The sequence below is a fragment of the Pelodiscus sinensis genome, chromosome 7 (assembly GCF_052426305.1).
Source record: "Pelodiscus sinensis isolate ZL-2025 chromosome 7, ASM5242630v1, whole genome shotgun sequence".
Classification (NCBI taxonomy): Eukaryota; Metazoa; Chordata; order Testudines; family Trionychidae; genus Pelodiscus; species Pelodiscus sinensis.
This window is the reverse complement of record NC_143058.1, coordinates 74816892-74880252: the sequence shown is the minus strand read 5'-3', so window position 1 is coordinate 74880252 and position 63361 is coordinate 74816892. Positions and strand designations below refer to the sequence as shown.

Here is a 63361-nt window from a genome sequence, read left to right as displayed (position 1 = left end):
ATTAAAAATAAATACTTAAAGTAGCATATGACATGGCAATAAGGATAGATAATACTGTCATGATAGAAGGTGAAGCCGAGATTTAAATATCAGGAACACCCCCAAAACACTAGTCAAAACTTGGCTACCTCATTATGTTTTGTTACATTAAGATGTCAGTCACCAGTGTTGTTGCAGTGTAACTGATTTTATTACAAACCAACATCTGGAAGGAATTTAAAAAATATTTACACTTGGTGGTGGAGATTACCAAGGGCAACAGTTGATTTTAGAAGATATACATTATATGTTTTTCTTAGCACAGGTGCCATGGAAAGAAAAATGCAAAGACAGACATGCATGTCAAAATACTCGTCTCAGACTTAACATGGGCTATTTCAACTATCCATCATAAAGCAATTAGTTGGAGCAATGACATGCCACTTTAAAAATGAAATAAAAACTTCATGCAATGGAATGCTCAACAGACATTTATATATTAATCCCCTCCCCCATCTTTTTCTGGTATAAATTGTTTTTAATGGATGTTGACAGGACTTGAGTTTGACTCTTGGTGTTACCCAAACAAATCAGAAAACCACTTAATATCAGAAGTAGACAAATAGAGTGAGCCCTTCTAAATGCTTAGGATGAAACTCTACTTGTTTCATTCATACAAGTAGCCCTGTTGAGGGGCTACTAGATTAAGACACACACTGAATTTGACCTACAGTGGCCCTTATATTTAACTCTGTTGACAGCGATCTCCATTATTTAACCGCTTCAAAACTGATTACTAATTGGCTGGGTTATTGTTTACTCTATAGTATGTTGTCACCTCCCCCCTGCCCATCCCTGAGTGTGAACATGTGTTTCCAGTGTAGGTGCTTGAACATCTAGTAAATTCACTGTATAGGCTAAATACATTACAGATGCACAGCACTCACTGGCAGTGTATTTATTTCAAGTTAGCTTATGTACAAGGACTTGACGTATAGGCCAGCCTCGCTAAGTGCAAATTCTGCTAATCATAACAGGAAGAATAAATGAAATTCTACAATTTCCAAACATTAAATTTGTAGCACAAATACATGTAAACTGTAGCCAACTTTTTTTGAGGCAGCTAATGATTTGGAGGGTACATTCTGGTCTCTGTCTGCAAGGTTTGACACTTTGCTACTGCCTCACAGACAGAGGCACAAGGACTAAAAGCAGACTCTCTTTTTCTGCTGTTTATGGTGTTAACATATTCCTATTGAACATTTTAGAGCAGATTGAGAATATTAAGACAAAGCACACTGCTGATCTGTATGGTACTATCATTTAACAAAAATTAGAAAGCATTACTTGCAAATGATAATGCATAAAGTAACTGACCATTTTTGCTGTGAAAGGATTTTTCTGTTTTAGAGACCACACAAAGATTGTTACAGAAACATCATATTTCCAGCAATAATGGCTGGGGAAAGGAAGCTCTGCTGTTGGACTGGAACGGAGTTAATAGCCTCATCTGGTTGCCACCCCTTTGAAAATCCCAGAACAATAGTTTTTGGTCTCTGATCCACAGATGGTGAGGGGTGAAGAGGAAGGAAGAGGGTGCAAACTAGGTCTAAGATGTTCAAAAAGGTCTGAACCTCCATTTGAAAATTTGTATGACTCTGCAAATGAAAAAAAATGAAAATCCACTGCCGTACAGGCAAGTCATCAGGGGATTTAAAGGACCCTGACTGACTTACGTCTTCCAGGTTTTGGGATCCTACTACAAATTTTGGCAAAGTCTGCAGTAACACTTGCAAAATTGACAGCAATTTAGAGAAATCCAGCACTCCTGAAAGTAATAAGACAACAGCAGAGGACCTCTCCACAATCTGTTTGAAGCAAACTAAACCCTTATTTTAAACTCTTGAAGAGCTAATCATTTGCTTACATTTGGAATGAATACCTTGAAAGTAGAATAGAACTACATCCACATTGAGGTTGCAGTTTCTAAGTCTATATAGTTAGATTAGAAGACTTACCCAGCATTGCCAAGGTCCAGCTTTGCCCATGAAAACTTATGCCCAAATAAATCTCAGTCTTTGAAGGTGCCACACTCTGGTATTACTAGCAGATGATGTTGGTGCACCAAAATGCTTGTTACCATATAGTATATATTCCACAATAATAAAAATGTAGTATCACAAAGGAAAAAACAGCATGTGGCTGTCTAAGTGCTCATTACCCACAATTTTAGTGCAGAGCTGCGAGAGAGTTGTGCTCACATTTAGGCACTTACAAATCTGGCCATTTCAGTTAGAAGTGCTCATCTCACACCCACATCCACTGTTCTCAATTCAGGCAAGCATGCTACATACTTTTTCTGTTTGTAAATACTGTAATATCAAAGTGCCTGTACTACTGTGGCTAAATATCTGAAAAGCTATCCACATGGTAGCTTTTTCTCTTTAAACTAGTATAAATTTGTTTAACCTGCACTGCCACAATTCCACCCTAATTTAAATTTGATTTTAATATAAACCTAGAGGTTACATTTGCATTTGTACAAAGCATTACTAGAATCCTGGATTATATTATGGTTAATTTAGTCACTTTTAAACATGTACTTTACATGGTAATAGATCAGTAAAACAAAGTTGCAGCTATTTTTTTATCGCCCTAAGTTTCCAGAGATTTGAAAGTATATACACTTCTACATTAAATAGGTAAGGAGGAACCTTGACAGTTTCACAGAACCAAATCTTGTTCTTTATTATATAATAGTTAGAGAACTATTTACTGTCCCTCAGGACAAACAGCAGACCTTCTTACAATTTTCCTAAGTAAGCCACTTTGACAGCACAATAGCAGGAGTACATAAATACAGATTTCCACCAATCCACAATAACATATACTTCACACCAGTTAACTGCAGATTTCTTGTTTAATACAGTTAGTTTTACATCCACACTGAGGTGGTTTTCCCTGTAAAACATTTAAATTACTTTCCACATTGTCTGCACATTTTATTTTTAGCATGCGCTGAAGTGAATGACAGAGGTGCAGTCCAATAAAATACTGCAACTGGTTAGAGAAAGTGAACATACAATAAAAAAGGGACAAATAGTAAATCTTAGAACAAAAACTCTTAAAATGGAAATATATTTTATATGAAAGTGTTTATCTTCAAAGTAGCACAGAAACTACAATTTGATCAAATGCACTGGGTATTTTATAAGCCACTTCTGTTGTTCTGATGATTCACGTTTCCTTAGGACAATCATCCAGAAACCTTGAGGACACTGCCAAACAGTATAAAGTAGCTGTTTTCACAGGTTTGTAATATCCTTTAAATTATCACTTTGGCTAACACTGCATATTGTTTTGAAGGTGTTCCTATTACAGAATAGAGAATTTTCTTTTCTTTGTGTACCAAAATTAATATCTGCACAACTTTGGAAAGGTTTCTTCACTACACCAGTAAGGAGCATAAGATGCATTGTAGATGATTCACGTAAGACTTTCAAATGATTTGTATTAAACATAGGCTACAAAATGTGTTTTGTCGTCTTTAAAGCATATCATTTCAAATAGAAAAACCCTGACACCCACTTCTTTTGTAGTTAAGAGTGCTACCCGGGTTAATCATCTATTTTGGAATGTGTATATAAAGGTGGTTTGTTAAAAATGTACTAAAAAGATAATCAATAGGTAGCGCTGCCTAAAGCTTCCTGTGAAGCTTGAATAAGAGCAGAAGGTAGATATCACATCATTGAGCAACATTTAATCATTTGGAATTGATTTTATATATTATATGCTATAATTTTCTCCATTGTTTAGAGTATTTTAATGTACAATTACTGAATAGGCTAATTTTTTGTTCACTCATGAGCAAACATTTAAGCCTACTTAAATAGATTTAACCGTAACATGTAGTTTTATTTTGGAAAGTAACTCTGTAAAACATGGTATTTAATGCGCAATATCTTCTCCACTTGCTTCCAAATCAACTGTGCTAAGCTGACAAGTAAAAAAGATTCCCTAGACTAACTTTTTATAGTTGCACATCACTACCAGTAAGATATGCTCATACCAAATTATGTTTGTGACATTCATAAAATTTCATATTCTCCAGTGGTCTTGTACAGGGGTAGCTGAATGAAAATTAAATAAGTGTGTGATGATGCAGAGAAAAATCCTGCTCCCCTTTCAGCATTGTAGAGCTAAAAGGAGAAAAAACATAGTAAAAACTGCCACTAAACAAGCAGATATAACCCCAAATAAGGAACAAGTTGAGTATGGCGTAATTTGTATACTATCACTTTTCAAAGTAGACCCACACTAACTTTGGGTTATTTCCATCTTCACAACCAACAGCAGTTGTAACTCAATTGCTTTTACACACTTTTAGACAAAGATGTGGTTTTTTTTTCCCAAACAACCATTGGTTTATCAGCTATTTTTAAGGATAGGATTTTCCAAACCCAGATTCATTTATCACCTGCTTAAATATGAAAAAGACTTTAAGGCAACAAATTCTATCCTCACCCACCTTGTAGTAGTTTTTAAAATAGTTTAAATACAAGATCTGAATGTATCTGTCAGCATCCTTTTACTAATCTAGTTTTGTACTTTAGTTAAAAAAAAGTGTAGAAAATTATGCTCCTGAAAATAAAGCTGTGTAGCTTTTTTAGGGTACTAACAATCAGTTCTACAAACTCTTTCCAAATTCTTGAGCAGACACATTCTAGAAGTTACTATGTAACTTGCAATATATGCCATCATAGATTATATTTCATGGCTTGATTTAAATGAAAACTGCCACAAATTCCTGTTCAAGAAGGACCCAACAACTTCAAATTCAAATGGATAGAGAGACTTCACAGTACTAATAGGGAATGTTGAACTAATAGTACACTAAACACTAAAGCAAAATGCAGGACAATGTAGCACTTTAGAGACTAACAAGAATAGTACACTAAACACTAAAGAGCATTCTTGGTCATTTTAAAAATTATAGCTACATGTTTAATATTCTCAAGTTCCCAAATGAAAGGCTACTCCCTAGCATATGGTTAGCAATTAGTTAATGGAACTTCAAAAGCAACATGCCCTTTCTGTGACTATAAAAAAAGAACAGACTGGCACCCTTATTTCAAAAGTAAATGTCATTTGTGCTTTTGCTTCATTGAGGGAAAGTTACAGAACTCACAGGTTTAAAGCTATCCAATAGTACTATTTGCATTGAAATATATAACCAAGACTGCTTCAACTATCACATTTTTTCCTGTGTGTCAAAAAGCTAAAAGATTTCTGTTTTCTACTAGCAGAGGCCAAAATTCTCAATGGTAGAAGGTCAAAATTAGGTTCCCCAATAAAAGTGGCCTGACATTCAGGAAGTACTGAGTGCTTATAACTCCTATTGACAGCAGCTTAAGAGATTAACTTCAGGCACCAGGGTTGAAAATTTTGGCTACAAATCAGTTTCAGAATAAATGCAAACATTTTGCACAAAAATGTCTGTTATGTTAAAAATACATCTATACATGGACAGCTGTTACCTTTCCTAAGGGTCAGACAATCTCTCTTGCTATATAAATATCAGCACAAGCACATAGACTCTCATGCCAAGGCCCTTCTTAAAGCACATGAATATATATACAGATTTAACACATTATAATGTATTCAGTACTCTACTTTAGGGACAGTCAGCACAAAAATTGTAAGTCAACATTTCAAGACAAAGTCAAAAGTGCTTTTGCAAAGAATACAGTACACAGTTGTATATTCAAAGTCTCAAAATACTTCATGAACTCTGAAGTGGTTATCTAAGGAAGGGACTTCATCTGCAAAATGAAGCAGTTTATTTACTTGTACACCAAATTCTTCAAGAATCTGCACAAATTTCCTGTGCTCCTTCCCAATCCATGACCTCATTGTATCAAACACTTGGTAAGGTGTAACATGAGCATGAACTGCAATCCCTGTCTGTGCAAATTCTTTCAACACTTCAGGGTCAGTAACCCAAGTATTGCTTCCTCCAGAGTGACCACCATCTAACCAGTAAAACGCTTTTATATTTTTTAGAAAGGCATCTGTGCTTCTGTCCTTTTTAGTTTCTTTTAACTCATAAAGCAACTGGTTCAAAACCACACAACCTTTACTGAAACCAATCAAAGTAAATGATGCTGCACCTATAACAGATGGTGCACCGAAATTTATAGCAGAATTACTAGAATGTTCACAATTTCTCTCTCTCTTTGCTGCTGGACAGCCATTTGTTGTAGGAACAGATTTTGATTCACAAACAGCTATTGTTGCATCCTTGTTGAAACTATACATACTCTTCTGGGACAGCAAAATGTTCTGAGTGATGCTGAATGCATTAACTAGCAAAGCATGAAGGTGTGTGAAAGCTCCAAAGTCAATACTGTGGTCTGGTGCTCCAAACATATTACTTGCCACAAAGTTATCATAGCAGCTGAATTTGTGCAGATGCATACGGGAACATTTTACAACCCAAACATAACTATTAGGGAATCGGCGAGCAAGTATGATAGCTACGTTTTCTAAACTCCAGCATGCCCACTGAAAGTTTTCTGGGTGGCAGGCCATAACATCGTGATAGTTCTGAAAGAAACAAGACAGACAATGAATTACTAGATTGTAAGAGCACAGTGTTTCAGGCGAGCAAAGTTTTAATTTTCATTTTTCTTTTAGGTTTGCTAACACAAGTATTTATGGAAAGGGCTATGGCAGACTGCTAGAGAAGGATACATGATTGTCTTTGGAAAGGTTTGCATTTGAGACACTCAAGACCACAGTATGAGGTTCATCTCCAAAATGGAAACCATGTGTTTTCTGATAAAGAAACTATGTAAACTTAAGCAAGTTTTAAAGAAAATATGTTGTTCACTACATATATATTATAGCAAAATATTACCTAAATACAGCATTTAGTCTCAGAGTATTGAATTTTATTGTGTTTAGTTGAATTTACACTTTAAAAGGCTAAGATTCTGTAGACCAGAGCTATTCAACTTTGGAAGCCCTGGGGCCACAATGATACTCACAGTACATGCCGAGGGCTGCAACTTAAGTGTGGTTGGATATACATGCAAATATATATGTAAATAGCTTCTTTCACACTGCCGAGTATGGATACAAAAATTAAGGCAAGACTATACAATGTGCAGGCCCCATTTAATTTAATTCTGCTGAAATTAATAAAATGCAATATTTACCCAATTCCACCCATACGATAGCACTTTTAATGATCAATTACAGTCCAGAAATTTAACTACTAAAACACATATCAACCCAAACTGCACCACAGGCCGCAAAACGCATGCGGCCCATGGGCCGTGTGTTGAGTACTCCTGCTGTAGACTATAGATTACATTAACTTTTAAATTATATTCAACCTTACAAAAATACTAAATTCACCATTATTGTTTTTCTTAAAACTTAAAATAATTAAAAAATGTTTACATCTTAACTATTTTCAAGATTAAAAGTGCACAGGAAACTAATTAAAGATATCTTTATCATTTCATTTTGAGGTATGTTAATGCATCCCTCCACCTTGCTTAAAGTGTAAACTAACTCTGAATAATATGGATAGTCTTCCACTACCCTATTTCTATTAATGGAATAGAACTGAATCCTGATTAGCTTTTCATGAAGGAGAAGGCAGGAGAAATGACACACCACTCTTGACAAGCCAAACCAGTTTACAGAGGACCAAGTCCAGTCGAACCTTAAGAAGCTAAAAAGCAAGATAAAATTGTGTCTGTTCAGTTTTTTCCTTCTGCTTGGTTATAAAGGAAGGAAAGGTTTTTCCCTAATCAAAGTTGCTCTTCTAATTTTCACCACCATAGAAATACTGAAGTCAAGACGACAAAGCTAAACCTGTGTAAGCCTTTGCAGGATCAGAGCCTCAATCTCTGAGCAGGGATGGGCAATATATCACTAGGATTAGCCCCAGGTGGATCACCAGATGATTTACCTGCACATCCACAGGTATGGCCACTCTCAGCTCCAATTGGTGGGGAACAGCAAGCCATGGTCAATAGGCTTGTGGCTGTATCCATGAATGCCCACCAGGTACTAAGACAAAGTCTCTACTTACCAGAGGATCGATGCTCTGGCAATTGATCTTCCAGGGTTCAATTTAGTGGGTCTGGTAAAGACTAGGGATGTTAACTAGCGATTCATTTATTAGTCAAGTAGTTGATGGAATTTCCGTCAAGTAGTTGATAAGCACTTCTGCGTTCCACCTTTCAAAGTTGGTACGCCAGGCAGAGCCCAGGGCCGGCGGGAAGTCCCACTGACTCCTGGCTCCACACAGGCACTTCTGCTTTGAAATGCAGCTGACCTCGGGCAGGGGGGGGGGGGGGGGGGGGGGGGGGGGGAGAGGGACAAAGGAGGCTTCCGCAAAACAGCTTCTGTCTACGGCAGGCCTGGGCTCACTGTGAACAGAGGCCACTCCAGGGATGCTGGAGGAGCCTCTGTCCACAGGGAGCTCAGACTCCTCACGGACAGGGACGGCAGGCAGAGCTGGTCTGTGTGGAGAGCTAATTTTTAAAACCAGCTCCCCTCACAGACTGGCTCCTGCCTGCCACCCAGTGCTGCTGCTTCTAATACTGAGTCAGTAGTGCAGGATCGCAGGGGGCTTCCCAGCAGCAGGGCTGGGAGTGCACTGGCTGCCAGCCCTACCCCCAGGGACTAGCAAATAGTCCTGTAACCACTAAAGTTTGATGTGGTTACATGACTATTCAATTACATGTTAACACATCCCTATTATTTACATAGCTGAAGTTGCGTACCTTAAGCTGACTCCCTTCCCCTCCCCCCCAGTGTAGACCTGGCCTAACCCTGGATAATCACGTCATGGGCCTCTTATTGCCCACCCCTCCCTGTCTTTGAGTCTCAGTTCCCGCACTGTGTAATAAAACTTCACCACCTCAGAGATATGTTGTGAGTATGAGTGTGTTAGCAACTGTAAGAACACTCAGATAGTCTCAACTGCCACAATAAATAACTATAGACTGTTATAAGAAGTTACTGGAACTTAATATTTCAATTACTGATGCCAGCGTTAAGAACTTTCAGACCACAAGCCATCTAAAACCGGTAACTAATAAGAGCTTCTGTGAAAGAATAAGCCTAATAAACTGCTTGAACCAAGGCTATAAACTTCCACTTATGTAGCTTGCTAGCTTCCAAATCTGAATAGCTAGACTTAACATTCTATGATGCATTAAAGCATGGTGAGTAACTGTCAAAAGAAAAGACAATTAATTTCTTAGCATATGTGCAATGTACCTTGAGTGGCACATAACCAGTGCATCATCATTGAATTTGCTCTTCTAGATGGGCTGGTTGCCCTGGGGCAGATACTGACAGAGTCCAGAATGAATGCCGACCAATGCCCTCTCCCCCACCATAACCAGGGTAGTGGGGTGGGGTAACTAAACTGTTAGAGCTGAGAATCCAAGCACCCAAGAGCTAGAAGACTTCAAGAACTAATGCTGCTCCACAGTTTGACATATGCCTCTTGTTTCTCGTTAGAACGACATTATTAACCATAACATACAGGTAAATTGCGAACATTTCATAACAACCTTTACGTCTGACCACTTTATTTCACACCAGTATTAACATTTTTCATACAAACGCACACATTTTAGTGAAATCTATTTTCACCCTAATAAAACAATCCAATTGTACGAGAAGTAGCAGTTCACTCTAACCAGAACAACAATGTGCACGCTACAGTGACATTAAACAAGTCAGGCCACTTTCACCCTAGTCAACTATCAAAACTCTCACTGGATCCAACTGTAAGTGGGTCCCAGCAAATCCAAGCCTACAACATATCGAATAGGGAGTGGCAATGCATACTGTGTAAGATACAGGCATGGCTATCATTCCACTCTAACATAGGGGGCTGTAGTTATTTATAGCTGTGTTTTTATGCTAGGCAATAGCAGCATAATCAAGGTGAGCAGCTCGCAACACACATTTAGGTTCCTACATCTCTGATGTATGAACATCTGATGCAAGTGCTGTATCAAGGACAGAACGACAGTAGCTCTATGGGGGCTCCAGGCTAGGGCATAAGGGAAGCGTCACATCATGCGAAACACGCCGGAAAATGCTCCGACTTCCCAAAACTCTCCGTGCACCAGCAGGTTTCGCTTCATTTCTGAGCCCAGGGAAGACGCAACGGGACGGCGGCTCCCCGCCCCCCGGCAGGGTGTGTGTGGCGGGAGAACACAAGTGGGGCGGGGGGCGGCCGCGCCCCCATGAGTATGGGGGGGCACACACCGGGGTACCCCCCCCCGGGCTCCCCGCCCCATCTCCCCGCCGGGCAGTACCTGCACGTCCCCCGGGAAATAGACCACGTGATGCCGAGGCGGCGGCGGCTCCTCCGGCGGCAGCAGCAGCAACAGGTCGTTGGTTCGGCCGGGGTCGGCGCCCGGCACCGCCGGCAGCCGCAGCCACGGGGGGCTCAGGCGGGCGGAGGAGGAGCCGCCGCCGGAGGGCCCCGCCCCGCAGGCGGCTGGGGCCCGGCACAGGCTCATGGCCCGGGCCAGGCAGAGCAAAGCGGAGCCGGCCGAACCCCTCAGCAGCGAGGCGGCGGCGGGCGCGCAACGCCGGCTCATAGGAGCCGCCAGCCCCCTCAGCGGGCCCCGCGGCACCAGGCCGCACCTGCCGCCCACCCAGGACGAGGCATCGCCTGCCTACTGCGCCTGCGCGAGCCGAGGGACGGCGCCTATTCGCGGAGGCAGCTTTGGGGGCGGGGCGGGGCCTGAGGGAGCTTCCCCCCTATTGGCGGCTTCGCTTCCCGCCTCTTCTGGGAAATGGAACAGGGGAAAGACCAACCGACTGCGGAGGGTGGCGGTGGCACGCATGCGCACTGCTTCTATGCGCGTCCGAGGCCTTTTGCCCGGGGCACGGCAGCTCTCGTGTCACGTGACAGGGCTGCACTATGACGCGGGGCGGCAGTGCTCTGTGAGATGAGCATGATGTCAAGCCATGACGTCAGTCATTATGTCAGAATTGTTGCACGTCTCAGTGTGATGGCCTGGCCTGTCACACACAATGATAATACTGAGTTAAAATATTAAAGAGTGGACCTGCTGTGTTGAGGTTAAGCCCCTGGGTAAATCTTGGCCTTTGCAACATCTCCTAGCGAGGAGTTCCGCAGGTTGACTGTGCATTGTGCGAAGAAATGCTTCCCTTTGTTTGCTTTAAATCCCTTTGCTTAAATTTCATTTGATGAGCCTTAGTTCTTGTATTATGAAGAGCAAATCAAACTTATTAACTTTCTCCACATTGCTTCTATATAAATCCACAGTACAGCCACATCTTGAAAAAGATTACGTTGGAATTGAAAAAGCTTCAAAAAGTGCAAAAGGATATTAATAACAGACTTTTCAGCTTGCAAAAGAGACAATTAAGGGGGATAGAATAGAGATCGATGCAATCATTATTTGTGTGCAGAAAGTAAATAAGGAGAAAATCATGGTGTGGGAGTAATTTGGTTGTTTGTTGGAGGTTAGCTTCTTGTCTGGCCAGCTGATAGTGAAAGGGGGCTGAAACTTGATGCTGACAACGCACAGCCAGTAGAAGTCCCATTCTAGCCTAAGGTATTTTGAGATTTGTTAAATCAATGTGAGACAATGTGATAGGATTTCCAAACCCTACACTGTCCCAAAAGGGCTAAAGGACAATACTGGGCTCAGGGGTCGTCTAGACTACATCCCTCTTTTGAAAGAAGGATGTAAATGAGACTGATCGAAACTGCAAATAAAGCACGGATTTAAATAACCCGCACTTCATTTGCATATTCGTGTCAAATCGCTGTTTCGAAAAAGGGTATTTAAAAAGTGAAACTGCAGTCTAGACGCAGTTCTTTCAAAAAAACCCTTTTCCAAAAGTACCAGTACTCCTCATTTTTTTCAGTAGTATGGATACTTTTGAACAGGGTTTTTTTTTTCCAAAAGAACCGCATCTAGACTACAATTTCACTTTCGAAATACCCTTTTTCCAAACAGCGATCTGATGTGAATATGCAAATGAAGAGCGGGATATTTAAATCCACGCTTCATTTGCACTTTCGTTGGGCTCATTTACATACATAGCCTAACCATACAAACCTGCAGAGCATGCGCCAGAGATGAAGTTTAGACGGGAGCAACTCAGCTGGAATTAAAGAGGAAGATAGTCCCATTTATCATGAAGGCTCCTGAAGAAGCCTCCCTGTAAGGAAGAAGACTGCCTGCTGAGGTCAACTGAAGCTAAAGGATCACTTGTTTTGCTTTTTGATATCTCAAGTTGAACTTGAAGATATCACAGGAGATGGTTGGAAATGATCCAGGGAGGCAGCTCAAGGGGTATGCCAGAGTGCCTGCCACTGTTTCTCATAAGACCCTGGGTCAGAGCCTAGTGAAGTAGGTGGTCATGGGTTCCCCTGCTAACTATCCTGCTGCAGCAGGGACACAAGCCTCATTTCCACATGAGTCTAATAAGCAGTGAGTAAGGATGGTAAAAACCTCATGGTAAAGATAACTCAGGAGCTGAACTTCAGAAGAACTTTCTGGCTGGAAACTGAGGCTCTGTCTACACTACAGAGTTTTTTCAGAAAAATGGCCAAAAAAACTTGAATTATGTCCACACTGCAATCGAAAGAACAGAGGGGTTTTTCCGACAGCGGTAATCCTCTTTTTACGAGGAAGAAGTCTTTTTCTGAAAGAGCTCATTCGGAAAAAGGCATGTGTGGATGGGGAGGAGGGTTTTCTTTCAAAAGAAGAGGCCTCCAGGAAATAACACAGGTGCCCTTGTGGCCACTTCATCCTAAGTCAGCACAACTCTATAGTGCCTGTTCCCTTGCACCTCTTAAAGCTGCAGGACAAGCCTGGACAAGCCTTGTGGCAGGAAGCCGGCCTTGGAGCAGCACCTGACTGCGCAGCTCTCCCTGCTACCCCAGGCTGTCAGCAATGGCTGAGTCAAAAGCTCCCTCCCCCCTCGCCCCTGAGATCCTCCTGGCCCTCAAAGGGAGCACAAGCAGGGCTCCCAGGCCCCACCATGGAGGACCAAGAAGCGGGCACCCATCTGGTCTGGAGCAGAGATCCTGTCCCTTCTTGAGCTATGGGGCGAGGAGGAGATACTACAGGATCCCCGCTCCAAGCACCAGTATGCACACATTTTTGGGCACATGGCTGAGTCCCTGGCGGAGCGTGGACACCCACCCTGGACCTTGGAATAGGTCCGGAATAAGGTGAAAGTGCTCCACCAGGGATACGCGAGGGCCAGAGAGCGCAGCTTGTGCTCCAGGCAGGACCCCACACCTGCCCCTACTACCAGCATCCTGGGGGGTGGGGAAGCCATTTTCCCACCTGTCCTGGTGGACTCTGGCCTTGACATGCTCGTCGTCGCCCAGCCGAAAGTCATGGTGGAGAAGGAGGAGAACCAAGGACAGCAGCAGGAGGAGGAGAAGGCAGACGACATGGTCACCATCATGCTCTCCTTGAAGCCAATTCCCGTGAGCCTGAATGTCTCCCAGGCCTGACATCGGGGAGGAATCTTCAGGTAGTGTTCACGCAGCTGAACGTTTATAATCACCAACGAAGCAGAAGACCTGTCTGGACGCCACATTGAATCCTGAATTTACTACATCATTGTCCTGACCTATTACATGAAGCACCAAGAGTATTGAAAAATTGTTTAAAACCAGCTATCATTAGAACATTTTTCAGTCACATATTGTCCTTTTCATCTTGATGGGATCAGAGAATCCAAGTATGGAGTAATATCTTAATTGATCCTGGCTATTACACTTAAGCTTTTGAAGAGGATCCTTGCTGTTTTCACTTTTAATATATAATATTGTAATATTAAACACTAAAATAGTAAGGATTTTTTATATATAAAATTATGATGGTATGCATCTCCTAGAAGAAGACAGTTATACTTATTGGCTACGTCTAGACTGGCATGATTTTCCGGAAATGCTTTTCATGGAAAAGTTTTCAGTTAAAAGCATTTTCGTAACAGAGCGTCTAGATTGGCACGGACGCTTTTCCACAAAAGCACTGTTTGCGGAAAAGCGTCCGTGCCAATCTAGACGTGCTTTTCCGCAAAAAAGCCCCGATCGCCATTTTCGCGACCGGGGCTTTTTTGCTGAAAACAAATCTGGGCTTTCTACACTGGCCCTTTTGTGCAAAAGTTTTGCGCAAAAGGACTTTTGCCCAAACGGGAGTAGCATAGTATTTCCGCAAAAACACTGACAATCTTACATGAGATCGTCAGTGCTTTTGCGGAAATTCAAGCAGCCAGTGTAGACAGCTGGCCAGTTTTTCCGGAAAAGCAGCTGATTTTCCGGAAAAACTGGCCAGTCTAGACACAGCCATTGTGGAAAGAGAAAGAAGTACATGAGGAGAGAAAGACAGCAACAATACTCAAGATGACTCCAGTCTCTTCTGAAAATTTGCAGGGTGCAGACATAGTATATTAAAAATATTGCTGAAGTAGAAAAACTAGACAGCTTAATCCCATTGGACCATACTGTGAATCTCTGTTCATTTCAATGGGGAGCTCTGCTTAAAAACTGATGGCACAATTTGGTCCATCATTTGGATCTGAGTGATAATTATTCCCCATTAAAAAGTGTGAACTGATTTTTAGGCATAAGTGATTCCACCTTTGCTGTAGCTGCATGCAATCCCTCAATATATGACAGAAAATGAAAGATAACTGATATGGTAACTGACGGTGTTACTACAATGGGAGGAATATTTTAAAAACACTTAAACTAAATACAAAGTAGTTGCATTCTAGAAAAGAAAATGTACCATAGTGAGACAATAACCTTTACTGTAAAAAGAGAAAGTTAAGCACTAATCAAGGAATGACACTTCCTCAAACATAGATAAATTAGGTAAGGCAACGTTTAGGGTTTCAAGCCAGAGTTTGCTAGAGCATAGACGTGCTATAGACTTGCCTCCTCCCTTCAAAGGAGGCAATCCTTTAGCATCTCTGTTCACAAAACATTCCTTTGCTGATAAAATAATAATTCTTTGGGAGCCCATCAGATACTAATGCAAGTTTCTCACTGTAGATAGTTCTATCTCTATTTGCATGTTTCCTGCCCCCCCTTTTAAGAGCTGCTTCTCACTTATTCTATAGATCAGTGGTTGCCAACCAGTAGATTGGGATCTACCGGTAGATCTTGGAGCTTCTGACAGGTGATCCTGACTGGTTTGGCCAAGAAGCTATCAAGCACTGGCACTTCAGCTGCTCCTCTACCCACTGTCATGCTGCTCCTGCCCTCTGCCTTGGGACTGCCCTTTGGGAGCCTCCTGCTTGCTGTGCAGGGCATGGGACGGGCACTGATGCCAGGGTGTCCCTCCTCCTTCCACTCCTGTACCCTGTCTCCACACAGAGAGAAGGGGATGGAGGGAGCTCGTGAATGCAAATCTCTGTCACTCTCAGGGTATGTCTACATTCGCCTCCTATTTCGGACGAGGGAGGCAAATGAAGCATACCGAAGTTGCAAATCAAGCGTGGGATTTAAATATCCTGCCCTTGATTAGCATAATCGCATCCGGTCGCCATTTTAAAATGCCGGTTGCCTGATTTAACTCACCGCATAGACGCGGTAGTCCGATTTAAAACTCTTCTGTCGAATTAACTGGTACTCCTCATTGCATGACCGGCATTTTAAAATGGCGACCGGCCGCGATTATGCTAATCAAGCGCAGGATATTTAAATCCCGCGCTTGATTTGCAACTTTAGTATGCTTCATTTGCCTCCCTAGTCCGAACTAGGGGGCAAGTGTAGACATACCCTCCCTCGCTGTGTGTGTGTCCCTGTCATTCTCACAAACACACACTGTCCTTCCCTCTCATCTCCTGACCCAACACATACATAGGTCAGAGGGACCCTTCTCCTGATTTCCTAATGCAAGAGCCAGCTCCATCCTGAGGCAGTCTGTGTTGGCTGTCTGGGCCTGTCCCAGGGTGGGCAGGACTTAAGCCCACCACCCTGTGCTCCCTAGGCAAATGCTGTATCACCTAGTCCACTGCAGAACCCACCCCACCTCCCTATCTTCAGAGGGTCCCTTATCCTGCCTTCCTGATACAGGAACCAGATCCTTTCCCGGGGCAGCCTCTGTTAGCTATCCGACTGCTCTTCCACAGTGGGTTGGGCTCAAACCCACCACCCTGCACTCCCCAGACAAATCCCCTAGTCCACTCAAGAACCCACCCTACCACTCTACTTTCAGGGTGCCCCTTGTCCTGCCTTCCTGATATGGGAGGCAGCTCAATCCTTGGGACAGCCTGTGTTGGCTGTCCAGCTGCTGACAAGGACTCGAGCCCACCACCCTGCGCTTAGGGGATAGGCGAATGGCCTATCCCCTAAGCCACTCTAGAACCCAGCCCACTGCCTCACCTTCAGGGCATCCCTTATTTTGTCTTCCTAATGCGGGTGCCAGCTCCATCCATGGGGCAACTGGTGTTGGCTGCCAAGCTGCTGCCTGAAGGGGTGGAGTGGGGGCCAGCGGGGACTTGGGTCCACCACCCTGTGCTCCAGACACTGATGCCTTATCCCCTAGACAACACCAGAACCTACCCCACCTCCTACCTTCAGGGTGTCCCTTCCCACACTCCGAACCCCTTAGCCCAAGACCAAAGCTTGCACCCCAACCCCCTACCCCAGCCTGGTGAAAGGGAATGAGATTTGAAGAGGAAGGGGGATGGAGTGAGCAGGGTGAGACCTCAGAGAAGGGGTGGAGCAGGGGATGGGGCCTCAGAGAATGTGGGGGAAGGAAGCCGGGCTAAGGTATTTGGGTTTGAGGTAGATCTTACAATTGAAAAAATGATCTTGTGGTTAAAAAGATTGGAGACCTCTAGTATAGATAGAATTATTTTAATTGTGAGTACAGGAGCAATATAATACCTTTAAGAACTTTCAGTCTTTCTGGGTCAGAAATATGATTTAGAAAGAAAAAAACAAAACAAAACTGATAATGGCTGTGTTCAATGAAATGAGAAGTAAACAAACTGTAAATAATAGAAAATATTTGTATTTATATATAGATATAAAAATCAATTGTGGTCTAAGTTGCTATAAAAACAGCTTTATAAAAACACTTTTAACCCAATCCTGTTCCTTTTCTGTTTTGAGATTTACAGTGTATATATTGTGGATATCTCTTCATTTTAAAATTTTCCTCAGAACCATCACAATTTCTTAATGTGAAAATTCTTTGATGTACCAAATTAAAATGGAAACCTCAAACTTAGAAGAAAAAGATGAACTATTACCACAAGATGGTGCTGTGCAGTGCTGTTTGACTATTCTTTGTGTTTGAATCATATGTTTATCATACCAGATATCTGATTATTATAGCTTTATAAAGTAAGATCTTAGCCTTCTAAGACTGGTGAAACAGACCAACTAGTTCTTTTCTTCTAAGTTTAACACAGTAATTTAGAGAACACCACTAAGAGCTTTGTAATAGGACTGATTTTCAGGAGCTGGTACTGTGCTTCCCCACACAGCCAAATTGGGAAGGGAGGCAGAAAGGCTCCAGCATTTCTGGGCTCCAGCATTCCTTGGCTGATAAAATAACTCTTCAGGGGGTCATCAGCTGCTGATGCAAGTTAAAGTACTTCTTAGGCAAGTTATACTCATGACCAGTGTACGTTCCAGGGACCCAGGGAGTAGAAAGGTGACACACTGCCACCTTTGACCTGTGACTCCCACACCAAATACAACTTGAGCAGACGGGAAGATCAGATCCATTGTTTCTTACTTCATTGATTCTTTATATGCCCAAGTGCACAATACTTCCCCACCACAGAGCTTTATCACTTTCTCTTTGACCTTGTTCACACCAAGCTTTCCCTAAAATCATGTCCCGCGGACCGGACTTTGGACATGCCTGCTCTGGGGTGAGGGTGAGAAGTTCAGGATGCAGGCCACCCTGGGAAAAGAGGACAACCCTAGCCCGCTCTCACTGCAGCAGCTTACAGCTTGGGGCCAGGTGAGAAGCCCCTGTCTAAGGCCGCTGCAGCGAATGCAGCCAGGAGAGGGGTGCATGTTCCCTGGCTGGGAGATAGACAGATACCCAAACAATCTCTCTCAAATATATTGTTGATAGCTATTTGTTTCACAACCGCTCTCCCCTGCTGCCCCAGTGGGGTTATAGCTGTCCCAGTCTTCATCTCTGTCCCTTTGCTGCTTCATGGTGTAACTGTCCCTCCTAGCAGACCCCTCTGTTTTGTGTTAGAATTGCATTCCAGGCACATCCCATTGTCCTGGAACAACCAAACACGCACCTTGTTTTAAGTTATGATAAGAGGAAACTGCATACCAAATTTGGTGGTCTTAGCTCTTAGGCTACATCTACACTGTCCAGTCTTGCGCAAGAACATATGCAAATGAGGTGTGGCGATATTCATTGCCGCTCCTCATTTGCATATGTTCTTGCACAAGACTGGGCAGTGTAGACGTAGCCTTAGTGTTTAGGAAAAGTTCTTGAACAAACAGTCACAGATGGACAGACGCACAAACTCTCTCAAATCTAATCTAATCTAATCTATCTATCTATCTATCACTGCACCTGCCACTGAAATGAAGCCTCCGCTGCTATGGAAAGTGGTAGCTGTCTAACTACATGCAGTGCTTCACAACTAAATGTGAAGGTCACTCTACTCAGTAGAATAAAATCTTTAGACCTCTGTTCATTCTAACAGATATTTAAATACTAATTCATCTGTAGTAGACAGTGACAGGTTTGATATGTATTCATTTATGATAAAGCAATGGATTGTTAACTTCTGTAACTCACTAGGCTTTCTCCAACATTTTGTACCCAGACTGGTTAGTAGAGTGTAAGAGCTAATGCCAATAAAGTGAGAATGAGCTTGTAAAATATCCTTGAGATAACCTGGCACACTCCTCATTCCCACCGGCACTTAAAAGCATAGTCCAGTTTTTAATAGCTTGAATGATTGTTCTGAGTTTGATGCTAAACAGATGATGTCTGTGTGTTAGGGATGTTCCAGTTAGATGAATTGGCTAACTGAATAGTTGATGCAATTTGCATCGACTATTCGATTAGTTGATAAGGGCGCCTCTGCCTTTGAAGTGTAGCAATAGCCTTAGGGTGAAAGCGCTGTGGGAAGCATGGGGCCAGCAGGAGATTCAAGCGGTCCCCCGCTGTCTCCATGCTCCCCATGGAATTTCAAAGTGGCAGCGCCATGTGGAGCCCAGGGTCAGCTGGGGATTCTGCTGACCCCAGGCTCCTTGTGGCACTGCTGCTGTGAAACGCCGTGGGGAGCTCGGCGTTAGGCTCCAAATGGTGTTTCAAAGCAGCAGCGCCGCATGGAGCCTGGGATCAGCAGCAGAGTCCCCAGCTGACTCTGGGCTCCACATGGTGCAGCCACTTTGAAACGACACATGCAGCCCAGGCCAGCTGTTCACAACGTTTCAAAGCAGCAGACCCCGAGCTCTACATGGCACTGCCACTTTGAAGCACCCCCTCATCTCCCTCCCTGCTGCCTCTTTCTGATAGAGGCAGCAAGGGGGGGAAGCAACTAGTCGTTCACATCCCTCCTGTGTGTTATTGCAACATGTGATGGCTTCTCCAATAAAGCTCAAGATTTCATTCTTCTTTGTGATAAGAAGATGGTGAGGTGAAAATTTATGCAGCATTGGTTGCTTAGTTACCAAATAATTGTCTTTTTTTAAGTATATGGGTTAAAAAAGAAAACCAGAAATGAAAACACAAATGAGTGAAAGCATAAGGTTGAGAGATAAAAAAATATTGTATTATGCTTCTGTTTCAGAGAATGAAAATGGCTTCCACCAAAGCGAGCTTTCGTTTGGCTGCCTGTTTACTAAACATTTCAGAGGCCAGAAAAAAAGATATTGTTGAGAAAATAGCTAAAAGTGCTATTTATGATGAGAACGGTAAGAGCGGCAGAGTCCTAAATATATCTTCAGGGCTTTGCTTCATCACCATCCTTTCTCCCCAAGACTGGTGTTTGGATTCCACTTAGTAGTACCCTTGGGGGGAAGGGATGTACAATCTCACCTTTGTCCATTCTCTCCCATGCATTCTCTACTCCCCTTTTTTATCTTGTTCCTCCTTTCTGTGTTATTTTGTATATTAATTTTTTGTTTGCTTTGCACTTTATTTTATTCTTTGTTCCTCCCTGCGTCCCTCTTTCCTTCAGGTCTCTCTTCTCACCCCCTAACTTTTCTGGTGAGCCTGGCAAAGACGTTCCACTCACAGCCCGCTACTACAAGCAGTGCTGTTCTGGCAGGTAGCAGAGAGAAAATAGGATGCAGTACTCTGTGGCACCACTGGGGACAGGGAAAGGAGGAGCCCAGAGGCATCTGGACCTTGCAGAAGTCTGCCTATGTATCTTAGGGGGCGTCTGACACTATGATTTTGGGCAGGAATACTTGGTTGACTAGCACTAATATAGATATGCATATTTGGTAAATTCATCCCTCTGCAGAGGCAGCCCAAGGCCTGTGCACCAGGTAAGTCCCATGTAAAGCCTCAAATTAGGGTTTGTGTAGTTCATAGTTGTTGTGCTGGCTGAATGCAGAGAGGTGAATTTCTCCCTTAAAAGGAGATGCAACCATAGTTTGTTTGAACAATGTGTGCCATTGAGACAGTAAGCTTTAGTGCAGCCAGAGAACTTTCTCTGGAATCTGCTACGTTTCAAAGCTTCTTTGCTAATCAGTTGCTTTTGTTGGGAATATGAGCAAACAATTCAGAATTTGAGAAATGTGGTTTAATTTTCTTGGTCTGAGAAAATGCATATGTTGTTATATGTATTTGTTATCATCAAACCATTTCAAGTAAAGCAGTTTGGTTGTTACCTAACTATTGTTTGGATGTCCTATGATAACATTCCTCCTACAGGTAAGTAACCAATGTATATTAATTCTTAATTATTACATGTTTAGATGGTAGCCAGAACACAGCATGGCACTTTTCAAAGACTTTTAAAAAGATAGCACTTTGTCCCAAATAATTTACATATAAGCATATGCATATTTAATCACGCCACTCCATTGCGTTTATTTTTAACCATTTTTTTTGTATTCTCTTTCAAACTGTTTTCTGATCTCTGTGCATTTAAATACTAGTTTGTATTTTGGCTGAAGATTGGAGTATCTGTGAAAACACCTGTTAAATGCTGAAGAAAACTCCTTTCATGTTGATATGCAGCTTTAGTATTTTTGCTGATAACGCAGAGAAAATTCCAGTTCTGGCTCATTATTTTCAGAAACAGCAACACTTAAAGTTACCTGTCTCTGTGATTAAGCGGGTATACAAAGAAATATGTGGCAGCCAAACCCTTGATGGATAGCTAAGTCTTGACACATAGTTTTATTGAGCTTATTAGTGACAACATTTCAAATGGAATTGCAGCTATTATACTCCATTACTCTGTATATCAAACAGTTTACTTCTGCTGAAATTCATGCTGACAGCTCTGCTTGCCAGTCATCTTTTTTTTCCTATATATATGGACATTCAAGAAAGAATGTTTTATTCTTTCAGGAATTTACTTAGTTGAATAGGATGAAAATGAGACTAAAAGCTTTTCAGATTGAAAAATAAATTCATGTTTTTTTCCTAAGAGGAGGTATTTTCAAAACTACTAAAATAGTAGGGTATGCGCTCTCATTTCTGATTTTCTTTCATCATAGGAAAAAAAGCACCTGAGATGATAAAAAATTTACTGTATTTAAGTGTTAAGAGATTTTTTTGTGTGTTTTTGTAATTTTTTAAGTTAAACAACAAAAAGTGTGTGAAATAGCTTCAGGGTGACTGATATAAACCAACATAACTCAATAGGAAATTAAGTTAAAGCTGTTCTGAAGGATTCCCATTGATCAGGATTCCCATTTGATCAGGCTCTTTAGGCTAAAATTCTAGGCTGATGCTTAATTCATAGTACACTTTGGTACTCTGTGGTTTGTCTGGCAGTGGTAATGTGGATATGACTCATAAAATAGTTGTACTTCAGTTTATCTCACTATCCCTCTGACTCTGGCCTTTTTTCTGAAGGTTATAATTTATTTACCATAGGGCCAAATGCTGCCTTCCTATTCACATATGCAGCCCCCAATAGCTTTGATGAGAATTGCAACCACAAAAACGAGGTCGACATTTGGCCTCCTTCCCTATCTTTGCATCATGTTTTTCAGTAATTATTACCAGGATCCTGTCTGCTGTAGCCTTTAATTCTCAAAAGTGTGTTGGGATTTAGTTTGTTTTGAGTTACTGCACAAAATAAGGTCCTAATCCTGCAAACAGTTATCTAGCACAGAGTGAGCTCAGTGGGACTCTGGGCAGACGCAGAGATCTGTGGTAGTGCAGGTTTCAGGGCGGGGGTTAAGGCAATAATGTATTCAGCTGCAGTGTAGCCATAGAACACGGGCCCAGAGGTGCAGCATGCACTTGATGTCAGTGAGGAAGTGTTCAGTGAAAACATGGAGGGAATTGCAGAAACAGGCCTGGGAAACTCATTCCTCCTAATTCATACAAGCAGTCCTGTTGAAGTCAATGGACTACGTACACAAGGAGCAACCTCTTTATTTGTAGATTGGAATTCCTGAAGGCTTCAATACACATCATGAATACTCTAAATAAAGAGACACAATATTTTAGGCCCCCATTAATCAAAGTGATTATTCCCCTTTATTCGGCACTGGTGAGGCCACATCTAGACTATTACGTCCAATTCTGGGCCCCCCAGTATAGAAAAAATGAGGACGCATTGGAGAGGGGCCAGCGGAGGGCAACCAAAATGATTATGGGGCTGGAGAACATGGCCTATGAGGAGAGGGTGAGGGATTTGGGATTATTTAGTCTGAAGAAGAGAAGAGTGAGGGGGGATTTGATAGGAGCCTTCAACTTCCTGAAGGGAGGTTCCAAAGAGGATGGAGAGAGGCTGTTCTCAGTAGTGACAGATGGCAGAACAAGAAGCAATGGTCTCAAGTTACAGTGGGGGAGGTCTAGGTTGGATATTAGGAAAAACTATTTCACTAGGAGGGTGGTGAAGCACCGGAATGGGTTACCTAGGGAGGTGGTGGAATCTCCATCCCTAGAGGTTTTTAAGTCCCGGCTTGACAAAGCCCTGGCTGGGATGATTTAGTTAAGGTTGGTCCTGTTTTGGGCAGGGGGTTGGACTCAATTACCTCCTGAGGTCTCTTCCAGCCCTACGATTCTATGAGTCTATGTATATAAGGACATGTTTATGTCTGTGATTGTTAAGCAAAACACTTAGGCCTACGTGCAAAGGCAATGGGGTTTCTAAATACCTTTGAGGATCTGGGTTCCAAAAACTCAACCTGAAACATGTACCTAAGCCCCATAAAGTTCAGCACATGCTCAAGTGACTGGCAAATCAATATCTTAAACATCTGCCTTTTGACATGCATGAAAAGTCTAAAATCTCTTGTTTTTTCTCCCACAGGACAGAAACATTCTCAGACCACAGTACTTAATATATTTTCTGATTATGATTACAACAGATCAGTCATAACCATTGCAGCTCCCATTGATATGTTAGGTAAGATGTGTTATGTTGTTTAAATATTTTTATACTTCAAAAATCCTCTTGCCTTCTGTTAACTTCTGCTTAGACTGACTGCCTGGGGCAAGACAGGGCTCACCTCTGGTTTCCTTCACTTTTAACTAGCTGGAGACTTCCTGGATAAGTTGGGAGTTGGAATTGTCTGAGCTGGACATTCTGTAAGTAGCAAGCCCCAAACACGCTATTTTGAAAAGGGGAAAACTGCCTGGTGATGGGATAAAGTTTCTCAGAAAATATAAGAATGTGAATTTTATCACGCTGTTGAGGAGATTCTCTCACACAGAGATGAATAGTATCCATCCAGTTCTTCATGCCTCTAAAAATCTTCCCCTAAATAAATAAGGTTAAATGCAGGTTATATCCAAGCATTCCAAAATGGGTATCCATTTTGTTTATACACTTCCAAGGAAGTTGTTCAGAGCTTTTGGTGTGAGGTTAACGTGGATCTTGTTTGGATAACTGAAATAGGAAAAAGTGGTATATATGTCTATACCAGTGGTCTCCAGTCTTTTTAACCACAAGATCACTTTTTCAACTGAAGTGCAATGTAAGATCTACCTCAAACCCAAATATCCTTGCCTGGCTTCCTTCCCCTGCTTCTCTTAGGCCCTGCCCTCTTTACTCCTTCTCTGTGGCCTCACCCTGCTCACTCCACCCCCAAATCCCATTCATTTTCATCAGGCTGGGGTGGGGGTTGGGGTGCAGGCTCTGGTCCTGGGCCAAGGGGTTCGGAGTGTGGGAGGGGACAACCTGAAGATAGTGAGGTGGGGTGTGTTCTAGGAGCTTGGGCATTTGTCTGAAGAACACAGGGTTGGGGGCTTGAGTCCTTTCCCCCCCTCTGCCCACCGTGGGAGTGGCTGGATAATTGCCCCAGGGATAGACAACAGAATTAAGGCAGGGCTACTCCTGCCCTGGCCCTACACTGCTCCTGAAAGCAACGGGCATGTACAGCCATGGCTCCACTGGCTGTGGTGCTCTGTTATTGATCAATGGGAGCTACAGGAGTGGTGTCCACAGGCCAGGACAATATGTGGAGAACCCCTGCTCTGATTTTCTCGGGCTGCAGGGACATGCCAGCCACTTCCAGGAGCACAGTTATCACAGGGATAATTACTTCAGCCATGAGAGGTTCAGCATGTTAGAACTCACTACTCAAACAATTTAAACTTAAGCATAAGAGAGAAATGAGAGTTATGAAATACACAGACTAGTCAAACACTAAATATAACCCACTTTGCGAGCCATAAAAGTAGTACCAACCCCCCACATGTGTCAGGTCAGTAGATGAGAGGGAAGGACAGTGTGTGTTTGTGAGAATGACAGAGACACACACTGTGTGAGAGTGACAGAGATTTGTTTTCCCATGGAGTTTCCTAGTGGTTTCTTTGTTAGCATGGTCAGACTCATATTTTGATAAACTTCACAGTGATATTTTACAGTAATCTTTACACCATCACCAGGTAGAATTTCCTTTTATTTAAAAAATGGATGTGTGTTTGTGCTTGTTGCTTTAATTGTAATTACTCATCCATAACAACAACCTTAACTGACCCCAATGAACACTGTTTTTCTATTAGTAATCTCAAAATATAAACACAGCCCAATGCCCTTCTGAAAAGGAAACAGAATAATACATGTTCTCATTAATGTTCCGTGTTCATTAATTTCTAATGCTAGTTCAGGTATATCAGTTTACTCTAAATTATAGTATGCACTTATCTAATGAAACCGCATATACAATATTATTCTGCAATAAAAAAGCAATTTTAAGTTTTCCCCAAAAAGTCTAATGCACAAATATATCCGCTGAACATTTTCCTTAAAAAGAAAATATTCTGATCCTGGACTTTTATTTTATATAGGTAAGATTATTCTGAAGACAATACATTCTTTTGTTTGCCCAGATTATATGCACATTTTAACCAATATTAGATTTATCCTCTTAGCACTCAATGGAGAAAATTAATAGGTATGTTTTTTATAAACAATGTGATAAGTAAGTACATTGTTGTCACTTAGCAACCTAATTTATTTTTAAATATGATAGAGAAATAAAAATACAACTTACTTCCCCACCCATAAAAAGGTGCTATAAAGCTATTTGACATGTACATGAAAACAGTGAATTAAGCAGAAAGCAGAATAAACCGGCAGATATTACACATTTCAGCATTCAGGACATCACTAAAATAAACTGTTATTGAGTTTGGACTGAAACCAAAAACAGCAGGATACAACATTAATTGCCTTGTGATGAGATTTTTATTTCATTGAGTGTGTGTGTGATGCACAGCTTTCTTTAGGTAAGCACATTTCTAAGAGTTACAGGACCTTGAAATTTCATTAACACATTTTTTTGAAGATCAGCTGGGGAAAAAAATGGTACTAGAATGAATTAGAAAGAAATTATCTGTACCACTTTAGTCCTGGAGCAAGAATCTGAGTGTGGTTTTAACTCACACTTGGTTTCAATTGAGTTGTGTTTTCAGATAGAATCCCTTCATGTGATCTCCAGAACAGAAGTATTATTCTGACTAAGCTTTAGGACAGGGCTGCACTAGTGTTCCCTCTAAGGTGTACGCCTGCACGGCCGTGCAAAAAAATTTGAAACCCGTCCACCTTCTTTGCAGAGCTGTTGGATCTGGAAGGTGAGTGGGCGGGGCCAAAGCCACATTACGGGGTGGCTGCTCCGGCTGCTGCCAGGTCCGAGGCCACATTGGGGGGCTGCTGTTCCGGCTGCCGCCAGGGATTGGAACCACGTGGCTGGTGGGCTGGCGGCTGCTGCCAGGGATTGGGGCCTCCCTTCTTAAAAAGAAGAGCTTTTGCAAATTGAAATTTGATTCACTCATTCCTCTTTTATTTCAATGTTGATTAATAAAAGCAGTTTCTCTTTTATGCCATTGGTGAATACTTCTCTGGACTTTGGGGTGGGGAAATTATGGGGTCATTTTTTTCTTCTTCTTGTCCTTACAAGATTGTAATAGACAATACAGAGGATTCCTCCTCTGGTGACTTCCCATCTCCTTCAGGCGATTTCCATCACTCCCTCTCCACCCTGTTCTGATTGGTCTACTTCACTGCAGTGCTATCCTGCTACTAAACTCTCAGGGTATGTCTACACTAGCCCCCTAGTTCAAACTAGGGAGGCTAATGTAGGCATTCCAAGTTGCAAATCAAGCCCGGGATTTCAATATCCCATGCTTGATTTGCATCGTCCCAGCCGGTCGCCATTTTTGAAATTTACAAGTCTGGACTAACTGCCCGGCTCTACACGCGGCAGGGACCCGGTAGTTCGAATTAAAGCCCTAAATCGAACTACTTGTTATTCCTTCTGCAATGAGGTTTAACAGCTAGTTCGATTTAGGGCTTTAATTCAAATGCCCATTTCCCTGCCACGTGTTTATGCAGGCAGTTAGTTCAAGCTCGTAAGTTTCAAAACATGGCAACCAGCCAGGAAGATGCAAATAAAGCCCGGGATATTTAAATCCCTTGCTTCATTTGCAACTTCGAATGCCTACATTAACCACCCTAGTTCGAACTAGGGGGCTAGTGTAGACATGCCCCGAGAGCTCTCATTTAAAAATGTCTCAAATGTCAAGTTTTCAATGGCTTGTGTGTGTTTATTTTATCATGAATCAATTTTGAAATCACTAATATTTTACAGCCCATTTTTTTGTTCCTGCATAAAGGATATATGGTATCCTTTTTACACCCCTGTGCCATTTTCCTGTTTTGCAAGTACCAGTGTCAGGTGGGGGAAGGTAGCTTCTGCTTGCCTTCCCATGGATGGGCAGAGTATGGGCAAATCATTAACTCTACTGTCATCCCCAGGCACAAGCCAGTTCAGCCGTGCCAGTGAGTGCTGAGGGAGAGACACTGTACTGGGCATGGGGCTGGCATGCCCACAGCTGGAGAAAACTAGGAGACACATTTTGACTCAGATTCTTCTTCCAGTGCTGTTCTGAGGGTACAGAACAGTGCACTGTCTGATGCAAGAGGCTTGTGGCAAAGTATAAGGGGTGGACACCCCCAATGTGCCTCAGTGCCCCTTGACTGTCCTCATAGCCCCTCTCAGGGCAAGTTACAGTCTGTATGGGTTGCTCATCATAGGCACACAGCAGTATATAACTGGCCCTTTAAGCAAGGCCAAGTCCACAAAGCAGTTTCTAACTGTTGTAACAGGGCACACCCCAGGTAGGGGAACCCGGGCTCACCCTACTCCACCAGGCCCCAGCCCAGGGCCCTGTGAGCAACCAGGTAACGGGTCACTCCCTCAGCAGGGCCATCCAGCCAAAACACACCGAGGTTCTCAGGCCAGCTCCCGCTCCTACCCTGGGCCACTTCCTACCTGGATCCCCGGGCTTCCTTCCCCTGGACTTGTCCAGCTGGCTGCGATCTCCAGGCCAGCGTCCCCTCAGCCGGCAGTCTCCAGGTGGCGCCAACTCACCTCCACCTTCCCCCCAGCCCCTCCTGGAGCCACTGGCAACCACTGGGTAAGAGCACCCTGCTCCAGTCCTTCTCCTTCCGCTGTCTCCCTCCAAGGAGATCCTGCTCCCTCTGCAGTCAGCCCTCTACTGGCCTCCCCTAAGCAACCTGTGCTTCTCTATATATACCTGCCAGCTGGGCTCTCACTCCCCTAATGGGTTCAGCTGGCTTCCCCAAGCCAATTGTACTGCCCTAGATAGTTGCTTGCCAGCTGGGCTCTGCCTAGCCCCAAATAGCTCCAGCTGGCCTCTTTCTTTCTAGCCCCGTCTCAGGGCCTGAGTCCTGGTCTTAAAGGGCCAGTGCAGGGCAGGTGCCCTGTCACACAAAGCCATAGTTGAAAGAAAAAGTGAGATTTTTATGCCGGTCCTGTCAGCGATATAGAGACATCAGTGATCAAGTTTATCTACCTGCCTCTGTTTTGATGTTAAGTGAGATGTAACTTTCTCATTATTTCATTGTGTTTCCCATGGGAAACACAGGTTTGACTGACTCCTAATTGTCTCTTTTGCATTTGTTAGGAAACAGTGTCATTGCTGCTTCATTTGCATGAAGCCGGCCGGCGCCATTTTTAAATGCCGGCTAGTTCGGACTGCGTGCCGCGCGGCTACACATGGCACGAACTAGCTAGTTCGGATTAGGCTTCCTATTCCGAACTAGCTAGTTCGTGCCGTGTGTAGCCGCGCGGCACGCAGTCCGAACTAGCTGGCATTTAAAAATGGCTCCGGCCGGCTTCATGCAAATGAAGCCCGGGAAATTCAAATCCCGGGCTTCATTTGCAATTCCGTATGACTACATTACCCCCACTAGTTTGAACTAGGGGGGTAGTGTAGACATACCCAAAGAGAGTAGCTTCTCACAGAAACTTAGCACACACGCTCTCTGTCTCACTGTTACACACACACTGCCCCACACACTCTCCCAATCTCTGTGCCACACACACAGTCACTGTCAGAAACACACACTGCCCCACACACTCTCCCAGTCTCTGTGCCATACACTCAGTCACTGTCACACACACACTGCCCCACACACTCTCCCAGTCTCTGTGCCACACACAGTCACTGTATCACACACACACTGCCCCACACACTCTCCCAGTCTCTGTGCCATACACTCAGTCACTGTCACACACACACTGCCCCACACGCTCTCCCAGTCTCTGTGCCATACACTCAGTCACTATCACACACACACTGCCCCACACACTCTCCCCGTCTCTGTGCCACACACAGTCACTGTCACACACACACTGCCCCACACGCTCTCCCAGTCTCTGTGCCACACACTCAGTCACTGTATCACACACACACTGCCCCACACGCTCTCCCAGTCTCTGTGCCATACACTCAGTCACTGTCACACACACACTGCCCCACACACTCTCCCAGTCTCTGTGCCACACACAGTCACTGTCACACACACACTGCCCCACACGCTCTCCCAGTCTCTGTGCCATACACTCAGTCACTGTATCACACACACACTGCCCCACACACTCTCCCCGTCTCTGTGCCATACACTCAGTCACTGTCACACACACACTGCCCCACACACTCTCCCCGTCTCTGTGCCATACACTCAGTCACTGTCACACACACACTGCCCCACACACTCTCCCCGTCTCTGTGCCACACACTCAGTCACTGTATCACACACACACTGCCCCACACGCTCTCCCAGTCTCTGTGCCATACACTCAGTCACTGTCACACACATACTGCCCCACACACTCTCCCAGTCTCTGTGCCACACACAGTCACTGTCACACACACACTGCCCCACACGCTCTCCCAGTCTCTGTGCCATACACTCAGTCACTGTATCACACACACACTGCCCCACACACTCTCCCCGTCTCTGTGCCATACACTCAGTCACTGTCACACACACACTGCCCCACACACTCTCCCCGTCTCTGTGCCACACACTCAGTCACTGTATCACACACACACTGCCCCACACACTCTCCCCGTCTCTGTGCCACACACTCAGTCACTGTATCACACACACACTGCCCCACACACTCTCCCAGTCTCTGTGCCACACACAGTCATTGTCACACACACACTGCCCTACACACTCTCCCAGTCTCTGTGCTACACACAGTCACTGTCACACACACACTGCCCCACACGCTCTCCCAGTCTCTGTGCCATACACTCAGTCACTGTATCACACACACACTGCCCCACACACTCTCCCCGTCTCTGTGCCATACACTCAGTCACTGTCACACACACACTGCCCCACACACTCTCCCCGTCTCTGTGCCATACACTCAGTCACTGTCACACACACACTGCCCCACACACTCTCCCCGTCTCTGTGCCACACACTCAGTCACTGTATCACACACACACTGCCCCACACGCTCTCCCAGTCTCTGTGCCATACACTCAGTCACTGTCACACACACACTGCCCCACACACTCTCCCAGTCTCTGTGCCACACACAGTCACTGTCACACACACACTGCCCCACACGCTCTCCCCGTCTCTGTGCCACACACTCAGTCACTGTATCACACACACACTGCCCCACACGCTCTCCCAGTCTCTGTGCCATACACTCAGTCACTGTCACACACACACACTGCCCCACACACTCTCCCAGTCTCTGTGCCACACACTCAGTCACTGTATCACACACACACTGCCCCACACACTCTCCCAGTCTCTGTGCCACACACAGTCATTGTCACACACACACTGCCCCACACACTCTCCCAGTCTCTGTGCCATACACTCAGTCACTGTCACACACACACTGCCCCACACACTCTCCCAGTCTCTGTGCCACACACTCAGTCACTGTATCACACACACACTGCCCCACACACTCTCCCAGTCTCTGTGCCACACACAGTCATTGTCACACACACACTGCCCCACACGCTCTCCCAGTCTCTGTGCCATACACTCAGTCACTGTATCACACACACACTGCCCCACACGCTCTCCCAGTCTCTGTGCCATACACTCAGTCACTGTATCACACACACACTGCCCCACACACTCTCCCCGTCTCTGTGCCACACACTCAGTCACTGTATCACACACACACTGCCCCACACACTCTCCCCGTCTCTGTGCCACACACAGTCATTGTCACACACACACTGCCCTACACACTCTCCCAGTCTCTGTGCTACACACATTCAATCTGTGTCACAAAGTCTGTCTCTCACACAAAGTGTCTCTCTTTCACTTACAAACTCTCACTCTTTCGCTCCCTCTATAACCTCAGCCCCACCTCTTCCGCCCCAGGCTCTGCCCCTTCCCGGGACTCTGGAGTCAGTCCGTGACCATGTGCCAGCATTTGTGAAGTGGCCCCCCCCTGCAAAAATGATTGCCCACCCCTATTCTAGAGCCACAATTCTATTGACAGGACTGATGAAGAACAAGGCGGATAATATTCCTTGAATTCTATCTCTGTCCTTGTCTAGAATAAGGTTTAGAGGTACATGTTCAACTTTCCTCAGGCTTTAACATGACTTTAACAGTTTGCACCACTTTATTCCTTGTGGAATGAGGTTTACCGGGGCTGCCGACAAAGGGCTTTGATGTCGACAGGGGGAACGTCCAGACTAGCGCGCGAGCCGACAAACAGCTGATCAGCTGTTTGTCGGCTCAGTGCGGCAGCCATGTAAATGTAAATGAAGCCGCGATCATTTAAATCGCGGCTTCATTTGCCTTTGCTGAATAAACAAATCGACATGCCTCTGGCGACAGAGGCATGTAGTGTAGACGTACCCTAACATTGTATCTAATGCTGTATGAAACACAAATGACTACACTGAAATGCAATAGGGAGCATTTAGCACACACCGACAGGGTCTATATGGACTAGTTAATGTGCAATGCATTAGTGTGCTTTTGTACTCATACCCCTATGCAATATGCATTACCCCAGGGTATAGACAAGTGGTGGGATTTGAGTCAAGAAACAATAAGTGAGGTACAGGCGCATACAACAGACCAATTTCATCTGAAGGCCAACCTAGGTGTGCTTAAAAACCAGAATCATGCCTGTGTCATCTGCTTTGGGGCATCATACCAAAGTTTCGCGTTGCTGTGCTCCAAATCTTTGTTTCTGCTCGTTGGTAGGCCAATACCTAATGTGTGTCCAGCTTATTTTTGTTCTTTCAAAGCGCTGCAGGATTGATTACGAAACAAACTGACTAGTTTGCTTTGAAACCAGGGGGAGAGAGGAAAGAGCTCAGTGCTGCTTTGTGGGGTTTTATTTTTGTTCAGGCTGCCAGTGAAGCAGTAAGATTGATCTCCATTATACTGTCCCAGTTCTGGCAGGAAGCTGCACCTAAGTGACTGCCAAAACCCCACAAACAGCAGGAAGACGATAGGGAATCCAGTCCCTGACATTCTTTAATGTTCTAGTTCAGCTGTCTTCTGTCTAGTGGATGTCTCTCAAAAGCCACTGGCGCAGGTACAGAATGGGTATATGTGTGTACGCCTGCATGCACATGCACGTTGCAAGCAAGTATATATTTGGTAGAACTGGCTGTGTGAGCAAACACTCCCAAATGTCCCCAGCGTGTTGTCAACACACTTTATTCAGGTGCAGCAATGTTACAATTTCAGTGAGGACTTCTCCATAGTGTGTCCCAGTTGCATGGTGGTCTGTTGGCGATTCACTCCGTTATTTATGGTCTAATCCAGATTTCTTGAACCAAAATCCCTTGATGAATAAGGCCTGTGCATGAAACCAGCTGGGTGTCCCTGCCAATTACTACCAATTTATTTAATCTGAAAAACATCCTGAGATAATAAGCAGAACCATTACTAAGTTATCTACTCTCCTTCAGACGAAATAAAGCTTTTTGTATGCTAATGGGGGGAAAGAGCACTCGCAGTGCATTTAACTTTATTGAGAATGACAGTGTTTGGATCCTGTTTAAGAAAAGTTATAATATGTGAATCATTTTTTGAGAAAGTAATACATGTTTTCTTCTGTGACCACTGCTTTTTATTTTTCTAATGGGCTTTTTACCATTGTTTTGTCTGAATACATTTTTAGTTTTGTTGCTTCAGACATGAGCCTGCCACAAGCATCTTTAAACCAGACATTAATACCATAGTTCACAGTCATTTCTGCCAGTACCCAAACACAAATATTGCATTTATGTGTGGGGGAAAGTACACATCAGATCTTAATTATGTGCATTTGTTTTCTCTGTGCTTAAACAATCTGGCATAAAGAGTTTACATCACTATTGGTTAATTGCTGAGTTCTTGGTGGCATTGGGATCACCAGCTGTACAGTACATGAGTCAGAATTTTTTTTAAATAGCAAAATTAGAATCTTTAGGCTTTGTACACTTCCCTGATACATAGTAGAGCAGGGAGAATGAATAATTTATCTGAATTTGGTCTTGCTTCTTGTTGTTTGCAGACTGGTTATAACCAAGCTGATTGTTTTGGGTTGCATTTAAATCCAGGAGAGAGCACTGGACTAGACTTTGGGAGACCTGGCTTCTGATTGTCCAACTGTGTAACCTTTGGGAGGACAATTCATTTCTCTTTGACGCTTTCTTCCATCACTAGACAGCACTTTGGAATAGGATTGCCTCGTTTGTGTGTACTGCCCCTAACACAATGAGGCCCTCATCTTGTTGGGATCTGTAAACACTACTCTGAACTGATTTACTTCCTGCAAGAATGTAGGATAAATGTTTGGCCCATTGCATTTAGAAAGAAGGAGAGAAATTTAATATTGATGAAATCAACTCTAATCTAATTAATTCATGCCAAATTCCCAAGAGTTAGACCCAGGGGACTGTCATTAGAAGCTGAAATATTATATACATAAGCCTTTACAATGTGGGGGTGGTGGGAAAGAAATGTGCTTAGTCTTGTTTCAAAAAGTCTGTTTCCCTGTATAGCAAAGGGATTGCTACTTTAGCAAGCATCAGGGTAAGAAAGCAAAACAAAATGTTCTTGAGATGGAGAATAAAAGGAAAAACATAAGTATTTACATGTTGGGATACTTGTATTCATGAAAAATTGGTTTGAAATCAAGGAGCATAGAATTACAACTATAAAATGTGTTTAAAATAATTACTAAGAGGACCAGGTTTAGTTTCATATGTGTAAATCAATTGGAATCATTAGGGCACATTCAAGAATCTGGCTTCAATAAATTATAAATATGAAAATAGATGCAAAGGCAAAGTCACAGGAATTCATAAGAAGGATTGTTCTGATTGACTCATCTGTTTTTCTGCTGGTTATAGGTGTCGGAGCCAGCCCCTATGTGATGAATTGCAATGTGACTATAGACACCCAAGACATGGCTACAGGAAAAGATATAGCATGTGCTGTCCGAGGCATCAATCCAAGTGGCTTAAAGGGTGTCCAGACTATGGTTTTTCCCCATAATGGGAAAATTGAAATAGCTTGTAATGTGGAGAGCTTTGAAGACCAAGACAATACACTGACCCTACATGAAGACTCTGGGTACATTTCATACTGTGTTCTTGGGAAGACTTTTTCTTATGTATCCCCTCAATCTATAGAGGCACTCATTAAAAAATTAGCCCACAATTATGGGATAAATACTGTCGGGGCAGCATTAGTTGGATTTACCCCAGAGGAATGTAAGCACTGTGCCACATATGCATTAAAGAAAGGCATTGGAGAATTCTGGAGGGTGAGGGAAGGCAAGTTTATGTGATGTGCATTTTATCTCAGCAGTTATAACTCATGAAATGTTAAAAATTATCATCCTTACTAATTAAAAATCCACATTATTTTCTTTATGTGGGGAGACCCAAATGTATAGTTGCAAAGCCGGGATTATTTCATGCTTACAAGTGTGATTTGACTGCCCCCAGTGGATGGTTTTATATGCTACCACAGAAAACCGAAGATGGTTTATCAGGCCTATTTCTGGGGGGACAGGTACGGTTGGTTTTAACTAGCAGTCTAGTGATCAAATGTCCCACTTCCTTGGGATCCAGATATTTGCTGGGAACACTGGTAGCTCATCTATCAATAATTTGGTAATCTATGTCAATGTTCAAAGCTTCATCGCGCTAACAGGGGAAAACCTGCTTGTCTGGAGTTCAGGGAGGTGGGGCCTTGAATCTGAGGGGACAGTGGAAAAGGTTCTCTCTTTCCTTGGGACGATAGCAGTGATTAGGTGTTGATCCCACTTATCTTAGTTTATGCAGCTAATACTTCGTATATTGCGAGAATAAATACAAATGTAGCTAATAGGTACCCGTCTGGTCTGTAATTCCTGTCACCCGAGGATCTCAAAACACTTTTCAAAGGCGATTAAATATAAATATTCTCATTTTGCAAACAGGAAAACTTGAGGCACTGTGAAATTAAATGACTTGTCCCAGGCTACACAGCAAGTCAATAACAACATTTTGGGATAGAACTCAAATTGCCTGATGCCCAGTTTCCCTTCTTTCCCAAAACTTTTTTTTTTTTTTTTTTGGTCAGGATTCACACTTGCTCCATCATTTATCATTGCTTTGATAGCACCCAGAACTGAAATGTAATAGATATGGTTTTACCAACAAACTTTCTTTTTGTATATACCATAAATTCTGTATGTCCTCCCACGCATCGGTTTCTTTTAGATCGAAGACAGAAAACACAGCTGCTACTGGATAATGCTTTTTTATGATGACACATGTTTAGGATGCAAACGAGGGAAATACTTTAATATAAATTAGTTTAAACAAAATGAAAATGTGAATGGAAAGCCTTGACCAACAGTAATTGGTTTCCACTCTCTTGGAAGTGGAGTCAGTGGTCAAAAAAGGACCAGTATAATGGAGGTCTATATGAAATGTATCATTCTGTCTGGCTGAGCAAAACCAGATCTTATATGTTGTTCTGTTTGATATAAATATTACTTGTTTGACTGTTTACTTTGTGAGGGTACAAGGTTTTCATAGTGTGTGCACTAAATCCTTTCTTTTGCCAGGCATTCTGGACCTCAATTTCCTGTTTACATAACCCTGGAGATGGCTAAACTTATATGGCAACTTCTAATCACATTCTGAGAATCAGGGCCCTGGGGGTATGTCTACACTACAAAGTTAATTCGAACTAACAGACGTTAGTTCGAATTAACTTTGATAGGCGCTACACACGCGATCCGCTAGTTCGAACTTAATTCGAACTAGGTAAACCTCATTCTACGAGGACTAACGCCTAGTTTGAATTAACTAGTTCGAATTAAGGACTGTGTATCCATTTAATTCGAACTAGTGGGAGGCTAGCCCTCCCCAGCTTGCCCTGGTGGCCACTCTGGGCACCACCAGGGAAACTCGTCTGCCCCTCTCCCGGCCCCAGAGCCCTTAAAGGGGCACTGGCTGGCTATGGTGCCCGTGCCAGGTGCAAGCCTGCCAGCACCCAGCCAGCAGACCCTGCACCTGGCACGGCTCGAGCCAGCCACCCGCTGCCACCCAGCCCTCCCCCTCTTCCCGGGACCAGGCTGGCGGCTCCCGGGAGCCTGCCTGGGTCCGCAAGATGCGGGCACCCGCCTGGGCTAGTGCGGATATCGTGGACCTCATCTATGACCTCTGCACTAGGCACAGGAAAGTGGCCGTCTAGGGCAGGATAGTTGCCAGCCTGGCCACCCAGGAGCAAGTTTGCATGAAAATCAAGGTGGTCCAGTGAGACCCCCGACCCTGAGCCCTGAGCTTACAATGGCCGTACTGGGTCAGACCAAAGGTCCATCTAGCCCAGTAGCCTGTCTGCCGACAGTGACCAACCCTAGGGACCCTGGAGAGGATGGACCGAAGACAATGACCAAGCCATTTGTCTCGTGCCATCCCTCTCCAGCCTTCCACAAACAGAGGCCAGGGACACCCTTTCTACCTCCTGGCTAATACCACTCCATGGACCCAACCTCCATGACTTTATCTCACTTCTCTTTAAACTCTGTTCTAGTTCTAGCCTTCACAGCCTCCTGCAGCAAGGAGTTCCAAAGGTTGACTATTTGTTTTGTGAAGAAGAACTTTCTTTTATTAGTTTGAAGCCTGCTACCCATTCATTTCATTTGGTGTCCTCTAGTCCTTCTATTATGGGAACTAATGAAGAACTTTTCTTTATGCACCCTCTCCACCCCACTCATGCTTTTATAGACCTCTATCATATCCCCCCTCAGTCTCCTCTTTTCTAAGCTGAAAAGTCCCAGTCTCTTTAGCCTCTCTTCATATGGGACCTGTTCCAAACCCCTAATCATTTTAGTTGCCCTTTTCTGAACCCTTTCTAAGGCCAAAATACCTTTATTGTGGTGAGGAGACCACATCTGTACACAGTACTGAAGATATGGTACCATAGTTTTATACTTCCCCTCCTCCTTCTTCCCCTGGCTTCCCCCTTCCAGCTCTCTCCTCCCAGGTTTCCCCCTCCCCTCTCCTACCCTCTCTCTTCTCCTCTTCTACCTCCTTTTCCCAGTCTCCCTGGAGGTTAATCCTCCCCCCCCCTCCAAGTTTTGTTAAATAAAGAGTTTCTATTTTTGAACACAAGTGTCCTTTATTTTTTACATCAGGAAGGGGGGCTAGGGAGGGGTAAGTGGAAGGAGGTGAGGAAGGAATGCGGCACGAGCCCCCGATGGGGAGGACTGGGGTGGCTCTGCGGGCTCCTTGGTGTGGTAGCTTTTCTGCAGGGTCTCCTGGATCCTGACAGCCCCCCGATTGACCACCCCCCCTGGATGGCAGCCTGCGGCAAGTGCAGCCGGGCTGATGGCCGAGTGCTGTGATGTGCCGAGTGCAGGCACTCAGGGCACTCCAAGCCAGGACTGCTTTGCTGTCCCTCATCGAGGTAGACAAGCAAGCGGGGAACCCTGAGAACTGTCTGGGGTGGGGGTCGGGTTCCTTTAAGCACAGCCCTCGGCTAGCCTGAGGCAGCAGCTCCACTCTCTAAGTCCTAATCTGATGCCCTGCCGGCACTGGTTCTGGCCAGCCTTAATCTCGGTTCAGGGTCCACTCAATGTGGAGATGCTATTTCGAATTAGCAAAACGCTAATTTGAATTAGTTTTTAGGTCTAGATGCACTAATTCGAATTAAGTTAGTTTGAATTAGTGCTGTAGTGTAGACATACCCTATGATGGTTTTGTGAATTGCATTTCCAAGTTTCCTTCACTTTTAAATAAATTTAAAAAAAGCAGTTAAATGCCCCAGCGTGAAATGCTTGTGATGTATCAGGCCAAGTGAAATCCTTAGTTTGAGCCCATACAAAAACAGGTAACACATTTTGATTTTTGTTTGACTGAGACCATTGAAAAATTTTCATTGTGTGTTGATCTGAAATTATTTTTTTTGTTTGGTTAGTGAACTGAAACATCAATGATTTACAGGGTTCTGTTCTTAAATTCTGCTGCATGAAAACAAAAAAATATATGCAAGATACACAGATGGCAAAGATAATTTGGAGCAAGCAAGTTTTGCTTTTCCTTCTGTTCCCACATTGCGAGCAGTCTACAACTTTTTCTTGTATTAATTGTTCAGAATTATTCACCAAGGGAACCTCTACACAGCAGCGTTGTTGTGAAATAACAAAGTCAGGGTCTACACAGCAAGCCCGTTATTTCAAAATAACGGATTTTGTAACCCTCATTCTACAAGGAATAACGCCTATTTCAAAATAGGGTGCGTGTGGACGAGGCAAATGGAGTTATTTCAAAATAACTGGCCTCCAGGGTTTCCCACGGGTGCCCTGGCATTCACTCTTCTCACATTCATCAGAATTCTAGTTCCCCTTCCTCTGCAGCCCTTAAAGCTGCAGCCACAGGGGAAGGGTTTGTGGCACAACACAGGCCCAGCCAGCCCGGTGCCACGCCGCAGCAGCCCTCACTGCCTTCCCTGCTTCTCTGGCAGATCCCAGCATGCCTCCTGTGCCCCCCATGTCTGCCAGCAGTGCTGCAAGCAGCTCCCAAGCCCCTTCCAGGGGCAGGAAGTGGTGGGCACCATCCGGGTCTTGTGCAGAGATCCTGGATCTAATTGAGATCTGGGGACAGGAGGCAAACCGCCAGGATCTCCACACCAGATGTAGGAATGCCAAGACCTACAGCCGGATGGCTGACAGCCTGGGCCAGAGAGGCCACATGTGCACCCAGGAGCAGGTGTGCATGAAGGTCAAGGAGCTCAGGCAGGCTTACACAAAGGCCAGGGAGTGCAGCTCCCACTCGGGGTAGTACCTCAGACCTGCCCCTATCACGTCCTTGGGGGGGAGGGTCAGTCCCTTCTCCCGTTCCCCCCTTATTGTGGACTCTGGGCTGGAGATACTCACACACCTCTTTCCCCCCCCAGCCTCTCCCCCCTCTGCCTACCAGTGGGCAGGGATAGAAGTCCTCTCCCAGCTGTGTAGGTCACAGATAGCCTTGCTCCAAGCACATCACCATCACGTGATTTGAGACCTTTGGGGGTTGGCTAAGAGATGAGGGATAGACTTCAGGCACAGTGTCTCTTGGGATGACTGCCATTCTCTTTGTTCTTCACAGCTGGACCAGCTGCAAGTGAGGCACCCGCAGTACCTCCCGCACCAGCGTCCCGACCCTGTGGGAGCTGCCACTGCAGAATCAGAATCACAGAATCATAGAATCCTAGAGCTGGAAGAGCCCTCAGGAGTCATCGAGTCCAGCCCCCTGCCCAAAGCAGGACCAACCCCCACTAAATTAGATGAGTCCGGGAAGACCTTGCACGAGAACATGTGGCCTGCCTACATGGCCTCCAGTGATCTCTGGACAGGCAGGGTGGAGGGAGACATTCTGTCTGACCCCCTGACTAGCTGGAGAGCAAACTGCCCCAGAGACAAAGGAGGGAAAACCCCAAACTTCCTTTGTCCCAGTTTGAAATTCCTACCTACATTCCTATTGGCCAACTCTACCTGGCTTAGGTATAGTTAACCCCTTAGTCCCAGGCTGCTGGCCATCTCTCATGATTGTGACAGAGGTGTTTGGGCATCCTTCTCTCAGGTAGCACCTACCCCATGGCCCTTTTAGCTGAGGGACCAAAGCCCAGAAAGGGCAAGCGGGGCCCGTTCACACTGTACCTAAATTGCGAGACTGTCAACTGAACAGGAGCCTGAGTCACAAATGCATTGTTCATGTGCAGCTCATGGGCAGTCGTTTCATTCTCTAGATTTGCAGGGATGCATAGTTTCAAGCTTAAGCTTTTATCAAACCCAAAATACCCTTCATATTTTGAGCAGACTTAGAGTAAGCTTCCCTTTGCTTCTTCACCCCATGACTATTTGCTGCGTGTCATTAGATGTGCAGAACTTGCAGTGATATCAGTGAACGACGTCTAGAATACGCATGAGAAATCTGCAGTATGGACTGGAGAGCGGGGTTTTGCTTTCACCGTGTCCTGTATAGTTCTACGGCAATATTAATAGGAGAAACTATGATGGGCCTTTATTTAAAAATAAAGTCCCGTTTCCTCTTCATGCGCGTCAGAGATTTCCTGATGCTTCAAGAAAGCCAGGGTTTTTCTTGCAGCTTGGCCAAAATTTCACTATTGTGCAGCATGCTGTGTGTTGTTGGGTTCCTGTCCCTCCAGAGGCGGCTACATTGTTCTTCCTGTATATCGGGCTCAGTCCTGAGAAGTGCTGAGTGCCCTCAAATCCCATTGACTTCAGTTGGAGTTAAGAGTACTTAACATGTTAATCAAGCACTCTAGGCAGCTGCAAGATGAAAGGCACCATGTAAATACTGTTACTTCTATGGATGATTGAAAACCATCAGTTTTTACCAGGCTACAGTCTGTGAAATCTGAAAGGTTTACAAGAAAAGCATTGCTCTAATGTATTGGGTTAAAAGAAAAGCAGCTTGACTTATATGCAGTACCCTATCTGCTGGGTCAACTGCATGAATAATAATTTTCTAAATGAGTACAAGGATCAAAACACACATTTGTGAGTTTCTGGAGGAGGCACTGCAGTGTCCTGGCTGAAAAGAGGCTAAATATGTCTTTAACCAGAGAAACAGCATACTTTCTTAAAATGCCTTAATTCATGTTTACTCAAGCCTAAATGTATAGTTGCATCACAAAATGAAATGCCTTGCACTTAATTTTTTCTGTGCAAGGAAACCGAGGCAGATGAAATGTAGCCTGTATTTAACCGGCATAAGGGAGGGGATTTGTAGCTCAAAGAGAAAACAGAAAATACACAATTTAGGCTGATGATTTTTGTGTATGAAGGGATCATCATGGTGACCCTCTCTTTGGCCTCTGAGAGCTAGGCACAGCTGCCGCTTCTGGAGTCTGTCCCCACTGCCAGGGTGGATGTGTGAGAATAAGACACTGCATAAGACTTTCTCTTTCCCAGCCTGACTCCCACAGGCTCAGTATCCAGGTGTCTCCACCTTTGTGCTCTCCCCCTCCCCTGTGTCCCTCTTGGCCTCTTATGGTGGTGTGAGATGTTAGCCACACATGGTTTTAACCAGGACTTTGAATTTCCAGACTTACCTGTCTATATTTCTAACATGAACTGAAAGAACTTTTGAAGGTAGGTGTAATGGGGTGTGCTTCCCATACTAGCCCTGCAAGAACTGACTTGGACTAGCTGGGCCTAATTCACTAATTAGGCAGCAAAGGGTATAGGCTGAAGGCTGCTAATTAGAGAAAAATTCACCTGTGAGAGACAGGCAGGGCTTCTCTAAAACAAGAAAATGGCAACACAAAGGGTGGTAGGGAGAAGGCTGCAGCCCTTCCCTCGGGATAGGTGGAATGTTTGAGATGGTTGCTTAAGGTTCCTCCCTGGGAGGAGGGACAGAAAAGACTGGCAAACCCACAGGAGTGGAAAGGGCAGGAGGCATGGGAGTGGCTCAGGGAAAGGTGGCGAGAATGGATGTCGGCTGCCATGTAGAGGGTCCCTGAGCAGAAACACAGCATGGCAGTGTGGGACAGTGCAGGGGAGCCTGGACTACCCTGCCTTGTCCAAAGTGTGGCTTTCGGACCTGTTTCAAGTCTGGTGCGCCAAAGTACGCAGGCAGGGCTGAGAGTCAGGAATTGTTTTGCATAACAATGCAGATGAGGCAGGGTACGCGAGACCAGGTCAAGAAACAGGGCAGTAGAACGTCAGTGCTTTTGCGCAAAATCAAGCGGCCAGTGTAGACACCTGGCAAGTTTTTGCACAAAAGCAGCTGCTTTTGCCTAGCCGCAGCCGTGGAGTATAAGTGAATTAGGCTTTATTATTGTATATAGTCGATCTTTTAGTAATTGCTTTGGCATTGCTTTGCGCTGTATTAATTGCTTTAGAATTTATAGTATCAGAGGGGTAGCCGTGTTAGTCTGAATCTGCAAAAGCGACGAGGAGTCCTGTGGCACCTTATAGATTAACAGATTTGTTGGAGCATAAGCTTTCGTGGGCAAAGACCCACTTCGTCAGATGTGTATTTAAGGTTTAAATTGTGTAGTAATTGTTCTTAAGGCTTGTAAAATTTAAACAACTGTATTGACTGCTTAAAGCTTGCAATAAATAAGAAAGTGGTTAAGTAGCTCTGGCGTGTCCTGGTTTCCCTTGGATCTAAAATAAAGTGAACCACATGACAGACAGTGAAGCAGAAGACTGTTTGGCTGTGTCTGTTTGGCTGCTTTTCCGGAATAAGCTGCGAGCTGTCTACACTGGCCCTTGAATTTCTGGAAAAGCAACGATGCTCTACTGTACAAAATCAGCCGCTATTCCGGAAAAACTATTCTGCTCCCGCTTGGGCATAAGTCCTTATTCCGGAACACTGTTCCGGAAAAGGGCCAGTGTAGACAGCCCAGTAGTCTTTTCCGGAAAAAAGCCCCGATCGCGAAAATGATGCTCGGGGCTCTTTTCCGGAAAAGCGCGTCTACATTGGCCATGGACGCTTTTCCGGAAAAAGGGCTTTTCCGGAAAAGCAGCCTGCCAATGTAGACGCTTTTTTCCGGAAATACTTATAACGAAAACTATTCTGTTTTAAGCATTTCCGGAAATTCATGCCAGTGTAGACACAACCTTTGAGACTGTGGGAGAGCAGGAACTTTAATACACACCTCCCTGCCCCTGGAAACCAGGTAGTTGCCTGGCTGGAGAACTGTGAAGGGCTGCAGGGGACAAACTGATGGGTGTAACTTGTGGAAGGGGTGTTGGCCTGACCAAGCTAATCCCTGGAACTGCCAGGAGGCAGTGCTGTCCCGCAGTAAGTAAAGTATCCTGTCACAGTAGGGCCTAGTCCTGCATTGGCTACCCCCTTTATCTTAGTTTCCTTAGCAGAAGTCATTTGTGCATCAATAATAATAGAATTCTGTGAATGTGCATTCCCTCGGTTTTGTAGCCATGCCCATTGTATTGACCAATGATGGATGTAGAATGAAGGAGACAAAGACCTAATAAGCACAAGACACAACCCCGGTCTTGGTGAAATCAGTTCAGTATTTGGTCTTGACTATGTCAGGAGCTGGACCAGATCACCTTGGGTATGTCTACACTACCACCCTAGTTCAAACTAGGGTGGTAGTGTAGACATACCAAGATGCAGAAAGGTGAAGGCAAATAGGACAAGAGAATCTGAAATAAACACATGCCCCTTTCTGTCCCAGTCACTTTACTAATCACATGGTTGAAAAATGCCATACAGCAAAGCGTGTGTGGTTTGATGCAGCATAAAGAATGCCAATTACATTCATTTTCTCCATCTTGGTTCCTTTAATCTGCACCCTGTGGGGAGTCAGGGCTGGCTTGAATCACAGAAACAAAAACATTTTTCCAAACAGAAGATACTGCAAATAGCAAAAACATGTCAGGACAAATATAAACTTCAATATATAAATATTAAATATAAAACAAATATAAATATTTCACTACTGGATAAAGGCAAGAAAAGTTATTTGTCTTTGTACTTAGTGACTCGGTTATGGTAAGACGTTCATGTCTATGGCTGTATCACTGCCATCTGTCTGACACTGGGCTTGGATCCCATGCACAAGTTGTGAACTGCATATGTCTGCAGGGACTCAGAGTGTGGGGGGTGGGCAGGAACATGGCTGTGCAGCCGCTATAATGTCAAGTCTGCATTAGCCCCAGTACTGCTGTGCCTAGGATATGTGGAGTGTAGCTACCAGAGCTCCTTATGCATTGACCTCGGTGCCAAGGGTCAGCCCCAAATCTGTTCACACCCTAAGTCCTACATGAGCCCCCTGAGGACTTAAACAGTGCAAAGACCTCATGTCCTGTGCAGAGGGCTGAGTTTTAATACCAAATGCACAGCAAGTGGAAAGAGTTTATGCTCACTGTAGGCCCGATTTTTATCTTACCTTAGTGCAACTCCACAAACTTCAGAAATTACACCCAGTTCATAGAGGTGTAAATGAGAGCAGAATGCGGACTCCTATTGTCCTCGAAGGGCACATCTACACTACGACACGAGGTCAAATCTAATACGGTTGATTTCCTAGCACCCGATGTTGTGAAGTCGAAGGTCTGTGTCCTCATCGTGGGGAAGAAGCAAATGTAATCTGAAGCAATGTGCCCCCTTTAGGGAGCCTTCTGTCAACTCAGAGAGCAGGGCCCTGTGGGCAACTTTGGAGTCTCATAGACTTTAAGGTCAGAAGGGACCATTATGATCATCTAGTCTGACCCCCTGCACAGTGCAGGCCACAGAATCTCACCCACCCACTCCTAGAATAATCCTCTCACCTAGATCTCAGATATTGAAGCCTTCAAATACTTTGAAGACCCCAAGATGCAGAGAATCCTCCAGCTGTGATCTGTACCCCATGCTACAGAGGAAGGCGAAAAACCTCCAGGGCCTCTGCCAATCTACCCTGGAGGAAAATTCCTTCCCGACCCCAAATATGGCGATCAGCTAAACCCTGAGCATGTGGGCAAGACTCACCAGCCAGACCCCCAGAAAGTTCTCTATAGTACTTCTATGGGTCCTCTGGGTCCAAAACTCTGCAGCGAGTGATTAGGGACACATGTTGCCAGTGTCCCATAAGACACTCATCTAGTCCCTCCCCCCAGCATGAGATAAAAGGGACACAGTGTGCTTGCACTTTTTGGTGCCCTGGTTGCCCGCACAGATGCCATAGCATCGCCAGCATGGAGCCCGGTTGACAGGAAAGCGTCGTCATGAATACACATCTGGAATACTGCATGCAGATGTGGTCTCCTCATCTCAGAAAAAATGTACTGGCCTTAGAAAAGGTTCAGAGAAGGGCAACTAAAATGATTAGGGCAGTGGTTCCCAACATGGAGCCCACGGGCCCTTTCTGTGCGCCCGCCGAGTGATTAGGGCCGGCCCCCCTCCGGGCGCGTGGTGCATGGGTGATGCCGGCCCCTGGTCGCGCAGCTTATGGGCGGTCCCACCCCCGGGTGCAAGGGCTTTGCCGGCCCCGGGTGCTTGGCGTATGGGTGTCCCTGCCCCTGGGCACACGGCACAGGAGCGGCGCCAGCCCCAGGCGTGTGGAGCATGGGTGCTGCCAGCTCCTGGGCGCACGGCGTATGGGCAGCCCCACCCCTGGGCGTGCGGCACAAGAGTGGCGCCGGCCCCAGGAGTGTGGCGCATGGGTGGCACCGGCACCGGGCACGCGGTGCGTGCACAGCCCCACCCCCGGGCGCATGAGTGGCCCCGCCCCCGGGGGCCCAGCAGCCCCAAAAGGTTGGGGACCACTGGATTAGGGGTTTGGAACGGATCCCATATGAGGAGAGATTGAAGAAACTAGGACTTTTCAGCTTGGAAAAGAGGGGAGACTAAGGAGGGGCGGGATATATTAGAGGTTTATAAAATCATGAGTGGTGTGGAAAAAGTGAATAAGGAAAAGTTATTTACTTGTTCCCATAATATCAGAACTAGGGGCCACCAAATGAAATTAATGGGCAGCAGGTTTAAAACAAATAAAAGGAAGTTCTTCTTCACATAGCGCACAGTCAACCTGTGGAACTCCTTGCCTGAGGAGGTTGTGAAGGCTAGGACTATAACAGGGTTTAAAAGAGAATTAGCTAAATTCATGGAGGTTAAGTCCATAAATGGCTATTAGCTAGTATGGGTAAGGAACGGTGTCCCCAGCCTCTGTTTGTCAGAGGGTGGAGATGGATGGCAGGAGAGAGATCGCTTGATCATTACCTGTTTGATTCACTCCCTCTGGGGCACTTGGCATTGGCCACTGTCGGCAGACAGGGTACCGGGCTGGATGGACCTTTGGTCTGACCCACTATGGCCATTCTTGTGTTCTTATGCTCATGGTGTCATGGTGCGCCTAATGGTGCTGTGCTCTGATGGGGTACACGTGTCCCTCCACCGGGAAGAGGATGAGGACAAAGCTCAGGGTGGCATGGAGGTGCTGCTCAGGCAAGGCCTGGCACTCCTGATAGTGCACCCGCCAGTCAATCCCCTGGACACAGTGCAGTGCCAGTTCTGGGGCTATGAGACAAGCTCAGGCGAGTGGGACCTCATTGTGGTGAGAGATGGGATGATCAGGGGGCTGCAGAACTTGTGTGTGTGGAAGATCATGTTCTTGGAATTCTGCAGGAAATCAGAAGAGAATCAGGCCCCCAGGTATTAAACTTGCTTGAGTAAATTAAAATAATGGGTTTATCTATGGTCACAGCTCTTGTTTTCTTTTGTAGTGCTTACTAGTACTCAGACTCTGATTAACACACAGTGACCTGTTAACTCTGCCCCAGCCAAAAACCCTGCACTGTACCTCTAACTCTGCCATCACTGTCTGGGGTAGGGTTGGGAGTTAGACGTGTCTTGAATCACCTTAATTTTCTCATCCCCCTGCACAACCAATGTGCATTTCAGGAGAGGCCTTACGTGGAGCTATTCAGTGTTCTCAGCACTTACTTGATATTATTACAGCTTTCACAGCCACGGAGATGGTTCACTGCAGTGTCATGTACGTTAGAGGGCAGCAGCTGGCTGCTAATGTGTCTCCCCTTCACACATTCTCATTACCCCGCATTTGCTCTTGCCTTGCCACCCGCTCACTCAATGAGGAAGGCTGCAGAATGTGAAGAAGAGCTGAGATTTCTTCTTCAAAGCTGTAACAGTCAGCCTCTGTTCGCTTTACGGGGAACACATCAGGCCAGATCCTGCTCTCAGGCCTCAGCCCTTTTTTCTCTTCTCTTTCCTGTCAAATCTGGGTTCATTATGCTTCCAGGTGACATGAGAGACCATTCCAGTAAATAAAACTTACATTTTCAAAGAGGCCACAGGGAATTAGGTACTGAACTCTCACTGAATGTCTTAGCTGGCTTTGATCCCTTTGTGGAGCCAGGCTAAAATAACCTGCTTGGTTCTCTGTGTCTTTGGAAGTTTGGGCCATAGCCTGCTTCCACAGAAGTAACATTAACTTCAGGGGCATGTGATTTGTGTCTTCGTGCAGGCTATGTATAATATCAGTACCCACACGTGCATGTTTAAAAGTCTTAGAGGAGTAGCCGTGTTAGTCTGTAACTGAAAAAAACCCCCTTAAAAACAACAAATAGTCCTGCAGCACTTTAGAAACTAACAACAAATGTAGATAGTATCATGAGCTTTTGTGGGCACAACCCTCTTTAGATGAATGAAGCAAGGGGTCCAGAGGTACAAATAGCCATTTATAAATAAATAAAGGCTATTTATTTGTACCTCTGGACCCCTTGCTCATCTGAAGAGGTTGTGCCCACGGAAGCTCATGATACTATCTATATTTTTTTGTTAGTCTCTAAGGTGCTGCAGGACCATTCGTTGTTTTTCATGTATTTAATACACAAACTTGTTTATGTAGGGACTTTGATGTCAGTGAATTAAAGTGATCAATTTTTTGAAGGTACCATTTATCCAGTTACTAAACAGTGGCATCTAAACAGTTTCCCTCTACTTAAAACAGGCAACAGCTCGGACACTACTCTGGTGAGTTTGTAAAATTCCTTTTTTAATGGCAAATAACTGTAAGATTGAAAATCTCACATCGCTGCCTCTAAATTACACTGAAAAATGCAGCCCTCGGAGCTTTAGGAAACACAAGTGAATCAGTATCCTCAAAGTTAATGAATAAAAGAGCATTCCTGTCATCAAGTTTTTATTAACTGAGCCTAGAACTACTTCTCTAGGGGCTCTTCTGACTTTTTTTTTTTCAAAATTTAAGTTGAACATTAGGTTAATGGTTACAATATTTCACTCTTTCCCTTGATTCTGGGTTTTTCATTCCATATGGCCCCATCTTTAAGTAATTTTTCAACTGTTATATTAAACAGTAAAATAAAATTCAGAACAGATTTCCTTGGGTTTGAAATAGTTTTTTCTGTATGTCTTTTTTGGGGTGGGTAAATACAAATCATAACCCTTCTGTGTTAGGTATCATTACTAAGGCAGCTCTTATGTTAATGATTACTTACAGTACATGCTTATCATGGAATGGAATGCACATGATGACACTTATCTTTTTATTTTATTAAGTGACATGTATTAATCTTTGGCATAATAATCTCAGCTATCCATGATACAGTGACACATACTGCAAATGACACTGGGAAAAGCCTATTTATAAACATTCAATACAGTATTCTTTGTTAGAAATGATTACTTCATTTTATAGTCAAGAAAGCTGCCTCTGGTTAATGCTGTTTTGTTGTTACTGCTGTTGTGATGCTTAATTTTTAATGAAATTAAAATGTCATTTCTTTCTTTATTCCTGGAATATTTCACATTCAATTCTGTATGGAACTGCACAGGGGCAGCATTAGGTTTCCATTAGTGCTATTGTTTGCATCTCCTACTTTTTTCACAACCACTAAGGATTTAAAACATGTGGTCCCATGACAGTTTAAATAAGGTGGGCTAGGTTTTACAAAGCTGAAAAGATATTAAATATTTACTGTCTTTTTCTGTATCAAAAGTATAGGATAGTATACAATGAACAGTTTAACAGAAGACATATATAATGAGAATGAACTGCTATTGATGAGTAAGGAAAACTAGGCTCACCATTTATCTAGCCTTGGCAGTAGGATTTGTGCCAGTTAATCAGTGTAAGTATGTGATTCAAACTCTCCAATCATGCATTAAAACCTTGAGGTTGGCATGAGATAATTGTTCTGCGCTAGAACCAATGGTACTTACCATCAATATATTTTATTTTGTAAATCATACTTAAGTGAATACTACTGAATTAGTATCCAAATTGCGAGCAAAGATCTGGCAGCCTGAAAACATATGCTACTTTTGCACATAGGTGTATTGTATTTACATGAAAGTTATGTGCAGTCAAAGGAGAGTGGAAGTTAAATTATATACACATGGGAAACAGCTATTGGAGCAGAAAAGAGTGAGTTGCAGTAGAACCTCAGAGTTTCGAAAACATTGGGAATGGAGGTTATCTGTAACTGAACAAAACATTAATTATGTCTTACAAATGTTTACACTGACAAAAGAACACTGAATTAATACAGCTTGACTCTTTACTATATAGAAAAAATGCTACTTTTAAGCACCTTAATTTAAATGAAACAAGCACAGAAACAGATTCCTTACCTTGTCAAATCTTTTTAAAAACGTTCCCTTTATTTGTTTAGAAGTTTATATTTAACACTGTACTCTGTTTGCCCTTTCTGTTTTTATCTCTGTCTGCGGCTGCCTGATTTTTGTATTTCTGGTTCCAAATGAGGTGTGTGGTTGATCGGCCAGTTTGTAATGCTGGTGTTCATAACCCTGAAATTTTACTGTATGTGAATCTGGGGAACTGTAGGATTTAGGCTGATACAGCTTGCAGGGTCCTTTTTTTGATTAAAAACAACACATGCTGCTGTTGTATCTGTGATTTGGAAAACAGAGAAACGAGCCACCTGGATTATCTTATTCTTGTTGATAAACTGTACACTAATGAAGCATTTAAGCAAAACCATTAACTGACACCAGTAGGCAATCAAACCTTTCTTCAGGTCACACTCCGTCAGAAAGAAACAGGTATTAGGTTTACCAACAGTGACCATGTGTGGGATGATCACTTGGGGGAATTCTCCCAAAAGTGTGCAGTTATCCTGTGAAACTTTGTGTACCCAAGACTGCAGAGCTTGAACAAAACTCCTACAGCTCTTCATTTAACTCTCCCACAGCATCTTCTGTTTGCAGATTCTGGATGGAAGATTGACAGGGAATGAGGGCAAAATTAAGGGCTGGCATCCTGGCACATATAGGTTAGGGGCAAAGCTCCCATTAACATATATGGGACCAGGAGAACACACAACTGCATTTCCAGTCTCATTTTTTTAGCTGTAATATTAACTTTGGATGTTTATTATAATTTTTTAAAAACTGTTAACCCATTACTTCCATTCTTGAAGTAATTAAAACATATTTACTCATGTCTGAGAGAAAGAAAAAGCCTGAGCTGGTTAATACCATCTGAGGAAGGGATGAGCAGAGATACTTTTCAGAGTGCCTGGTGAGTTAATCTAATCACTTAGAAGGGAATGTCATCACCTAGCACTTGTTATATATTGCGCAGCAAAACAGTACAATGCCATGCAGAGTAGAATGACAGACAAGTCATTCCAATAATATTATGTAATGAGTACAAAACCATTTGTCAATTCATACTTGAAAGTAGAAACATTTTAATTCTTGTGCATAGCATAAATTGATGCCTTCAGAAGGTGTAACTTGGACTGTACCACATTCACCTTCTGACTACTTTGGACAGTCAAAATCCAGTTTTCCTTGACCTTTCCATTTTACAGCAGTAACAATCTGTATTTGGAGAGAGATGGGGGCAGATCCGCAATGGATGTAAATTGTCATAGCTCCAGCCTGTGTTCCATCCCCTGATGGATGGCCAGAGTGAGAAAGGGAAACACAAAATATTAACTTTGGCTGACAAATGAGTATATGCAGGTACTTACATTATAATATTTCCGCTTACAGCATTGGGCTATACTGAGAGACACTGATTTTAAAATATTTTTAAAAGCAGAACTCATTGTTTTCAATGGGGAGTTCTGCTTAAAAGTGTTATATATACCCCACTGAGACTGAAGGGCCTTGCAAGTCTTGGAAAAAAATATAGGGTGTATTACACTGCTATTTTCAGTTCATGGCAAAGGGAGTCTGCAAGAGAAACCATTAAAGATACAATCATGGCTGAATTTTCCAAGAGGTGGGAACTGACCTATTAAACGGACTATTTAGCATGAGACACAGCTGGCCACCGTGGAAGATATTTAAATGAAGATCTGTTAAAGGAATAGGCCCACGAAGAAAATACCACTTTGGTTTTCCCTGTGACTAGTTAAAGATAGTTTTGCTTTGTGGAAGTTAGTGGCAGCTGTTTTTTCCATTATTGGCAGGTGGTCGTTCAGTAACTCCGCTCCTTCGTAATCTGTGAAAGAAAGGGTTACTTGTCTTCTGACATGAAAGCAACCCAATTTAGTTTACACCCAAAATTAAAACTCATCCCTGAGCTCAGTGAAAACTACAGCTCAATATGAAGCTGTAGTCCATATTAGGAAGCATAGAGATTAGTAGGGAAAATATGATTATGCTGATATAAATCAAGGTCTGCACTCACTTGGAATATTGTGTTCAGTTCTGATCACTATGTCAAAAAGGATACAACAGAAGCAGAATCTTCAGGATGTCCTGACAACGTGAGTGGAAGGCATGGAATGTCTTCCACAAAAGGAGAAGTTGAAAAGACTGGAACTTTTCGTTTTTAGAGAGGAGGTGAATAACAACGACGTGGTGATCCCTTCTGGATTTAAACTCTGTCTCTTAGGGTATGTCTACACTACCCCGCTAGTTCGAACTCGTGGAATGAGGAGTAACGGTAGTTCAAACTAGGAAGCCTAGTTCGAACTACCTAGTTCGTGCCATGTGTAGCCGCATGGCACGGGGTTCGAACCAGCGGGGATTTAAAAATGGCGGCGCCCCGCTTATGCAAATGAAGCCCGGGAAATTCAAATCCCGGGCTTCATTTGCAAGTGCGGTATGCCTACATTACCCTCCTAGTTCGAAATAGGATGGTAGTGTAGACATACCCTAAGAAGGTAGATGTTAGGTCAGGGGTGCACAATAATTTTTGGTGGGGGGACACGCCAAGGTTTTGATAAGTGGTCAAGGGCCGCACTTTTCTGTGGAGGGGGTGCACGGTCTAGGATGGAGGTTGGGTGCAGAAGGGTGCACGGGGAAAGGGACAGGGGTGCAGGAGATGGTGTGGGGTCTGAGAGAGTGTTTGGGTGGAGGAGGGGGTTGTGACCTCGGTTAGAGGATTGGGATGTAGGGTCAGGGAGGAGTGTCTCCTGGCCATCAGGCTGCAGCATCCCCAAGGCAGGCTGGGTTCCCTGCATGCTGCAGCCCCAGCCCACTTGAAAATACAGGCTGCTCCCTCCATGTGGCTCTCCGAGTGGGGGATGCTGCCCCACGCTCTTAGGCCAATCTCTCAGCTCTGATTGGCTGGCTGCTTCCAGGCAATAGGAGCTGAGAGATTGGCTGAGGGCAGTTCTTATTGGTTGGTTGTTTCTGGCCAATAGTAGCTGAGGATTGGACTGGGGCGGAGGGATTGCACAAAGCCGCCCCCTGTCTGCAGAGCAGAGAGCCACAGGGACTGTGTTTTAAACTGTGGCAGCGTTGTGTGCCTAAAGGTCCCAGCAGGGTGATCCATGGGCCGGCTCTGGTAGCTTGGCAGGCCGGATGCGGTCCCAAAGCGGTATTTTGCCCAGCCCTGTGCTAGATATACACAAAACTATGAATGGCATGAAAGACGTGGATCAGGAGCTCATCTTCCCCTTTCTTGTCATGCAAGAGGAGGTAGCCAATTAAACAGCCAGTCAGCACATTTACATTTCATAAAAGCAAATGCATAATTAATTAGTGGAACTCCCTCATACAAGTTAGAGCCTACCCAGAGCCAGACTTTTCTGTGGCTAATGAGAACAGCCACAGAAACAGTAGGATATAAAAATATGAAAAAAGAAACCCACAAGCTTCAGGACATAAGCCAGCCAATAACAAGCAGGCATTAGGAAGTATGTTTCACTATATGCAAGTTAGAATTCCGATAATAGAAAATTATGGACTAGCATCTTTTTTTTAAATCAGTTGGTACTGGCTAAAGTATACCAAACCAGACCAGTGATACATGTAGTTTGGTATCCTATGTTATCTCTCTCTCCCTCTTTCAATATAATATCCTTGAAGACTATAATTTGACTCTTGTCACCACAGTTGTTAGGCAACCAAAACACAACAGTATATTTGAAACTACACTTATGTCAATTAACTCTACACTGATTTCTTAATTGTATTTTTTTTTTACATGTTTATAATTTGGTATGACACTATCACATTACATTAAAGATAGATGGGTAGTCTTGAGTATTATAATATGTAGATTGAACATAAAGTTCCTATTATGTATGGTAATATTAAATGTGTTAATTCAATACATTAAATGATCAATTTTCTTTACATTTTAGTATCCAGAATATATTTTAATAATACATGTGGGAAGTGTGAGAACAGCTCTGTGAAACTACTCAGTAAGTTACAACAGCAATAACATTGTGGGGTTCTACAATGTTACATTTCACCATTTGGGTTTTAATTCTATTGTCTTTTGACCTGAAGAAGAAACCCTCAGTATCTGACATTTTTCAATATTAAATTTCACTTGCTCTGTGGTGGCTTGGTGGAGAGCAGGCCCAAACGCTGAATTTTAGTGTGTGTTCCATATATTACGTTTTTAACATACCAATGATTTGGTTTCTCTGCCTAGGACACTTAGGGTGTGTCTAGACTACTGAGTTTTGTCGACAAAAGTGGACTTTTGTTGACAAAACTATACCAGCGTCTACACTACCGCTGAGTTCTGTCGACATAACGTTGACAGAACTCAGCAGTTTTGTCGACGCTGGTATACCTCATTTTACGAGGTATAACACCTTCTGTCGACAGAGTTCTGTCGACAGAAGGTGTTATTGCCTGTAGGGTTGCGTCTAGACTACAGGGTTCTGTCGACAAAGCAGCTTGCTTTGTCGACAGAACTCAATGTGTCTGGACGCTCTTTGTCGACAGAAGTTTTGTCGACAGATACTGTGAACAAAACTTCTGTCGACAAAACCCGGTAGTCTAGACGTACCCTTAGAGTGTGTCTACATTGCACCCGTAGCTCAAAATAAGCTATGCAATTTGAGCTACACAAATTGTGTAGGTTATTTCAAGTCAATTTCAAAATAGCTTATTTCGAAATTTGGTGCTGTCTACACAGCACTTATTTCAAAATAAACCACTATTCCGAAACATCCCTTACTCCTCATGGAATGAGATTTACAGGGTGTTGGAATAGTGAGCCCAATATATTTTGAAATAATGGGAGTGCTCAAAAGACGCAGAATCCTGAAACAGAGCTGCAGAGTAGATGTAGCCTTACTCATGTTATATAGTGGGACAGATTCTCAGCTGTTGGAAATTCAGAGTTCTATTGACTTGAATGGAGTTATGACATAAGAACAGTCAAAGGTTCATCTAACCCAATAGCCTGTCTTCCAACAATGGCCAGTACCAGGCTCCCCAAAGGAAATGAACAGAAGAGGCAATCATTAAGGCTACGTCTACACAGCAGGGCTAAAGTTGAATTAAGCTGTGCAACTTCAGGTATGTCAATTGAGTAGTTTAAGTCAAAGTAGCTTAACTTGGCTTTTGGCGCTGTCTACACAGTTGGAAGTCGAAGGAAGAACACTCTTCCTTCGACTTACCTCCTCATGAAATGAGGGTTACTATGGGTACGTCTAGACTACCGCGTTTTGTCGACGGAAGTTTTGTCGACAGACACTGTCGACAAAACTTCCGTCGACAAAGAGCGTCCAGACACATTGAGTTCTGTCGACAAAGCAAGCTGCTTTGTCGACAGAACTCCGTAGTCTGGACGCAGTGTTACAGGCAATAACACCTTCTGTCGACAGAGTTCTGTCGACAGAAGCTGTTATGCCTCGTAAAATGAGGTATACCAGCGTCGACAAAACTGCTGAGTTCTGTCGACGTTATGTCAACAGAACTCAGCGGTAGTGTAGACGCTGGTATAGTTTTGTCGACAAAAGTCCACTTTTGTCGACAAAACTAGGTAGTCTAGACACACCCTATGAGTCAGAGTAAGAAGTTCTCCAGTTCAACATTATTTCAAAATAAAGGTTTGTAGTGTAGACGCACACTATGTTATTTCGGAATCATGTCAGTTATTCCGAAATAATGCTGCTATGTAGGGGTACGTCTAGACTACCGGGTTTTGTCGACAGAAGTTTTGTCGACAGTATCTGTCGACAAAACTTCTGTCGACAAAGAGCGTCCAGACACATTGAGTTCTGTAGACAAAACAAGCTGCTTTGTCGACAGAACCCTGTAGTCTAGACGCAACCCTACAGGCAATAACACCTTCTGTTGACAGAACTCTGTTGACAGAAGGTTTTATGCCTCGTAAAATGAAGTATACCAGCGTCGACGAAACTGCTGAGTTCTGTCGACGTTATGTCGACAGAACTCAGCGGTAGTGTAGACGCTGGTATAGTTTTGTCGACAAATTTCTCCTTTGGCTGGATTTGGAATGAGACCCAATTCCAGGTGCATGTAGAGAGGCTCTCTACAGGATATTGGGCCCTGCTCACTTAAGTGGCCAAATGCCTGTCTTCCCCCCTTTGTGATTTGCCCCAAGGCTCAGGTGGGAGATTGGCATCTAGGTGCATGCAGGAGTCCACATGCACCAGGGTCCAAAACTTAAGCACTTAGGAAACGAAGTCAATAGAAACTTAGGAGAGTGAGCTTAGGTTAGACAACGGCCAAGCAGTAGTTTTGTGGGTCACAGTGGTGCTGCATTGGGCCAAATTCTGGAATTTAGGCATTTAAGGTGCTTCATGGATTGCATCTAAAGTGACCATCTTGCCCAAATGCTCACTTGCTGGCTGCAATTTTAGAAAAGCTACTCCCACATAGGCCTGCCAGGAAGAGAATCTCCCCTCTTCACCCTCTGCCCAGAACGCAGAATTGGGGCCACGCACCTTTGCTGAGAATCTGCCCAGCATGTGACCTCTCCAGCCATGCTCAGAACTCCCCTGCCCGAGCAGGCTCCGTGAAAAACGCCGCAAGGGTCTGTACTTAGATTCTACTCAATTCCTGGACCCCTCCGAGTCAGTCTTCAGGCCAAGGTATAGAACAGAGCCATTGATCTGGGATTGTTCATCTTGCTCCTGGAAGAGGCTTGGATGTTCCTGAGCCTTGTTGCCTGGAGGAAAGAGGGAGATTCTCAGATCCCCTGGTGATGGACTTCCCAAGAACCTAGACAGCTTGTTAGCACTGCACCCTTGCAGCCGTATCCACGCTACACATTTTCTGTGTTAACACAGCCAATCTGTTTTCCCAGACTTTTCCTGGTAGGGGGTGGGTGTTGAGTTAGATTCTGAAGCTGATGACTGGGAGGAGCCATCTGCTGGCCCACAGCCAGTTTGTAAATGTTTTTGTGTGATTGTTGTGCAAAATCTGAAACATGTGCTAAGAAATGGGTGATTAATACATTTTAAATAAATACATCAACTGATGGAAAATGTGGCCACCGTGATTTGATTAATGCTCAGGAAAAAAGACAATACAACAGTAGCTGGCTAACCGGTACTCTTTGGGTTAAACAATACAATTTAGAGACAATGGAACAGATCCTCAACTTGTGTAAATCATCATGGCTTCATTGAAGCAGCTGAGAATCTGGTCTCACAATCTTGTAACTGCTCATTGTTCAGGGCAAACATTTGGGTTGTCTAATGCAGTGTTTCTCAACCAGTGGTATGAGGACCCTTAGGGGTACTTGAGAGACGTCTGGGGGGTATGTCAACAACTGAAATTTGCAGAAAACTGAATTTTTGCTTTAAGTCTTATAGCGCTTTATTATTTTTGTACTTTCTATACCCAAAAATTTCATCGCCCACACGGCTACAATTAAGTTGTTTAAACAAATGTGTTGCCATGGTAGAAAAAAAATGTTGTGTGACAGAAAATGACAGGTATTCGGGTACTTATATATATTTTAAAGGGGTACTTTATTAAAAAAAAGGTTGAGAAACACTGGTCTAATGCTTGCACAATTGTTTCTGTGCATAGATTGTGGCTCTAGGAGATGTATCTCATATTTAATACTCTCCAACCCTGGTGGATTACACTAAAGCAGGAGCTACTAGGAATCGTCCAAAACTATTTAAGAAAAAATACACACTTTTATTTGGTGTCCAAATTCTCCTGGGCTCTCATGTAGTCATTTATCACTAACAAACAGCCAACTCCCCCTTTTCAGCATTGCATAAAGAACATTAAGTGTTCACTGTCTTGGAGATGAAAATAAAATATATGTAGGCACTGGAGGCCTGCTCCAAATCCGTTAAAGTCAGAGGAAAGTTTCCCAGAGAATTAGTTCGGGTGTTGGCCAAAAACCCTTTCTCTGGGAGATGGAGAAAATAATGTAAGTTGTTCCTCAAAGAAGGTACCTATGTTGAATCAGAGATTTGGACTCTTTTGGTACTGGTCACATTAATCTGCATTATGCTCATGTAATATTGAAAGAGCAAGTCTTGGCCATGAGAAAGATACTGCTTGGGTTGATCCTGTAAGCCTTTCATCCAAAGGGATCAAAGGAGTAAGACCTCCATTGATTTTAATGGGCTTTGGATCAGGCCCTTAGGTATTGAGAGTTAAAAATCCAGTTATATGAATTCCTCAATTGGGAAATCTTTTTCCCCACTTCCAAACCAATTTAGTTTAAGGAACTGTTAAATCCTTTCTCTTGACCTACCATAACTAATTTATGTTGGGCTTTTTGATATTCATCTCCTATTTATAGCATGATCCTTCCATCTGGAAACTTAGCACTAAGCCACAATATCGCTTTCTTCTTCTCCCACACACAAGAACCACAAATATTAAACACTTTTAAGGCTTTTTCTTATGTTGCTCACCACACATTTCAGTAAATCATTATCAGTTTAGACTCCAAAGGAAAGACAGAAATCATCACTGGAAGCTAAAATTCTTCTGAGATGTTTATTCAATATCAGAACAATGACATGGCATACACTATTGAGCAGCCAAAGGGATTTTTTTTCAGTCTAATCACATAGTACTATGTATATCATTTAAGTATCAGAGTTTAATACTGAGTATTTGCTGGGAAAGAAGCTTTCTGTCTGATTCATTTTCCCCTTTAAGAAAATGTCTGTTATAATGCTGTAGATAGCCAAACATAGGATCTATTTCTGCCAACACTTTAGCATATGCTTAACTGTAGCCACATCCGTTTAGGGCTGGTCTACACTAGGAATTTGCAGTCTCTCGAGAGTGTGAAAAACCATAGATACACTGTCCAAACTCCCCTGAAGTCTTCTGTCAACCTAGCTATTTCCAGTCTGAGAGATGGATTACTTCTCCACATCATCATAGGTAGTGTCTTATGCTACAGCAGCATAGAGGAGTCATTGATTTCAATTGGACTACTCACATAATTAAAATAAATGCCTATGTTGCAGGGTGGAAGCCATACTGTATGGGTCCTTGATGCACTAGTTAATGAGTGCACTTTCCATGTGATGTGTTAATAGATTCAAACAGTTTTCAGGCAGTTCAATTAGAGGTGTGCCTTTAGCTTATCTTCGTATGGACACTTGTTTTCAAATTTACACCTGTAAGCCTACCAGTGGAGAGCAGACTGGTAACCTGGTGGTGGGGCGGAGTGGAGCTGAGTAGGCTGCTGGGCCGCTCCAGTTCCCACCACCCTTGTGAATGCAGGAGTGATCCTGCTGTCGTCCTGTGCCAGGTCCATCCATAGGAGAGTTGAGGCAGCTGCCCACAGGGCCACCCAAAGTGCAGGGTCTGGGGTGGCCACCCTGAGCTATCCTATGGATGGGACGACTCTGGTGGTGAGACCACATCATGCACACTGTGTGTGAGTCTGCTCTCCAATGCGTAAGCAAGATGAATTCAAACTGGAACAGAGAAGGGCTACTAGGATGCTCTAAGTAATGGAAAGCCTCCCTTATGAGCTTGGCTTGTTTAGACCAGTGGTTCTCAAACATGAGTATGCTGAGGTCTTCCAGGGGCTTACATTTAGATATTTGCCTAGTTTTACAATGGGTTGCATAAAAGGCACTATCAAAGTTTGCACAAATTAATATTTCATACAGACATTGGCTTGTTTACCCTGCTCTATATACCCAGTGGTGTAGCCATGTTTGTCTGTAACTTTAAAAAAAACAGTGAGTAGTCCTGTTGCACCTAAGAGACTAACGAATATATATATAGTATCATGAGCTTTCCTGGGCAAAACCCCCTTTCCCAGGTGAGATGATCCTGAGTGGAGGAAAAAAGGGGGACCCTCCAACTAAGAAGGTAGAGGGAGAAAAAATATTACCTGTCAATTGCTGTCCCGGTGCGAATGAGGCTAATTGAGTGGGCTGGAAGTGTCCCGTACTTAGCTTTTGATGTCAATAGAGTGTTGAATGTAAGGAAAGCTAGTATTATAACATGTTAACCAGTTCAAGTCTTTGTTCAGGCCGAGGGAGACGGTGTTAAATTTGCATGTGAAGGATAATTCTGCACTCTCTCTCTCTCTTTGTAGTTGGCTTGTGAAATTCCTTTGCAGAAGAATGTCTACTTTTAAACCCATTAAGAAGTGCTTAGGCAGGTTCAAATGTTTCCCTACAGGTTTCTGTGTGTTACCATTTTTAATATCTGTTTTATGTCCTTCTTTTGTCTTAGAGACGGTCCTGGCTCGAGCTGGGTCCATGAACTACCCCCATTGCCTGTACACCTAGTGCCTACTACCTTTAAAATGCAGAGCCGCAGCAGGGGTAGCTCCTGGACCAGTGCAAATCAGGACAGAGCACCTTCCCTTAACGACTAATCGTGTAGTTGATATAAATTGCATCAACTACACGATTAGTCAGTTACCCGCCTCTTAAGATTTGTAGAATGGTCCAGGCTAAGGTTGATGTTGAGGTGAAAGTTGTTGAAATCCCTGTGGAATTCTTCAAGGGTCTCCTTCCCATGGGTCATATGATGAAGACGTCATCAAGGAAATGTAAGTAGAGTATGGGCGCTAGGAGATGAGAGCTGAGGAAACATTGTGCGAGATCGGATATAAAGATGTTGGCATATTGGGGGATCATGCGGGACTGCTGACTGGAAGATATAAATTGTCCACAAGTTGGAAATAGTTGTAGGTGAGGACAAAGTTACATAGCCCAGCCACCAGGGGTGCAATGGCGTCATTGGGGGTAGTGTTACTGACAGCTAGTAATCTATCATCGTGTGGAATGCTGATGTAAAGAGCTTCTACAGCCATAGTGAAAAAGGTGGAGGGTGGGAATGGGGGGGGGGTTAACCTTTTCTCCAGAATGGGGTATGGCTTATTTGCAGGTTTAATCTTATGAAAATGGTGAATTGTCTGTCACTTGGTCTCTAAATCATGATTAGAGCACCGTAGTAACTTCAGCTGGAGGTTAGGGATCTATTACAGGAGTGGGAGGAAGAGGATTTGTGTCCTGCAATATGCAGGACCTCAAACTAGATGACCATAATAATCCCTTCTGACATTAAAGTCTGAGTCTGATAATCAAGAGATACTTGTAATTTGTGACTAAAGGCCATTCATTGAGGCGCCTTGATTAAGTGTATCCAATTGTATTTGTATGTGAGGGGCACTCTAATTACTTAATATAGATTAGCTAATCTATGTAGAAGGTAACTACCAGAGTTTGACCTTAATTCTGCTCCCAATCATCAATAATATAGATTTAAAATCCCATCCATATATTACTTTTGTGACTGTCAGATTAATTTCTTCAAGAAAAGTATTGACAAAATATTTTGCCCATATCAGGCCCAGACACTTGTCTCTAGTATGGGATCTATGTTGCCATGCACTGAGTGGACAAAGAGAAGCTACAGTCCTCAAAATTGAAGTATCCCATGGTTTGTCTGATCCACCTCAAACTTGAAAATAAGTTTGTGTGAAGAGCGCACACATGGAAAATGTCAAGCAGAAAGGAAGACTTTGTTGAAAACAAACTCTCTGACAAGGGACGCTTGATCTCTATGGGGTTCCACGTTTGTTGTCTCGCCATGATTTCCATCTCAAGAGTGTTTTGGTTCAAACGGGAAAAGCTGATTTATTTTTTCCCTGCACAGCCAGCCTGGCAAACTCAGGATGGGGTTTGAAAGTCAGACTGGATTCCTTTAATTCTTGCACATCCTTGTAAGTTATAAAGGTTCTGCAAATCAGCTTGTTACAACAGTATCACTTAAATGAATGCCCTTTGGCACAGCGCCGGTGGTCTTGAAGGGGCTTGCACAAATGTAAGTGATTGGAGCTTATTAAACATGTCAAGTGATGAGCCACAAGGACTAGAAATTGCAACCCCCTCAGTTGTGTGTGTGTGTGTGTGTTCATTCAAAAATCCAAGTGTTATCATAGTGCAACTGCAGAGATGGAGTGTGGCAAAAATCTGTGGGGCAGATCCACAGCTGATGTAAATCAGCACAGCTTCATTGACTTCAGTGACCTATGCCTATTTGCAGCCCCTGGGGGTCTGGACCTATGGGAGAAAATTATTCCGTGTATACCTGGTGTTAGTGGGGTCACACTGCTATGTCCTTATGCATGTAAACAGATCCAAGAACAGAGGCATTGCATCAGACCAGTAGATTTTAAAAAGTCATTTACATATGGATTTGACTAGAGCGAGCGCACAAACTCGCATACTAGCACTTGAGTTTAACTGGCTGCAGAACTGTCAGAAACAAGAATTTGTAAGCGCCTAAATAAATGTTCTTCTTAGCCACTTTGATATAGGATTATTCACTCTTGACACATTATAAACATTAAAGAAAATTTAATGTCCATCTGGACAGGAGTCTTTTGCCAACTGCTACTGCTACCAGCTGCAACATACACTGACTACAAGCCATCCAGCTGCCACACAGTCCGTGCCAAGAAGGAGCAGGCTGCCAATGCTCCTTCAAGTGTCAGGGCTGGCATTCAGTCAGCATGATCTAGGAGAGGTGCTATGAGACTGATCACTAAGGAATCTGATTTTCAAGCAGTAGGTTTGTGTTAGTGTGCTTGCCTTTATTTCAATCCCTCCTGAAGTAAGAGAGGACAGCTGAGAGATTATCAGCTTTCCTGGAACTGCAGGAGCCATCATGAACTGTCTTTCACTCACTTGGCAGGTCAACGCTTCTGCTTACAGTAAAGCATTTTCCACTGCAGCGTCGAACAGCCATGCAAATCCACAGCACTTAAAAATTTGGTTCCCCTCTTTGGATGTGCTTTTGCTTCCTGTTTCCTCTCATGCAAGCTGCTTGTTCCAAGAACGCAGTGAGAGTCCTTCCCTAGCTTTTGTATTTTCAAATAATAACATATTTTGGTTGCTGCAGTTCTGGATCTACTCGACACTTTTCTGAACACTGGGAATTTGCTACTTTTCTTTAGGAAACCAAACGGCTTTATTTAGCTCTGTGGACTCTGTAAAGGCCTCTCCAACTGCTCAGTATCTGGGAAAGTATATTTCACTGGCTCTAGAGGAGCTAACAGAGAGCCCAAGGGTAATTATTTCTAAACTGAAATTAGACATCTCGTAGCAAAGACAGCTGAATCTTTCATGGTGGGGAAAATACATCATCTAAACTGGCAATGGCTCCCAGACTATTGCATGTGTTTTCATCAAGAATGTGTATTCCTGCAGGGAGAAAGGCGATGCTCTCTAACTACCAATATTTAATTAATTTAATTTATTTAAATTAATAAAGATCTCCATAGGCATCCATTCTCTGCTTTGGGCCCCGGCTCCATAAGTTAAAACACAATATAAAGGAATGGTAACACATTATCACTGAAGTGGGTAGAATGCAATATTACAAACACTGCTGGCTTAAACTGCAGATGCCTCTCATTTTCTTCTATATTCTTGGTCTTCTAGTGGCTTTAGGACTTGACTGGAAACGTTGCCATGTTCACAGGCACAGCGTAAAGCTGAGAAAATTTGGGACAGATTCTCGGTGGATGTTATTCGGTGTAGTTCCACTGAAGTCAAAGGGCGCCCTCTGTGTGTAATGAATAGGATTCTGTGTCTGTCCCAGAGGTTGCAAAAGTCATGTATCCCAGGACTTTCTGTGACATCTGCAGTGGCCAGTATAGGCTGACCACAGGGCTGCCCAGTCAGCTGGCTCTGAGGCCAGCAGCTATGGCTGCTGAGACAGCCGCAGGGCCAGCTGCATCAGGCAGCACCTCAGCAGCAGCTGGCCCTGGGGACAGATTG

General features: G+C 43.9%; 2 protein-coding genes across 2 annotated transcripts; one reads left to right on the top strand and one right to left on the bottom strand.

Moving 5' to 3' along the window:
* Positions 1-2880: 2880 nt before the first annotated feature.
* On the bottom strand, positions 2881-10839 carry C7H2orf69 (chromosome 7 C2orf69 homolog). Its single transcript, XM_075934273.2, has 2 exons — positions 10338-10839; positions 2881-6585 (listed from the first exon to the last, which is right to left on the bottom strand). Exons 1-2 carry the CDS (start codon positions 10623-10625, stop codon positions 5752-5754), a joined length of 1122 nt encoding a protein of 373 aa, XP_075790388.2. The 5' UTR covers positions 10626-10839; the 3' UTR covers positions 2881-5751.
* An 8985-nt stretch (positions 10840-19824) lies between these two features.
* On the top strand, positions 19825-35859 carry FTCDNL1 (formiminotransferase cyclodeaminase N-terminal like). The gene is made up of 3 exons (XM_089779560.1): positions 19825-19945; positions 23479-23574; positions 34260-35859. The coding sequence occupies exons 1-3, from the start codon at positions 19825-19827 to the stop codon at positions 34772-34774; spliced, it is 732 nt and encodes a 243-aa protein (XP_089635686.1). The 3' UTR covers positions 34775-35859.
* Positions 35860-63361: the final 27502 nt, after the last annotated feature.

What these genes read in the sequence shown, in the direction of transcription:
- C7H2orf69 (XM_075934273.2), bottom strand. Translation starts at nt 10,625, where the DNA reads ATGAGCCGGCGTTGCGCGCCCGCCGCCGCCTCGCTGCTGAGGGGTTCG. An exon ending in ATTTCCCGGGGGACGTGCAG is followed by an intron (nt 6,586 to 10,337) that starts GTACTGCCCGGC and finishes TGTTTCTTTCAG; the next exon opens with AACTATCACGATGTTATGGC.
- FTCDNL1 (XM_089779560.1), top strand. Translation starts at nt 19,825, where the DNA reads ATGAAAATGGCTTCCACCAAAGCGAGCTTTCGTTTGGCTGCCTGTTTA. An exon ending in TGCTATTTATGATGAGAACG is followed by an intron (nt 19,946 to 23,478) that starts GTAAGAGCGGCA and finishes TTTCTCCCACAG; the next exon opens with GACAGAAACATTCTCAGACC. An exon ending in AGCTCCCATTGATATGTTAG is followed by an intron (nt 23,575 to 34,259) that starts GTAAGATGTGTT and finishes ATATGAAAATAG; the next exon opens with ATGCAAAGGCAAAGTCACAG.